Below are 72,089 nucleotides of genomic sequence, written 5' to 3' on the forward strand. Positions count from 1 at the left end.
GATTGATCCCACCACCAACTCGGCTTCTACTACACCTTCTGCATCTATCGCTCCCTCGATTCCTGCTTGGAATCCTTTTTTGCATTCTCTTTCATTTTCCCTCACGATCAAGTTGGATCGTCTCAACTTCTTGGCTTGGAAATCACAGGTGGTGCCTACTGTGATTGGCCATGAACTCGACGAAATATTGTTCTCTGGAGTTCCGCCTCCCTCCAATCTGGTTAATGGAAATCCCAACCCTCTGTTTGCTCAGTGGAGAAAGAAAGATCAATTACTTCTCTCTTGGCTTCGCTCATCCATGTCCGAAGGTGTGCTTGCGTCTGTTGCGAACTTCTCCTCCTCTTACATGGTGTGGAAAGCCCTGGAGCAACGCTTTAACAGTCAATCTCGTGCCAGGCTTCTTCAACTTAAGAACCAATTTTCTACAATTCGCAAAGGTAGTCTCTCGATTTCTGATTATGCTGACAAAGTTCAGAATCTTGCAGATTCTTTAGCTGTTACAGGCTATACAGTCAATGATCAAGATATTCTCTTGCAAATCTTGAATGGATTAGGACCGGAATATGACTCTGTGGTGTCGGGCATCGCGGCTCGAAGTGATCTTCTCTCTATCGAAGAAGTTCATGCTCTCCTACTCTCTCATGAAAGTAGATTGGAAAATCACAGTGCTGTAAATGAACTAGCAATGAAAATGCAGGCCAATTTGACGTATGGTAATCCAAGATCAAATGTTTATCGCCCACCTCAAGGCACCAGACCCACGGGGCGTGGATATACCAAACCAGGCACTTAAGCTACACGGCCCCAATGTCAAGTGTGTCTTCGCTTTGGCCATACATCACCAACATGCCATTATCGATTCGATAAAACATGGGTTACTCCCAAACCAGGCACTGTCCCCCCCGTGCCTTTATTGCTGAGCAAGAATGGGACTATGATCCTCAAGCCTTCTCGACCTCTTTTGTCCCAGATTTTGGAGATGATGATGGTTGGTTTGTGGACACAGGGGCCACGCATCACATCACCAACAATCCTCAGCATCTTGAGACATCCACCAGTTACCATGGGTCTGAATCTGTGGCTGTAGGAGATGGTAAGAAGCTGGTTATTTCTCATATTGGTACCACTTCTCTACCCTCTTCTTCTAATTCTCCATTAAAATTACATTCTGTTCTTCAAGTACCTGCTATCACCAAAAACTTAGTTAGTGTGTCGCAGTTAACCAATGATAATAATGTTTTCCTTGAGTTTCACAAAACTTGTTGTTTTGTCAAGGACAAGCAAACGGGGAAGGTCCTTCTCAAAGGGAAACTTAAAAACAAGCTGTACCAGTTAGTAGACACAACTCAAAGTCCCAGCCTCCAAGACCCATTTCAGTGTCATCATACCTCTGTTGCACCAGATAGTTGTATTTTGAATTCTTGTCAATGTATTGATATGCAAACCTTAGCTTGTAATGAATTTGCAATTAATAAAATGGCCAACTATTCATTTGATTTCTATCCCTCTGTATTTCATACATTTCACCAAAATGACATCAATTCTTGGCACTGAAAACTTGGTCATCCGAATCCTAATGTTTTGTCTAAAATTTTGCCACTGGTTCCTCACACAGGAACTCTAAACCAGCTGCAATTTTGTACAGCATGTCAACTAGGAAAAAAAATCATAAACAACCATTTCCTTTATCTCTTAGCCGAGCCTCTAAGCCACTAGAGATCATTCACACTGATCTTTGGGGGCCTTCTCACATTACAGCCAAGGATGGCTATCGATATTATGTCCATTTCCTAGATCACTATAGCAGGTACACATGGATCTTTCCTTTGGTTCAGAAAAACCATGCCTTTGACACTTTTATTAAGTTCAAAAGCATGGTTGAGAAGCAATTTAACTTGCCTATAAAGAATGTTCAAGCAGATTGGGGTGGAGAGTATAGGATTTTTGCTCGTTTCTTGAGTGATCAAGGGATTCTTTTCACTCATTCATGTCCTCATACACATGAATAGAATGGCCGTGCTTAGAGAAAACACAGGCATATCACAGAAACAGGTTTAACCATTCTTGCACAATCGGGATTGGACTTTACTTACTGGTGGTTTGCATTTCAGTGTGTTGTACATACTATTAACAGGTTGCCTACACCTGTTCTTGGTCATATCTCTCTGATTGAATGTTTGTTTGGCAATGTACCTGATTACACACTCTTGAAGCCATTTGGTTGTGCCTGTTTTCCCTACTTGCGTCCCTACAATCATCATAAAATGGAGTACAAATCTCAACAGTGCCTCTTGTTGGGATACTCCAACAACCATAAGGGCTACTTATGTGTGAAAATAAAGATGGAAGGCTTTTTATTGCTAGACATGTGGTGTTTGATGAAACTTGCTTCCCTGCTCACTCCTCGGCCAAACACAATCAGGTATCATCTAATTCCACTATCCCTCTTACTGCTGTGTTTTCTTTTCCAACTACTAATCACCATTCTCAACCTGTTATGCATGCCACTGCTGAGCCCTCTGCAATTCCACTTGCACCAGCTGTGTCCAACAATGCTCCTCTGCATACTGCCCAAAATGTCCCAGGCAGTCATCTTAACTTGGCATCAGCTCCTATTCATCATATATCTGAGGAAAATATTGCTCCACAGCAGCCCCCCATTGTTCCCAATGGTTCTCATGATCAAGTGACTGCGGCCAATGACCCACCTGTTGCACCCCAGGTTACTATAGCTCCCCACATATCTCCCACTACCAATCCTATTCTCAATAACACTCTTGATCAATCCTTGAGTCCCACTGAAAACAACCATAATACACAACCTTGTGCTACTGCTACTGCCCCCTCACGCACACATTCTATGACCACAAGATCTCAAAATGGGATTGTCAAACCTAAATCATATCTTGCCACAAAGCACCCCTTACCCGAATCACTACTTCCCAGTGAGCCTAAATCACTAAAAGCTGCCTTAAGAGATCCAAAATGGTTAGCCTCCATGAACTCTAAAATCGGTTCCCTCAAAAAAGCTTGTACATGGCACTTAGTTCCATTTCGAGAAGGTATGCATGTGATTGGGAACAAGTGGGTACACCGTGTGAAACTTAATGTGGATGGCTCATTAGATAGATACAAATCACGGTTGGTTGCTAAGGGATATCTCCAAACACCAAGAATCGATTTTGAAGAAACATTCAACCCAGTTGTGAAACCTGCCACGGTTCAGGTTGTTCTCTCTATAGCAGTCTCAAATAATTGGCCTGTGCAGCAGCTCGATGTCAGTAATGCTTTCCTAAATGGTGAGTTAGAAGAAACAGTTTATATGTCCCAACCACAAGGTTTTGAAGATGAACGGTATCCAACTCATTTGTGTAAACTTGACAAGGCCATTTACGGTCTTAAGCGAGCACCCCGTGCTTGGAATGACAAGCTCAAACATACTCTATTACAGTGGGGATTTCATAGCAGTCGGTCTAACACTTCTCTATTCATACATGGGCAAGGCTCTAATCTTGTTATTTTGCTTGTCTACGTTGATGATATACTCATCACAGGCCCCAACTCATCATTAATCTCTACAATCATCACTGGCTTGAACAAAGAGTTTTCTTTGAAGGATCTAGGCCCGGTTCATTATTTCTTGGGTGTTGAAATTTTCAGAGATAGTTCAGGGATGTTTCTCTCTCAATCGAAGTACATAACTGATTTGCTTGTCAAGCTACACATGGAAGGAGCCAAAGCCAGTCCAAATCCCTCAAGTGCAGCTGCCAAGTTAGCTTTAAATGATGGGGAACCACTCGAGGACATCACTCTTTATCGTAGCACCATGGGTGCTCTTCAATATTTGTCCCTGACTAGGCCTGATGTCGCATACATAATCAATAAACTCAGTCAATTCTTGCATGCTCCTACTTCTACACACTGGGAAGCCTGCAAACGGGTGCTTAGATATCTCAAAGGGACATTATCTCATGGACTTCACATTAAACCAAGTTCCTTTCTCTCTCTCACTTCCTACTCTGATGCAGATTGGGCAAGCTGCATCGATGATAGGCATTCGACAGGGGGTTACTTAGTCTTTCTCGGTGACAATCTGGTGAGTTGGTCAGCCAAAAAGCAACATGCACTTGCACGGTCTAGTACAGAAAGCGAGTTCAGGGCACTCGCAAATGCTGCAGCAGAGATTCAGTGGCTCAAATCTCTTGTGTCTGAACTGTATGTTACTATGCCTCACTGTCCTATCATTTAGGTTGACAATCAAAGTGCCACTGCTCTAGCAACCAACCCCGTATTTCATGCTCGATCAAAGCACATCGAGATCGATCTTCACTTTGTTCGAGATCAAATTCTGGCCAAGGAACTCTCGGTTCGATATGTCCCAGCTAGAGACCAAGTTGTTGATGCGTTGACAAAAGCTTTAACTACTGATCGGTTTCTGTATTTGAGGTCCAAACTACAAATGGGAATTACCCCATTTCGTTTGAGGGGGGATGTTAGGATAGAAACCACTTAACTGTTTTTCTGTTAAATTCTGTTATAAAGTAGTTAGTCTGTTATGATGTAATCTCTTGCTTTTGTACTCTTCTTGGGATATAAATAAAGGCTTTACTCAGTTAGTTCAGTGGTTCTTTAACACCTCTGTTCTAGCTTGTGTATGATTCAAAAACTCTCTGTTTCATCTTCTTCCTCTTCTCTTACACAAATTTAAAATTTTAATGTATATTTTTTTAATAATATGAGTAACTATTTTACTAATTTTTTTTATTCAGAAATGTAAAAAAAAAAAAATAATCATCATACAATTTTTTATTTAATAAATAAAGAAAATAAAGATATATCTTCAAACATTATAGTGAAAAAAAATTTAAAGAATCCTTACACAAAATTGTGGTCTAAAAAAAAGATAATCAATAAATCTATAAAAAAATGACTATATATATGATCTCAAAATTGTTGTATCATTGTTTTATATTCGAGACTATGTTAATTAAAAATCATTGTCATCACCGTGTTTTACTTATAGTTGTCATTATATTTAAGTTCATTATAGTCATCGTTGTATCTCACTCCACTATTTATAACGGATTACATGAGTTGTATTTGGATTTTATTTTTTTGACACAATTATTAAACGAATTGTATTCAACATATACTTGTAATACATGTGTTGACACGACACGAACATGACTCATGAACACAAATTGCCACTCCTTTTGATGAGATCGAACTATCATCCAACTATTTGCATCATTATTTAAGTCGGTAAAAAAAATACTTTAGGATAAAAAAAGAGAAATATTGTTTTGAATTTTTTTTTTTTTTTTTGAAAAGTTTGAGCTTTAATAGAAAGAGAGTACAAGCACAAAGCTCACAAATACAAGGTAAAGGACCATTTTAGATTAACTCGCTATCTAATCCTAGACCCAACTTGGCTAAGTTGTGAGCAGTTACATTATCAGTCCGCTCCACATACTCTATTCAAAGTCCAGGACTAAAGAATAATGAGTTTTTGATACAGATAAGTAAATCATCAAGTATACTAACATTCCAATTACAAAACTTAAGTTTATCTACTACATTACTACATTTTTACAATCAGTCATAATAGTAGAAACAAGCACCTGAACCAGTTGAGACCATTGCACAACAAGAAGATCAGCCTTTGCTTCAACAATAGCAGGAGAAACATATCCAACAATTGGCTTGATAATTCATGCTACAATTTGGTTCGAGTCATTATATACCACAATTCTGAAGCTGTGCTTTTTTCTTAGGGCTCATTTGGTATGTTGTATTAAGTCGTATTGTATTGTATTATATTAAATTGGATTATATATCATACTTTTAGATAATACTATGTTAAACTTTAATTTATACTAAAATATTATATATTTATGTACCCATATAAGTCAATACCACATATAGTTTTACATAAAAATATTGCATAAAATACAATTCAATATAATATTATACAATATAATATGATATAATACAGCGTACCAAACGAACCTAAGTATATTAAAAGTACCAATAAAAAATATAAATAATTATTTACTAAAAAATATAATTAAAAAACAAAATCAAAAAATAGAAAACATAAAACTAAAAAACAAAATTAAAAAAAAAATAAATTTAAAAAACAAAATTAAAAAACAAAATAGAAAAATTAAAATTAAAAAAAAAGTTAAAAAAAAAAAACACAAAAGACAAGAACGACTTGTCAATTTTCCATACTTCTAAGGATGTTATAGATATATGAAAAGCAAAAAATTAAAGTACAAGGTTGTGGATGAATTTTTTTTTTTTTTTGATAATTAAAATTTTTGTCCTTAAACTTTGACAAATTTTTTTTTTTTTTAACTTTTTTAGCGATTAAAATTTCTCCTGTAATAAGATTATTAAATTTGAAAATTTTTGTCTAATTTTACTAACGAATGTCTGACGCTGATAAAAATTTAAAATTTGAGGGAAACAATTTTATTAATCGCTACATTAATAAAATTGAATAAATTAGATAAAATTTTTTAAATTCAGCAATCTCAATAATTTAGGAGAAATTTTTCACTGCTTCAAAAATTTAGAGACATAATTTTATATATGTTAAATTATAAATGGTATTTGGTTGGAGGTAATAAAATAGAATGATATATAAAAAAATTAATCTTCATCCTATTTCTTTATTTAGTTGCATATTAAAATATTGTAATATTATTTTAATTGATGGACCTTTTCACTATTTTAATAAAATTACTATTCTATTTTAAAATTTAGAAAAAAAAAAAAGAAAAACAAAACTGGGCTTTGTTTTTTATATTGTTGTTGAATAGAAGAGTTGAGGGATGTAACATGACACTGCCACGTTGATGAAATGATAATAGCAAACCAAACCACACGCTTCCCTTCCCTCCTTTGAAACAAAGAAAATTAAATAAATTATTAAGAACCAAACCACAATTATATGAATCTTTGGCCCCTCTTACTGCCACTTGATGATTCAACACACCTCAACTACTTTTTTAAATATAATATGGCACGTCCAACTTGTTTAATTTTTATTTTAAGAGGATTAATGACACTTCAAGGTCTCAACCCTTATTATTTTGGTTAAGTTTTAACCCTTCAATAATTTTCACAAACTGCATTTGGTGTCATTAATTTATCAACAAAAAAAGGGGGACTTTGGGGTATGTTGTGTCGCACAGATTTGCGAGGTTTATATTGCAATTAGCACCTATCAAATCTTAACCTATTATAAAATTTCTGTAATTGGATGATTTTGATATTTAGGTAAATATTGTGTATGAAAACACACATTTTGAGTGGAGTTTGGTTGGTATTTAATTAAATCCAATACACTAATTTTAATTTGTTTTTTTAAGAAGAAATTCTATTATAATTAATTAATGAAGAATGTTAAGGGTTTAGTACTTAAGAGCATCTCCAATGGTAGTATTATTTAAGGACGCTAAAAGTTTGTACATCATTTAAAAATACAATATTTTATTTTATCCCACTTTCATATTATTTTTGACACTCTTAATTCTTTTTTTTTTCTGTAAGAAAAATCAAACTTTATTAACCTTCAAATTTAGTCACCAATATAGGCAACAACTCAGTTGGAATATTTTCCATACTGAAAGTACAATCAGGGTAAAAATAAAGACGCTCTTGCAAACTCATGAGCGACTCTGTTAGTTGACCGCTTAATAAAACAAAACGAGACATTACATAAATTAGCCAACATGGCTTTACATTCTTAAATGACACCACCAAAATGAGAAGCTAAAGTAGTCGAGCTTCTTAATGCTTGGACAACTAATAAACAATCGGTCTCCACCCAAATAGAGCTAGGAGGTTGATTTTTAATCCAACTTAATGCTTCTCAAAAGCTCAAAGCTTCTGCCACAATCGGAGCAATATTGCCCAAATGCAACTTTGTGTGGCCTTCCATGAGCTCTTGGACAACAAAAGCACAACCAAAATGATTATGTCCTTGAAAGATAGCTGCATCCACATTGATCTTGATACTATTTACATGTGGTTTAAGCCAATGCTCCATCCCATCATAATGCTGAAGATCAGCCCATGATGACTCAGTTTGAGTTTTTTGAGCGTACTGCCATTGATCAAGATAGCTTTTACCAGAAGCTACTATTGTTGAAATATTAATCGATTTACCTTGCCACACTACATCGTTTCTTGCTCCCCAAATGGTCCAGCATAGTGCAGCAGCTAGGCATTGATTTTCTACTGTCAAAGTCTTAAAAATAGTCACACACCAGTCCAGAAATTCACCACCAGCAGCAGCCACCAATGTACCTATGCCGACTCTATCCCATACCTGCTGAATCACTCTGCAAGCGATCAAACTGTGTATAATAGACTCAGAAAACTCATCACAGAAAGGGCAGCGAGGGTTAACAGCTACACGCTTTATAGCAAGTTGTGCTAGAGTTGGTAGACAGTTACAACAAGCCCTCCACATCGAATTCTTTATCTTTGGTGGCACCTTCAAAGACCACAAAGCCTTCCAAAACTCAGACGCTTCCACCTCATTGCACAACCCTTTCAATGATTGAAGTAACTGGTAAGCACTTCTCACCGAATACACACAAGTTGTATCTTTTAACCAGCTCAGGACATCATTAGACTGGTTTGAACACAGTGGGATCTACATAATCAATCTCTTTTCCCTATCTTCAAATAGATCATCTAATATTTCACCATCCCAAGAACACTTGTCAATGGTCATCAAATTGCACGCCTTAGTATGTTGAAGGGTACTGTGACATGAAGTCACAAAAGGCTAATTATGATCAGGTAGCCATGGTTCGTCCAGAACATTGATTGTAGAACCATTTCCAACACTCCAACAAACGCCCGTACGGATAATAGATTGAGCTTCCCAAACACTACGCTACACAAAGCTTGGATTATTTCCAAGAGATGCCGAGAGATAGCTTCCAGTAGGGAAATAACGAGCCTTAAAAACTTGTAAAACAAGAGACTCGGGTCTTTTAAGGAAACGCCAACCTTGTTTTCCCAATAGAACTAAATTAAAATCACGAAGATTACGAAAACCAAGGCCCCCATTATTTTTATTGTGACACATGCGCTCCCAAGACATCCAAGATATTCCTTTATTATTCCCCGAAGAACTTTTCCACTAAAATCTCGCCGTTGTACTTTCAATATCCCTACTAATCTCCATGGAAGTAAGAACACATTCGGATCAACACTTCTTTACCAGCTCGTGATGATACTTTTGAGTCCCAACCTTGAAGTTTTTTCCTAACCTGATCCTTTAAGAAACCCAACACAACCGACTTGTTTTGCCCTATAATACTAGGAAGTCCCAAATACATACTCTTGTCATCTGCTTGAGGCATTTTCAACAATGTATTGATATCCTCCCTAATATGGATCACAATATTGGTGCTATAAAAAATATAATATTTCCCCAAATTTACTTTCTGACCTGAAGCACTCTCAAATTGATGGAGGAGATCTCTAACTTGTGTAGCTTCTTGAAGAGTAGCTTTACATTATAAGTAGATGTCGTCTACGAATAACATATGAGACACTTTTGGAGCACCATTCGCCACTTAACAACCATGGATGAAACCCTTCTCCTCATATCTTTTAATCAAACAAGATAAACCCTCCACACAAAGGATAAAGATATAAGGTGACAAAGGATCGCCTTGTCCGATTCCACGCATAGGAGTAATCGGCCCCATGACTCTACCACCATGAACCACTTTATAATTGGCCGAGCTAACACACTTCATCACCAACGAAGTCCAGTTGTCCGCAAAACCAATTTTACTAAGGACCGATTCTAAGAAATTCCATTCAATACGATCGTACGCCTTACTAAAGTCGAGTTTAAGTGCCATAAACCCATCCTTGCCCTTTCTTTTCCTCTTCAAATAATGTAGCACTTCAAAGGATACTAAAATGTTGTCAGTTATGAGCTGCCTCGAGATAAACGCGCTTTGAGATTCTGAAATAATTTTATCCATATAAGGCTTCATCCGATTAGCCATAACTTTAGTAATGATTTTATACAAAACATTACATAAAGCAATTGGCCTTAAATATCCCATACTTTCAGGCACTTTCTTTTTTGGGATCAGAATAACATTAGGATCTCCACAACCTGGATCAAACTCCCCTGTGTGAAAAATTTTTTGTACTACTACAGTTACATCAATACGAATGATGTCCCAACATTTTTGGTAGATGCAGGTGTCATACCGTCCGGACCAAGACTCTTATTGGGATGCATACTGAACACAACTCTTCTCACTTCCTCGACAACAACTTGCTGCTGAAGGTCTTCATTTATTTGAGCCGTAACCCTCCTTTGAATGCACTGAACCACTTCATCACTGCCCAAACTTGAAGCATTAAAAAGAGAGGAAAAGTACTCCACAGCAACATCAGCAAGGCCATTTTCCCAATCTTCCAATTACCGCTATTGTCTTTAAGTTTTGAAATTTGGTTGAAGCTACGGCGATTGCTAATAGCGCAGTGGAAATATTTACTATTTTGATCACCCTCTTTTAACCAGAATTGCTTTGCTCTTTGTTTCCAAAATACTTCCTTTCGGTCCAAAACCAAAAATAACTCCTTTTTCACTTTACCATGTCTTTGGACAGAAAAAGCATCTCGTTTGTTCTTCAACTTCTTCAATTCAGTACGACATTTGTTGATTCAGAGCTAAAAATTCCCAGTCACATTCGAGCCCCATTTGGATAATTTATCAGCACATAAATCCATTTTCTCAGACACATTCAATCAGCTAGAGTCAGTCTAGCAGTCTTTCATAACCTCAAAGCAAATTGGCTTCTTGAGCCAAGCATTTTCAAAGCAGAAACGACGAATAGGAATGAACTTATCTGGCACCATAAACTCTACTAAAAGTGGATTATGATTTGAAGGTGAAGTATCAAGATTCAATAGCCGAGAATTTGGAAAATGATGAAACCAAGAAGAAGAAATGAGTGCACGATCAAGCCTTACCTCTATCCACTTTGAAGTGCCTCGTCCTTTTTCCCAAGTGTAAGGGTATCTAATCAAGTCCATATCAACCAAATCACAAGCAAGAAGAGTTTGTTCAAACCCAGCAATCAACAAACTCGGATACAAATGGCCACCTTGCTTATCATTTTGGCTCAACACATTGTTTAAATCCCCTATAACACACCAGGGATCATTGGAAGAATTAACCAGGGACTTGATTAAATTCCAAGTATCTTCCCTTTGGCATCTTTGTGGTTCACTATATAACCCCGTAAGCCTCCACCTTGAACAACCTTCAACTTTAACTAAAAAGTCGATATGATGTTGGGAAAAGCCTACCACTCTTCCATCTTTTGAGTTTTTCCAAAGTAAAGCTAGTCCACCACTCTTACCTTGGGCTTCCATTGTAAACACTCCCTCAAAGCCCAACATGCGACCCACATAGTCAATTCTTGTCTTACCACTTTTTATTTCACACAGAAAAATAAAACTGGTTGCTTTTGAGAAATAATCTCTTTAAGGAATTGAAAAGTCTGTTGGTTCTCAGGCCCACGACAATTTCAGCTTAAAACATTCATAATTTTTGGCGGGCCTCTACCACAGAACCCTCCCCAACAACATTTTTTGTCACTGTTGAATTGTTAATGACCATACTTTCACTATTTTCTCTACTCGACCCATTTTTCTTAGACAGCTATTCTTTTCCTCTTTGACTCAGAGACCATTAAATCCCCATCCACCTCATCATTGACATCATCATTCTTACTCTTATCTTCAAAAATATACTCGGCTGGTGATCCCATAAAATTAGTTGGAAATTTGCCAACATTAATGCCCAAGTCAACTCCTCTAATTGCTCCATCCAATCCCACTGAATGTGCTGCCTGTTGATTTTTTTCATTGATTGTGTCCACATTGGGAGCCACCTGAAACTGAACCGTGCTCGACATAATCTCCATCAGACCGGGCACCAGAGCTTTCACCTCTTGACATTAGACCTTGCCTGAGCCATTTCAACCCAATTGTATGTTGTCTCATTCCCGGCACCGCTATAAGATCCATTTTGTAAATTTTTTGATCAAATGTAGTGGAGTATCAGAAAGCCTTGAACAAAATTTTTGAGAGTGTCCAAAAATTCCACATATAAAACAAAACGTTGAAAGATCTTCATACTTAAAATTAACAAAACTCTCTCCCCCTTTCTTTTCCAACTTCATTCTTCGTTTTAATGGCAAATCCACACAAACAGAGACTCTTACACAAAGATAACCACGCCATATGCCCATGAAATTATTTTCATCTACTTCTATGAAGGTGCCAATATAATTACTGATATCTTTGACCACTTTAGCAGACATAAAACCAGTTGACAAACCATGGAGTTGTATCCAGAACTCAAGTTTATTGAGCACTACAAAACATGGTATTCGTCAACTTTCAACCTGGCAAAAATTAAAGGAACCCTATCAAAGGTCTAGGGGCTACCTTCAACTACCCTATCAATATCAACATGATGATAAAATTGAAATATATAAAGATTATCATCTAGTTCTTTCACAAACAAACCTCTCCCTGGTCTCCAAAAAGAGGCCATCTTATGTTGCATTGCCATAAAATCCAAGGATCTTTCTCTAAGGAATCTTCCAACTAGACACCAACGATCATCAAAATTCGAAAGTTCCTGTAAAGACTGCTTAACTTTAATTTGGAAATTAGCAGATAATTAGGGTTTAATTATGAAACTTGCATATTAGTTTGGAATTATTTATTTACGAAGATTTATTTGAATTCAGAATGCATTTCATATGTTATATATAGAATTTCATAATTTTGCATGTTTTGTGCCCGGCAACATGGGAACGCGGTGTTTGGCTATTAGAATCGCATCTTATTATTTCTAGTTTAGCGGGGAATTATAGTTGGACATTGGGAATGTCAAGAATAGCCGCGATTTTAGAATTAACTAAAATACCCCTAAGTGGCCTTTTTTGACTTTTAGTGTGGGAAGGGCAAAATGATCATTTTACCTATTTGAGTTTTGTTGTTTAGTAAGAAGTTTTTATAAAGTATTAATCTGATTTTATTTGATGTTATAAGTTGATATTTTAATAAAACAAAAACTTTTTTTTTTTATTCATTTATACAAAAACTACAAATTCATGAAAAAAAAAAAGAACTCTCTCTCTCACTCGAAATTCCTAGGGTTGCTAGTGTTGGTGATTTCTTCAGTAATTCTTGTGATTCTCAGCTAGTTGTTAGTGATCTCAAGCCAAGGTAAAGCCTTTTAAACCTCTACTCTTGATTTCTTGAATTTTAAGAAAATGCTTTATGCATGCTTTGTGGATTTTGTTACTGTAGTTGTTGTTGGTGTATGATTTGTAATTCTAAAGTTATATTCTCGTTAAATATATTGAATTGATCTACTTTTGGTGGCTGTTAGTAGGTTTGAGCAAGCTTTGAGTTTTAGAACTCAAGCTTGGCTCTTTAATGGTGTTTTTTTGATTCTAAGCTTGTGTGGTTATGTTATTGTTAGGAATATGTCTTTTGGGATATAATCTACACGTCTGGAAGGTTTGGAATCGATTTGGTTAGGTTTTGTAATTTTTTGGGGTTTTTTGGTGTAAATCGGTTAATCGGTTTTACAGGACCTGTAAAACCGGTTAACCGGTTTACACCAGAAAACCCCAAAAAATTACAAAACCTAACCAAATCGATTCCAAACCTTCCATCTGGGTTCCCCGAAAAATTTATGTTGTCAATTCGTGTTAGTTTCAGAGCTTTGGTTGGTTAGTTCGCTGTTATTTTAGGGTATTGCGATGTTAACTTACAATAGATAGGTTTTTGGTTTAAAACCTAAGTCCCCGGTTGTGATTTAGCGTGTCACTTATCTATGTTATAATTGATGTAATTTAGGGCCTGTAATTCGCCGAGCAGTTGTTCCACTCAGGTTGGCCGACACACCTGAATTCAGAAACAAGGTAAGATTAGTATAATGTCATGCATATATATTTACATGTTTAGCATACATGTTGTTTATAACCCCAGATATTATTATGTTTTATGTTATGCTTTTCTTACTGAGTCTGTCGACTCACAGTGATATTTCCATGTGTAGGTAAGGGGAAGGCTAAGGCTCAGCACCCGTTAGAGCGAGCAGATGAAGATTGTACATGTCGAGGTGGTTAGGCCTGGAGCGTACGATCTTTGGGACATCAGGGCTTTTCTTGTGTAGTTGCAAGGAAAAAAACTTATGTATATGAATATTAAACATTTTTATATGATTTTGTAAACGGGATCCCAAAATTTTATATGTATGTCACTTTATGTTTTTAATTAAATAAGCAAAATTTTAATTATTCGCGATTTTTGATAACCTCATTGATTAGGAAAGGGCTGTACAGTAAGTTAAAAATCACGCTAACATATCTAAATTAGTTAGGGTGTTACAATTCGGTATTAGAGTTGCTAGGTTGTGTTTTGAAGATTGTCACGACATGTACAATCATCATCATCAACAATCAGCTCGTTTCACAGTTTAGTAAGCTTTTATTACATTAGTAGTTTATTTGAATAGTATGATTTAAGAAAAGCATGTTAGTAGCCTCATAGTAGAATAGGCGCATGTTTTTAATTTCCAAATAAGTGGCATGTAAAGACCGCTTAATTTAATTTGGAAATTAGCAGTTAATTATGTTTAATTAAGGAAAATTATTTATAGGTATTTAATTAATTATTTATGCTGTTATTATTGAATTCTGAAGTGCATTTTATGTCATATAGTGAATTTCATAATTTTGTATTTCCGGTGCCCGGCAACATAGAACTCGGTGTTTGGCCCAGTAAAATCACAACTTAGTATGTTAGTATTAGGGGACGGTTATTTAGACATTGGGAATGTCAGGAGTGGTCGGGAATTTAGAATTTCCCAAAATACCCTTTTAGTACCCTTTATGTGAGGTTAGTGTGGAGGGGCAAAATGGTCATTTTGCCCCATTTATGTTTTGTCCTTAAGTGGACTTAGTAATTGGAAATTAATGTTGTGTTATATTTCTTTTTGGCTGAAATAATGTTTAATTGTTTGCATTTATCCTCATTTTATTCAAATTGGAAAAAATTCAAGAAAAGCAACTCTTTTTCTCTCAAACTCTCTCTCTCTCTCTCTCTCTCTCTCTCTCTCTCTCTCTCTCTCTCTCTCTCTCTCTCTCTCTCTCTCTCTCTCTCTCTCTCTCTCTCTCTCTCTCTCTCTCTCTCTCTCTCTCTCTCTCTCTCTCTCTCTCTCTCTCTCTCTCTCTCTCTCTCTTTCGGCCCTTATTTGGCAGCAAGAATTTTGGTGATTCTTTGGTTTTCAAGCAGATTTTGTGTGATTCTAAGCTCTTGGTAAGCTCTTGAATCTTGCTCTTTTAGTTTCTTGAAATTTTAAAAAAAAGTTGAGTATTGCATGCTAATTTTTGGTGTTGTTGCTGCTGTTAGTTGTTGTTGTTGTTTTGTGATTAAAATGCTGAATTAAGTGAGTTAGATAGGTTGAAATGCATGCTAGTTACCCTTGTTCTAGTTTGAGAATTTTTGGTTCAAAAGCTATGGTTTTTCAAAGTGAAAATGTGAGTTTTGTTGCTGTGTTTGTTGGGGCCGATTTCCTGTGTTTTCAGAAGTTTTTATATGCATGTTTAGGTAAATTTGAGCTGGTTTGGATGCATGTTAGTAATGTTTAACCAAGTTTGAGTTTTGAACTCAAAGCTTGGAGCTTTAATGGTGATTTTAGATTCTGTATTTTAAAATTTGTGTTGATGCTTTAGAAATGTTCTTTGGGGTATTTAGAACAGGTCTGGAAAGTTTGGTTTGGATTGGATTTGATTTGAGGGAGTTATGAATTTTTGATTGATTCCTGCGAGGAACCAGAATTCCGGATGTGCAATTCCCAGAACCGGAATTCCGGTTGTAGAACCGGTCTGCCGGTTGGGGGATTTTCATAAACCCTAGTTTTTCTCGTTTTTATGTTATTTGGGGTATTTCCATGCTTTTTATTGATAGGGAAACTTTTAGTTTCTAGTTTAAGTACCCGGGAAGTGATTTAGCGTATCACTTATTAGTGTTATGATTGTTATGGTTTAGGAGCCTGTTCGTTCCACTCAGGTTGACCGGCACACATGCATATGTATTACATGTTTAGCGTGCATGTTAGGAAGCCTGTTAGATTACATTAGATATGTATGTTGGCTTCGTACCATCCGACTGTGTCACATCGGTACAGGCTAGAGTATGACTAGCAGCTGGAGTATGACCAGTGTACCGAGTATAGTGACAACGTATCACATCGGTACGAGCTAGAGTATGACTAGCGGTGGAGTATGACCGGTGTACCGAGTATAAGTGATACTAGGGTTGGTGGTGCTTGTACTATTTGTAGTATCACATCGGTTAGGCTAGAGTATGACTAGCGGTGGAGTATGACCGGTGAACCTAGTATAGGTGATCTTGTAACACATCGGTACGAGGCTAGAGTATGACTAGCAGTGGAGTATGACCGATTAATGCGAGTATAAATCGTTATTTGTCAATAGTACCGTCGTACGAACGTTCGGGACTCAGTATCGTGTGGGACACGGGAGTTAGGGTTATGGTGAGGGGTATGGGCGTCTGATCATAACCCGGGATTATGTATGTTTTATGATTTATGCTTTTCTTACTGAGTCTGTCAACTCACAGTGCTATGTTCATGTGTAGGTAAGGGCAAGGCCAAGGCTGAGGAACCGTGAGGACGAGCCGGTGAAGATTGTACATGTTGGGGCGGTTAGGCCTGGAGTGCACGATCCTGGGGACAACAGTACTTTTATAATTAGTCGCTAGGCGACAAGTATTTTGTATTAGATAGTAAACTTTTGTAAAGTATTTTGTAATCGGGATCCCGAGTATTTTGTATAAAATATTATATAAGTTTAGTTAAATAGCAAAAATTTTAATTAATCACGATTTCCACAAACCTCGTTGATTAGCAACGAGCTGCACAGTATGTTTAAAAATCACGTAATACGCCTATGCTAGTTAGGGTGTTACAATTTGGTATCGTAGCGCGGAGTTGTCTTCCGAAGATCGTCACGACATGTACAATCATCATCAGCAGTTAGCTCGTTCTACGGTTCAGTAAGCTTTTATTGCTTTAGTAGTTTATTTAATTATTATGAAATAAGAAAAGCCTGATAGGAAGCATGTTAGTACCCTAATAGTAGAATTGGCGCATGTTTTTAATTTCCAAATTTAGCGGCATTAGTAAGCTCTCGTTGATCATGACCTGATGTGCCAACTCTTGGTTTCGCAGGCTGTTCAGACTAGATGGACGCCAGGCGGAACACCAGGAGTATGCGCAACTCAGTAGGGTCAAATCAGGGTTAAGGAGCTCAGTTTCCCGCGAATGTTAGGGGCCGTGGTAGAGGTCCCAGGGGCAGGGCCCGTGGTCGGAGTGATGATAACTCGCCACAGGCTGCCCAGGCTGCCCAAGCCAATCAAGAAGCCCAGAATTAGGAAATTAGGTTTGCTGAAATGCAAGCCAGAATAGAGGAGCAAGATCATGAGATCCAGAGGTTGAGGCAGCAGGGTGATCCAATAGTGCCAGTGCCAGAAGCTCCTGTGGCACCTGCCCCTGTTGCTCAGGCCGAAATAGTTGTAGCGAGAAATAGAATGGAACCCTTGTATGAAAGGTTCCGGAAGCAGGCACCTCCGGTTTTTCTGGGAGGTCCGGATGTCATGAAAGCCGAACAGTGGCTGACGGTGATTACAAGAATATTAAACTTTATGGGTGTCACCGGGAATGATAGGGTGGTGTGTGCCACCTTTCAGTTTCAAGAGGACGCGTTAGTCTGGTGGGACATGGTGTGCCAGATTCATGACGTCACAACTATGACCTGGGAAAGGTTCCAGGAGCTCTTTAATGCGAAATATTACAATGAGGCCGTTAGAAGTGCCAAAAGAAAAGAGTTCGCACACCTGAGCCAGAGGGAAAATATGAGTGTGACTGAGTACACTACGCAGTTTGATCGGTTGGCAAGGTTATCCTCGGGAATCGTGCCAACTGACTTCAGTAAAAAGGAAAAGTATTTGGATGGGTTAAATGTGAAGATCAAGCATGACCTAATGATCACAACAGACGACAAGACCACCTATGCTGAGGGCGCAGTTGGATGTATGTCGGAGTCGGTTAGGACTCCAGTGAGTGGCGGGGCTCCTACCCCTCCTGCATCAGGCTTTAGCAGGGGAGGTAGTGGTTCGGCCATGGACTAGAAGAGGACAACATCCACTGCATTCGGTGGCTCGGGGCAGAACAAGAGGTTCTGGGGGAACCAGAGTAGAGGCAGTCGTCAGGGTGGTGTTGAGACCCGTTATTCCTACCCGGAGTGCCCTAGTTGTAAAAGGCACCATCCAAGTGAGTGCAGAGGTCAGGGATGCTTTCAGTGTGGCATGCCCGGTCATTACAAGAAGGATTGTCCCTAGCTCAGGTCAGAGGCACCAAGGGCTCCGGCGAGACCCACTCCAGCTAGGGTGTTCGCCATCACGCAGGCTGATGCAGAAGCCAGTCCTTCAGTGGTGACAAGTCAGCTCTCAGTTAACAACTCTTTTTACTCAGTTTTGTTTGATTCTGGGGCCACACATTCTTATGTGGCAGCCAGAGTCTTTAGTAAGTTGGATAGACCGTGTGATAGTTATGAATCAGGGTTTGGAACCCTATTACCTGGCGGAGAGTTAGTTATCTCCAAAAGGTGGATTAGGTCTATGCCGATCAGAATAGATGGTAGAGAGTTAAGTGCTAACTTGATAGAGATGAGCCTTGTAGATTTCGATATTATTTTAGGAATGGATTTCCTATCTAAATACTCAGCCATTATTGATTGCAAGAGGAAGATGGTGATCTTCCAACCAGAAAGTGAAGAACCATTTGTATTTGTTGGTTCGGTTCGGGGATCTCGAATCCCGGTAATTTCGGCCATGTCAGCTAGGGAATTACTGCATGGCGGTTGTTTAGGGTTTCTGGCCGTGGTGATGGACAGCACTCGGCCAGATACCATTCGGCCAGAGGACATCAAGGTGGTTCGGGAATTTCTAGATGTTTTCCCGAAGAACTTCCTTGTTTACCACCTCAGCGGGAGATTGATTTTGTTATAGATTTGGCACCCGGAGTGGAACCGGTTTCCAAAGCTCCGTATTGAATGGCTCCACCTGAGCTTAAGGAATTAAAGATTCAGCTTCAAGGGTTACTTGACATAGGGTTTATCCGACCTAGTGTGTCACCCTGGGGAGCTCCGGTTTTGTTCGTCAAGAAGAAAGATGGAACTATGAGAATGTGCATCGATTATCGGGAATTGAACAAGCTAATAGTGAAGAATAAATATCCATTACCTAGGATCGATGATCTTTTTGATCAACTTCAGGGGAAGACGGTCTTTTCCAAGATTGATCTTCGATCGGGTTATCATCAGTTGAAGATCCGAGAGGAGGACATTCCGAAGACGGCTTTCCGTACTAGGTATGGACATTACGAATTCTTGGTTATGTCGTTTGGACTAACCAATGCTCCTGCAACATTTATGGATCTGATGAATAGATTATTCAAGGATTTCCTCGATATCTGTGTAATTGTGTTTATCGACGACATCCTTGTGTACTCTCAATCAGAAGAGGAGCATGAGTTACATCTTCAGATGGTTTTGCAACGGCTTCGGGAACACAAGCTTTATGCCAAATTCAAGAAATGTGAATTTTGGCTATCTCAGGTGTCTTTCTTAGGGCACATTGTTAGCAAAGATGGGATCAAGGTGGATCCAGGGAAAATAGAATCCGTCAGGGATTGGCCAAGACCGAAGACAGTGACAGAAGTTAGAAGCTTCTTGGGTTTAGCCGAATATTATCGTAGGTTCGTGGAGGGGTTTTCTAAGATTTCAACACCCTTAACCGAACTCACAAAGAAGAATCAGCGGTTTGTCTGGTCAGATAAGTGTGAAGCTAGTTTTCAAGAGCTGAAACAGAGGCTGATTACAACTCCAGTGTTAGCTTTGCCTTCAGACGAAGAGAAATTTGTAGTTTTCTGCGATGTATCCAGACAGGGTCTTGGGTGTGTGCTTGTAACGTCCTCGCTTTAAGCCTCCATTGGGTCCTTACACCCACGGAATGAATGGCTCTTATACACGAGTACGCCACTCTGGCTGCTTCCTGGATCGATGACTGACCCTACAGACCAACACAAGTGTTTCCAGCGTACTTTGTCCTCACTCGCACGCTTCCTAGGAAAACTTCCCAGGGGGTCACCATCCTGAAATTGCTCCAAGCCAAGCACGCTTAACGGTGGAGTTCTTTCGAGATGGGCTACCGAAAAACAAGATGCACCTTGTTGATATAGGTAGTACCAATCAATCCATTTAAGCTCTCTTCAACTGTGTAGTCCCATACCTACACAGTCTCAGAATCATCCCACTTGACCTTCCCCAGGCGGTGTGGGATTGCACAGCTTACCCGGTATTTCCCCTTACGGATCACGGGACTACTGACTGTCACAATCATCCCCCCTTACGGGGTCCGACGTCCTCGTCGACCACACTTCCGACTGGGTCAAGGCTCTGATACCATTTGTAACGTCCCCGCTTCAAGCCTCCATTGGGTCCTTACACCCACGGAATGAATGGCTCTTATACACGAGTACGCCACTCTGGCTGCTTCCTGGATCGATGACTGACCCTACAGACCAACACAAGTGTTTCCAGCGTACTTTGTCCTCACTCGCACGCTTCCTGGGAAAACTTCCCAGGAGGTCACCCATCGTGAAATTGCTCCAAGCCAAGCACGCTTAACGGTGGAGTTCTTTCGAGATGGGCTACCGAAAAACAAGATGCACCTTGTTGATATAGGTAGTACCAATCAATCCATTTAAGCTCTCTTCAACTGTGTAGTCCCATACCTACACAGTCTCAGAATCATCCCACTTGACCTTCCCCAGGCGGTGTGGGATTGCACAGCTTACCCGGTATTTCCCCTTACGGATCACGGGACTACTGACTGTCACAGTGCTGATGCAAGCCGATCGGGTTATCGCTTATGCCTCACGTCAGTTAAAGGATTATGAATAGCGATACCCGACTCATGATTTAGAGTTTGCCGGGGTAGTTTTGCATTGAAGATCTGGCGGCATTACCTTTACGGAGAAAGGTGTGAAATCTATACCGACCATAAAAGTCTCAAATATTTCTTTACTCAGAAAGATTTGAATATGAGACAGAGACGTTGGTTGGAATTAGTGAAAGATTATGACTGTGAGATTCTCTATCACCCTGGGAAGGCCAATGTAGTGGCTGATGCCCTGAGCAGGAAGGGTCTCGGACAGGTAGCTAGCATGATTCAGATCTCACCTCAGTTAGCAGAGGACATGGTTAGATCCAGCATTGAGTTTGTGGTAGGCCAGCTTCACAACTTGACGCTGCAATCTGATCTGTTGGAAAGAATTAAAGCTGCTCAGATGACTGATCCAGAGCTATTAAAAATCAGAGAAGAGGTTTCGGCTGGTCAAGCCAGGGATTTTTCAGTGTCAGACAACGGGATGCTTCTGTATAAAGCTAGGGTTTGTGTTCCGAGTAGTGTGGAACTCAGGAATGAGATCTTTGAAGAGGCTCATTCTACCCCTTATTCTCTGCATCCCGACACCACCAAGATGTACCAGGATCTTAAACTGTATTTCTGGTGGAGCGGTATGAAGAAGAATTTGGTAGAATTCGTATCGAGATGCCTCACCTGTCAGAAGATTAAGGCTGAACATTAGAGACCAGCAAGGTTGCTGCAGCCTGTAACCCTACCTGAATGGAAGTGGGAGGATATCACGATGGATTTCGTGGTTGGGTTACCTAGAACCACGGGTTTGTTCGATTCCATTTGGGTAGTGGTGGATCAATTCGCAAAATCTGCTCATTTTCTGCCTGTTAGAACAACTTATTCAGTGGATCAGTTAGCAGAATTGTACAATAAACAAATAGTAAGACTTCACGGGGTACAGAAGTCTATAGTTTCGGATAGAGATCCGAAGTTCACCTCCAAGTTTTGGCAGAGTTTGCAACGAGCAATGGGTACAAAACTGAAATTCAGTACAACATTTCATCCTCAGACAGATGGGCAGTCCAAAAGGACAATTCAGATATTGGAGGACATGTTACGAGCCTGTGTTATGGATTTTGAAGGCTCTTGGAATAAATATCTACCGTTGATAGAATTTTCTTACAACAACAGTTATCAGAGTACGATAGGGATGGCTCCCTATGAACTGTTATACGGTAGGAAGTGTAGATCTCCCATCCACTGGGATGAGACAGGGGAGAGGAAATACCTAGGTCCAGAGTCAGTGCAGCGCACCAATGAGGCAATTGAGAAAATAAAAGCTAGAATGCTTGCCTCACAGAGTAGACAGAAAAGTTACGCAGATCCGAAACGCAGAGATGTTGAGTTCCGAGTAGGAGACCATGTGTTTTTACGGGTATCTCCAATGAAGGGGATCAAATGTTTCGGGAAAAGAGGCAAGTTATGCCCTAGGTTTACGGGACCTTTCGAGATTCTCGAGAAGGTAGGTCAAGTGGCATATCGGTTAGCGTTGGCTCTAGCTCTATCAGTAGTTCACAACGTATTCCATGTCTCTATGTTGAGAAAATACGTTTCAGATCCTTCTCATGTACTCAGTTATGAGAGCCTAGAGCTGCAGCCAGATATGACATACGAAGAACAGCCAGTGGATATCCTGGATAGAAAGGATAAAGTCCTTCCGAATAAGACCATAGCATTGGTCAAGGTACTCTGGAGAAACAGCAAGGTGGAGGAAGCCACCTGGGAGCTAGAGTCAGATATGAGAACATAATATCCAGAGTTGTTTAGGTTAGATTTCGGGGACGAAATCCTTTTAAGGGGGAAATAGTTGTAAAGACCGCTTAGTTTAATTTAGAAATTAGCAGTTAATTATGTTTAATTATGGAAAATTATTTATAGATATTTAAATAATTATTTATGCTATTATTATTGAATTCTGAAGTGCATTTTATGTCATATAGTGAATTTCATAATTTTACATTTTCGGTGCCCGGCAACATGGAACTCGGTGTTTGGCCCAGTAAAATCACAACTTAGTATGTTAGTATTAGGGGACGGTTATTTAGACATTGGGAATGTCAGGAGTGGTCGGGAATTTAGAATTTCCCAAAATACCCTTTTAGTACCCTTTATGTGAGGTTAGTGTGGAGGGGCAAAATGGTTATTTTGCCCCATTTATGTTTTGTCCTTTAGTGGACTTAGTAATTAGAAATTAATGTTGTGTTATATTTTTTTTCGCTGAAATAATGTTTAATTGTTTGCATTTATCCTCATTTTATTCAAATTGGAAAAAATTCAAGAAAAGCAACTCTTTTTCTCTCACTCTCTCTCTCTCTCTCTCTCTCTCTCTCTCTCTCTCTCTCTCTCTCTCTCTCTCTCTCTCTCTCTCTCTCTCTCTCTCTCTCTCTCTCTCTCTCTCTCTCTCTCTCTCTCTCTCTCTCTCTCTCTCTCTCTCTCTCTCTCTCTCTCTCTCTCTCTCTCTCTTTCGGCCCTTATTTGGCAGCAAGAATTTTGGTGATTCTTTGGTTTTCAAGCAGATTTTGTGTGATTCTAAGCTCTTGGTAAGCTCTTGAATCTTGCTATTTTAGTTTCTTGAAATTTTAGAAAAAAGTTGAGTATTGCATGCTAGTTTTTGGTGTTGTTGCTGCTGTTAGTTGTTGTTGTTGTTTTGTGATTAAAATGCTGAATTAAGTGAGTTAGATAGGTTGAAATGCATGCTAGTTACCCTTGTTCTAGTTTGAGAATTTTTGGTTCAAAAGCTATGGTTTTTCTAAGTGAAAATGTGGGTTTTATTGCTGTGTTTGTTGGGGTCGATTTCCTGTGTTTTTAGAAGTTTTTATATGCATGTTTAGGTAAATTGGTGCTGGTTTGGATGCATGTTAGTAATGTTTAACCAAGTTTGAGTTTTGAACTCAAAGCTTGGAGCTTTAATGGTGATTTTAGATTCTGTATTTTCTGGGCTGTGTTGATGCTTTAGAAATGTTCTTTGGGGTATTTAGAACAGGTCTGGAAGGTTTGGTTTGGATTGGATTTGATTTGAGGGGGTTATGAATTTTTGATTGATTCCTGCGAGGAACCAGAATTCCGGATGTGCAACCGGAATTCCGGATGGGGTTCAGGAATTCCCAGAACCAGAATTCCGGTTGTAGGGGATTTTTAGGAACCCTAGTTTTTCTCGTTTTTATGTTATTTGGGGTATTGCCATGCTTTTTATTGATAGGGAAACTTTTAGTTTCTAGTTTAAGTCCCCGGGAAGTGATTTAGCGTATCACTTATTAGTGTTGTGATTGTTATGGTTTAGGAGCCTGTAAATCGCCGTGCAGTTCGTTCCACTCAGGTTGACCGGCACACCTGAATTCGGAATTGAGGTAAGATTAGTATAACAGTATGCATATGTATTACATGTTTAGCGTGCATGTTAGGAAGCCTGTTAGATTACATTAGATATGTATATTGGCTTCGTACCATCTGACTGTGTCACATCGGTACAGGCTAGAGTATGACTAGCAGCTGGAGTATGACCAGTGTATCGAGTATAGGCTGATACTAGGGTTGGTGGTACTGTACTATTTGACCGTATCACATCAGTTAGGCTAGAGTATGACTAGCAGCTGGAGTATGACTAGCAGCTGGAGTATGACCAGTGAACCTAGTATAGGCTGATACTGTAACACATCGGTACAGGCTAGAGTATGACTAGCAGCTGGAGTATGACCAGTGTACCGAGTATAGGCTGTTACTTGTCAATAGTACCGTCGTACGAACGTTCGGGACTTAGTATCGTGTGGGACGCGGCAGTGAGGATTATGATGAGGGGTATGGGCGTCTGATCATAACCCGGGATTATGTATGTTTTATGATTTATGCTTTTCTTACTGAGTTTGTCGACTCACAGTGCTATGTTCATGTGTAGGTAAGGGCAAGGGCAAGGCCGAGGAACCGTGAGGACGAGCCGGTGAAGATTGTACATGTCGGGGCGGTTAGGCTTGGAGTGCACAATCCTCGGGACAACAGTACTTTTGTAATTAGTCGCTAGGCGACAAGTATTTTGTATTAGACAGTAAACTTTTGTAAAGTATTTTGTAATCAGGATCCCGAGTATTTTGTATAAAATATTATATAAGTTTAATTAAAAAGCAAAAATTTTAATTAATCATGATTTCCATAAACCTCGTTGATTTGCAACGAGCTGCACAGTATGTTTAAAAATCACGTAATACGCCTATGCTAGTTAGGGTGTTACATGACAATTGGTAAGTTTTTCTTGATCACGATCTGACAAAACTAGCTCTTGGTTACCCAGGCTGTTCTAAATAGTATGGACGCCAGGCGAAACATCAGGAGCCAGGGTAATTCGGTTGGATCCAGTGGTGGTGAGGGAGTTCAGATTCGCCTTAATATTCATGGACGAGGTAGAGGTCCTAGAGGCAGGGCACGCGGTCGGGGCGATGTTAACCCGCTACAGGCTGCCCTTGGGAAAACAAGTTTGCTGAAATGCAAGCCAGGATTAATGAACAAGATGAAGAGATCTGGCATTTGAGACAGTAGGGTGCTCCTGCTCCTGTTGTGCAGGCAGGACCAGTCGCTATAGTAAATTGAATGGAACCCCTGTATGAAAGGTGTCGTAAGCAGGCACCTCCAGTTTTCCTGGGAGGTCCCGATGTTATGAAAGCCGAGCAGTGGCTAACAGTGATTACCAAAATTTTGAACTTTATGGGCATCACCGGCAATGATAGAGTGGCTTGTGCTACATTCCAATTCCAAGAAGATGCTCTGGTATGGTGGGATATGGTATCCCTAACTCATGATGTTACAACAATGACTTGGGAAAAGTTCCAGGAACTGTTCAATGCAAAATATTACAATGAGGCAGTCAGAAGCGCGAAAAGAAAATAATTCACTTAGCTGACTTAGAAGGAAAACATGAGTGTTACTAAATACACAACTCAGTTTGACCGCTTGGCAAGATTGACCTCGGGAATCGTGCCAACTGGTTTTAGCAAGAAAGAGAAATACTTGGACGGGTTGAATGCGAAGATAAGACATGACCTAATGATCACTACTGATGACAACACCACGTATGCTGATATGGTGGGTAAGGCACTGCGAGCTGAGGGCGTAGTAGAGTGCACCCTAGAGTCTCGAGGGACTCCGGTTGTTGGTGGGGCTCCTAGTCCTCCTACATTAGGCTTTAGTAGGGGAGGTAGTGGCTCGACCACTGACCAGAAAAGAAAGGCACCTACTGCATCCAGTGGTTCAGGTCAGAACAAGAGGTTCCGAGGGAATTAGGGTCGAGGCAATCGTCAGGGTAGCTCCAAAACCCGATACACTTACCCAGAATGCCCCAATTGTAAAAAGCATCATCTGGGAGAGTGTACAGGGCAGGGGTGCTTTCAGTGTTGTATGACAGGGCATTATAAGAGGGATTGTCCCCAACTCAAGACTGAAGCACAAAAGACTGCAGCGAAACCCGCTCCAGCAAGGGTGTTCGCGATCATTCAAGCTGATGCAGAAGCCAGCCCTTCAGTGGTAACACGTCAGTTCTCAGTCAACAACTCTTACTTCTCTGTGTTATTTGACTCTGGGGCCACTCACTCTTATGTGGTAGACAAAATTTTTAGTAAATTGGGTAGACCGCACGATAGTTATGAATCAGGGTTTGGAACCCTACTGCCTAGCGGAGAATTAGTCATCTCCAAAAGGTGGACTAGGTCTATACCAATCAGGATTGAGGATAAAGAGTTGAGTGCTGACTTAATAAAAAAAGTATTTAGCATATTTTGATATTATACTGGGAATGGATTTCTTATCCAAGTACTCAGCCAGTACTGATTGTAAGAGGAAGATGGTAATCTTCCAACCAGAAGGCAAAGAATTGTTTGTTTTTATGGGATCGGTTTAGGGATCTCGCATCCCAGTAATTTTAGTACTACCAGCTAGGGAATCGTTACGAGATGGATGTTTAGGGTTTCTGGCCATGGTATTGGACACCACTTGGCCTGAGTCTTTTTGGCCAGAGGACATCAAGGTGGTTCGGGAATTCTTAGATGTTTTTCCTGATGAACTTTTGGGTTTACCGCCGCAAAGGGAAATTGATTTTGTTATTGATTTGGCACCTGGAGTAGAACCGGTTTCTAAGGCCCCTTACAGAATGGCTCCAGCAGAACTTAAATAACTTAAAAATTCAACTGTAGGGGTTGCTTGACATAGGGTTTTCACGGCCTAGTGTGTCACCCTGGGGAGCTCTTGTACTATTTGTCAAGAAGAAAGATGGATCTTTGCGGATGTGCATTGACTACCAAGAATTGAATAAACTGACAATCAAGAATAAATATCCTTTACCTAGGATTGATGATCTTTTCGATCAACTTCAAGGGAAGACGGTTTTCTGAAAAATTGACCTCCGATCGGGCTATCATCAGTTGAGAATCCAAGAGGACATTCCAAAGACGACTTTCCATACTAGGTATGGGCATTATGAATTTCTGGTTATGTCTTTTGGATTAATTAATGCTCCCGCAGCTTTTATGGACCTAATGAATAGGGTATTCAAGGATTTCCTCGATATTTGTGTTAATTGTATTTATCGACGACATCCTTGTGTACTCTCAATCAAAAGAGGAGCATCAGCAACATATCCAGATTGTTCTACAATGGCTTTGAGAACACAAGTTATATGCCAAATTCAAGAAGTTCAAGTTTTGGCTATCTCAGGTGTCCTTTCTGTTGGAAATTATTTTACCAGGATCTTAGATCTACTCACAAGTATGTTGATTAACACCCTAAATATGAACTTTCTAAAACGATGAAATAAACACATATAAAGTTTAGGAAACCTTACATTGGGTGCAGCAGAATTAAATGACTCCTTCCGTTCAGATCTCTAACCCTTGTATCCTTTTTGTCGCAAAGTATTATCAAGATCTGAACCTGGATCTCTTTCTCGGAATCTTTGATGCTGAAACTCCTTTTGCTGAAGATCTTTCTTCACGATCTTCCTCACTATGATTGAGGTATTGCTTGCTGTGTGTGGGCACTACTCTAATCACTAAGGGATTCGAAATATTAAGGAAGAAGAGAGAGAGAGAGTGGCGGCCAAAGGTAGAGAGAGAGGCTCAGGTTTTTCTGAATGAAAAGTGTAATTTTCCAGAAGCCTTCACTACCTATTTATAGCATTCCACTAGGGTTAGGTTTGAATTATTTGGCATTAAAATAATGAAAATATCAGAGGATAATACCTAAAAAAGTGGCCAACCATGGCTTATTGGATTTGGGCCTCACTTTTTGCAATTATGCAGTTTTATCACTTTTGTATCTGATTTTCTCAAAAACGCCAATTTTCTAATTCAACCATTTAAATGTCAATTTTAACTATTTAATAACTATAAATAATTATTAAATAATATTGTCATTTATCATATTTATTAATTGAACCATACAAAGTATCATAATTAACAAATATGCCCCTAATAACTCTTTCTTTACAATTTTGCCCTTACTTAGTGAAAATTTCACAAATAGACATAGTCTAACTTGACAATTATAATTGATTATTCAAAACCAATTACATGAGTCTTACAAGCAATATTGTAAAGACCGCTTTGTTTAATTTGGAAATTAGCAGTTAATCATGTTTAATTATGAAAATTATTTATAGCTATTTAAATAATTATTTATACTGTTATTATTGAATTCTGAAATGCATTTTATGCCATTTAGTAGTTTTCATAATTTTGCATTTCTGGTGCCCGGTAACATGGAACTCGGTGTTTGGCTCAGTAAAATCACAACTTAGTATGTTAGTATTGTGGGACGGTTTATTAGACATTGGGAATGTCGGGAATGGCCGGGAATTTAGAAATTTCCAAAATACCCCTTTAGTGTTATTTATGTGATTTTAGTGTGAAGGGGCAAAATGGTCATTTTGCCCCATTGCTAGTTTGTCCTTTAGTGGACTTAATTTTGGAAAATATGTGTTTATTAATGTTATATGTTGGCTGAAATGAATAAGTGAAATCCTTTATTTTTATTTTACAAAGTTTAAAAAAATTACAAAGTTAGAAAAATTGGAAAAAACTCTCTCTTTTCCTCTCTCTTTCGGCCTCCTTGTGCAGTAAGGATTCTTGCATTTTCCTTTGATTTTCAAGCTCTTTTCCTTTCAATCTAAGTGTCTTCAAGTGCTTGGTAAGACCTTTGTACCTTGTTCCTTTAATTTCTTGAATTTTGATGAAAAGATGATGTTGCATGCTTAGTTTAGGTTGTGGTTGCTGCTGTGATTTTGTTGTTATTTTCAGAGATTAAAGCATGTTTATTTGAGGTTAATTAAGCTGCTTGTGATGCATGATAGTTAGGTTGATTAGAGTTATGGTTTTTCTATGCAAAAGCTTGAGTTTTCAAAGTGAAATTTGAGAATTTGGTGGCTGTAGTTATTGCATGAGTTAGGGTTTGTTTTCTGCTGTGATTTTATGCTTGATTATGTAGTTTTAATTATGGTTTGATGCTTGTAGGTGAGCTTTACCCAAGTTTGAGTTTGAAACTCAAAGCTTGGAGCTCACATGGCACTTTTTGATTATGTGCTTTCTGGGCTGTTTTGTTGCTTTAGAAATGTTATTTGGGTCATTTAGAACAGGTCTGGATGTTATGGTATTGTTTGGTTTGGATTTGAGCATTGTGTGAATTTTTGAAAAAATTCCTGCGAGGAACCGGAATTCCGGTTGTGCATCCGGAATTCCGGATGGGTTTTGAAAATTTCCAGAGCTGGAATTCCGGTTGGACAACCGGTCTGTCGGTTGGGTGATTTTCAGAAACCCTAGTTTTCCTCGTTTTTATGTTATTTGGGGTATTGCCATGCTTTTTATCGATAGGGAAACTTTTAGTTCCTAGTTTAAGTCCCCGTGAAGTGATTTAGCGTGTCACTTATAGTGTTGTGATTTTTATGGTTTAGGAGCCTGTAATCCGCCGCGCAGTTAGTTCCAGTCAGGTTGACCGGCACACCTGAATTCGGAATTGAGGTAAGATTAGTATAACAGTATGCATATGTAGATTACATGTTTAGCGTGCATGTTAGGAAGCCTGTTAGATTACATTAGATATGTATGTTGGCTTCGAACCATCCGACTGTGTCACATCGGTACAGGCTAGAGTATGACTAGCAGCTGGAGTATGACCAGTTTGACCGAGTATAGGCTGACACTGTATCACATCGGCACAGGCTAGAGTATGACTAGCAGCTGGAGTATGACCAGTGTGCCGAGTATAGGATGATACTTAGGTTGGTGGTTCCGTACTATTTGACGTATCACATCGGTACATGCTAGAGTATGACTAGCAGCTGGAGTATGACCAGTTCGACCGAGTATAGGCTGATACTGTAACACATCGGTACAGGCTAGAGTATGACTAGCAGCTGGAGTATGACCAGTTTGACCGAGTATAGGCTGTTACTTGTCAATAGTACCGTCCCTATGAACGTTCAGGACTCAGTATTGTGTTAGACACGGCAGTTAGGGTTATGGTCAGGGGTATGGGCGTCTGATCATGACTCGGGATTTATGTATGAATATTTTTATGCTTTTCTTACTGAGTTTGTCGACTCACAGTTCTACGTTTATGTGTAGGTAAGGGCAAGGCTAAGGCTGATGGACCGTGAGAGCGAGCCATTGAAGATTGTACATGTCGGGGCGGTTAGGCCTGGAGCGTACGATCATCGGGACAGCAAGGCTATTTTTGTAATTAGTCGCTAGGCGACAAGTATTTTGTACAGACAGTAAACTTTTGTAAATGGTTTTGTAATCGGGATCCCGAGTATTTTGTATAAATATTTTATAAGTTTAATTAAAAAGCAAAAATTTTAATTAATCACGTTTTCCATAAACCTCGTTGATTAGCAACGAGCTGCACAGTATGTTTAAAAATCACGTAATACGCCTATGCTAGTTAGCGTGTTACAAATATTATCTCAACTAGTGTGGGGACCATGGGTCTATATAACCGAGCTTCCAATAAGTAGATCAAGAAATTATTACTAAAATTCACTAACTTATTAATTCTTCGTTGAATCCACGCATAGAACTTAGAATTACACTCTCAGTATATAGAATGCTCTATATGTTCCACCATATAGACACATCATTAGTTATCCATTGTTATAATCGTAATTTGATCAATGATCCTCTATATGAATGATCTACACTGTAAAGGGATTAGATTACCGTTACACCCTACTATGGATTTTATCTTTAAAACACTTGACCCCGTATAAATGATATTTCAGCTTATGTGAAATGAGTACTCCACCATTTATGTTCGTTTGGTCAAGCTCGAAGGAGATCATCTTTTGCTTACTATTCGCGAGATAGAAGCTATAGATTCCATGTTTATGTTAGCGCTCCCACTCAATTGCACTACCGTGTTCCCAAAATGTACGTATCACCCTGACCTAAAAGTAGGCTTAACTAACAAATCAAAGAACACAAATAGCCTTTCAAGATTGAGCCTAATCATAACAGGATTAAGAACATTTGATCTAGGATCAACTAGGCGATATTGACTTGAATAGATTTTACGGTAAGTTTAATAAATCTAAGTCAAAGTTCAATATCGGTCCCTTCCGATGCATACTCCATGCATCCAACCTGAGCTTTACTTTAACCAATGTTCTGGAAAGAACATAGCATTTCTCCAAATGCAAGTAAACTCTTGTTGTAGATTATCATATCAGTAAAACCTTGTGTCTGATAAATCTAGGAAACTTTATTCACATAGTCATGTTTATTTTCCAAAGTGATGACAACACAATAAAATGGATCAAGTATGTGAAAAGGGTTTAAGATGAATTTATAAATCAAATAGACAAGCAATTGATTAAGTGAACCAAAACATACACAAATGAATGAAAAATACTTCTGTTTCTTTATTGATGTTGAATAAAATAGATTACATTGAAATGGAGTTTTATTTAGTGCATAAAACCCAACAAACTCCCACTTGCACTAATATAAAACTAGTCAGTACATATCAATTAATCCTAAATTCTTACGGTGCTTTTCAAAAGCCGTCACGGCCAAGACTTTGGTAAATGGATCAGCTAGGTTGTCCTCTGTGTCAACTTTCTCAACTAGTACATCCCCTCTTGCCACGTATTCTCTGATAATGTGATACTTCCTTTCAATGTGTTTGCTTCTCTTGTGGCTTCGAGGTTCCTTACTATTAGCTATTGCTCCATTTTTATCACAAAGTAAGACCAGAGACTTTTCCATTCCAGGAACGACACCTATACTGGTGAAGAACTTTCTTAGCCAGACAAGTTCTTTAGCAGCTTCGGCTGCACCTATGTATTCAGCTTCCATAGTCGAGTCCGATATCGCGGTTTGTTTTGCACTTCTCCAAACCACTGCTCCACCCCCAAGAGTAAACACCATCCCAGATGTAGATTTCCTGTCTTCAAGACTTGCCTGCAAATGGGCCTTCACAATTGGGGTAGTTCATGTGAGGGGGAGCTGGGTTCAGTATGTCGTACCCACTTCTATGGCCCCCAACTCTCACACAAGGCCCAAAAGAGAGGAATTTAACCTTAAAATAAACAATTGTTATTCATTGAATAAGCCCAAATCTAATTGGACCTAAATAAATTTCCTTATGTCAAAATTTATTTTAGCAACCTAGTCCATTTACTTAGTAAAAACTTAAATGGACTTCCTATATGCATCTAAGCTGTAATGCCCTGACCCTTAGAGACGCCACGTGTGTGCTTGTATAAACTTATTATCACTAATCTATAAATTTTGGAAAAGTGTGGTTTAATTTAAATCTTTAATTAAATTCAAAATAAAGACTTTCATTTTAAATACTGTCGTAATATAGGGATCCCCTGTTTATAAAAAAAAAAAATCTTTTGCAGTAGGTTACATTTTTTAACATAGAAGGGAATTCGATCCTGCTTCCCAGAAGCCGAGACCCCACGGCTGATATGTACATTGCTGGGAGACCTCTGACTCATGGCCGAACAGAACTGCTAATCTTCTCACCTGCACCATGAAGCACCCGTGAGTCCCAGTGACTCAGCAAGAAAAGCTACTAAATAAAATCATAGAAAGTGCTAGCAAACTTCATTACAATGTAATATATACACCAATAGGTCATACACATTCAAGGTGCATAAATAACATAACGTCTACGAGAGCACACTTATTACATAATCAAGTATATTTATAACTATTCATAATTCACAATCTCTGTGGTTCATACAACACCCTAAACATACATCATTATAAATACTCACCTTTAGTGCTTCATAAAACACTCTAATTCACACATTACCATAACCCCATAATCTCAGTGCTTCATAAAGCACTCCAATCTTACATCTCTATAAACACGAATTCTTACGTTTCGTGAGTCACTAAGATTCTGCAAGAAGAGAAACTAATTTCTTAAGCAATATAAAATCCATTCATTCACATTATAACGCAGATATATCTAGTTACAGCTCATCATATAATAACATGTTTAAGTCATTTCATAATTTCGTAATCACACAATCCTAGTACTTTATAAAGTACCCTTACCACTTGTTAACCACGAGCTGTTTATGTCACTATCGTTGCCCGATACAGCAAACGATAAGTAAGAAACCTATCCGCGGTTTCAGGAGTAAGTACTCATAACGGTAATAACTGTTTCTTTTACTCGATCATAATCGAGCCACAACGATAATAATCGTTTCATAATACTTCCCTCGATCATAATCGAGTCAAATGATAATAATCGTTTCATAATACTTCCCTCGATCATAATCGAGTCAAACGATAATAATCGTTTCATAATATTTCCCTCGATCATAATCGAGTCAAACGGTAATAATCGTTTCATAATACTTCCCTCGATCATAATCGAGTCACATCCAATACATATCGTTAACCTCGATTAGGATTACCTCACAACAACATATAACAAGATTTCGATCTTAATCGAAACTGCAACAATCATAACATTAACCTTATACAGTATTTAATACTTTTCTTACCTCAGTCCAGAAGTCAAGTATGTGGGCCGACCTGAGTGGAACGATGCGCGACACTTTTGAGTCCTATGTCATGACAAAGGTAAATCAATAAGGGTCTATTCCAAAACACTGTCTAAAACCCGCATAAAATAACCTAGGATTTTCTACCAAATCTTATGGTAAAAACACCCTAAAATAAAATATATCTTTTGGCTCTATTCTATGTCTCATATTGTAGAGCTCCTTATAAGCTTCGAATTGGTATATAGAATGTCTAAAACGGACACCCGAGTAAAAAGTTATGGCTAAAATACAAAAATTGGAGATTCCTGAAAATCGACCATCCGGAATTCCGGTTGGTGCAGCTCTGTTCCATCCGTAATTCCGGTTCACAACAGCAGAAACTCGAAAATTTCAGCTCTTCAAAGTCCCAAAACTTGCTCCAAACCTAACCAATTGTTCCCAAACTTTACAGAACAGTATAATAACATAAATATAACATATCTCAAGCTTCAAAACACAAAAATTCAATCCCTAACTCAAAATCACATGTTCAAGTGAAGAAATTCAACTTTGGCTTCATCAAACCAAACTCAATTCAAACAGCCATAAAGACCACTTAACACCACTCCCAACATACTCGAAAACCTACCTTAAACACACCCCAAACTCAGTTTGATTCCTACAACAATAGAAAAGCAAAACCCTACCTCAAAACCAACTCAAAAACTAGTGTTCTCAACCCAAAAAGTAGGAAACCTACCTCAATTCACTTCTAGGCTGACTTGGAATAGAAATTCTGCTTGGAAAAAGAAAGCTTGTTGAAGAAAATCCCCTAGAGTTGGCTGGTTCAAGCTTGCACGAGAGAGAGAAGGAGAAGATGTTGTGTTTTGATGGTTACTTGGTTTCTAAGTAATATATAGTAATGGTTTTCTTTTCTTTCTTCTTTTTCTTTTTTTAAAAAATAATATACAATCAACCCATAAAATTAAAATTCAAAATTCCCATTTAACAAAATGACTAATTTACCCTCCAAAGAAACTTAAATTCTAAAAAAAATAACCTAGGGGCATTTCGGTAATTTTACTAATCCATTAAACCGACATTCTAAAAATTCTAACCTAGTCCGGAATACCCTCAAAATAATTCTTCCATTAATGTCGTGACATTTCTCACCATAATGCTAAATTTCCACGATGGCAAGACTGATAAAATATTTTATTCGAATTATGGTATCTACGATACCCATATATTTCAATACAATCTCCGTAATTAATAAATTACGCTTTATTTATTCATTTACTCAAATTCCACTAATTAACTCGTAATTAGCTTAAGTAAGATTATAATCTTACTCTAATATCAACATAACTACATATTTAATAAAATATGGCCAAATAAATATCAATAAAATTTTCGGGATATTACAACTATCCCCTCCTTATAGAAATTTCGTCCTCGAAATTTACTCAAATAACTCGGAATATAGCTCCTGCCATTGTGACTTTAACTTATACATCGCTTTTCACTATTATTGTTCTTTCACAACATTATAACTAGTCATATAGTCTTGGTTCCGCAACACTTTCTCTTTTAAATTCAGAAAATCTATACCTATTGTTCCTTGTATGACAAATCTGTTTGAAATTCAATATTTTCACAACTTTGTATATGGATCACTAAGATAACATCGAAGTATATGTTGCAAACATCAGATAAAACATGGAGTATGGCTAGCTGATAAGCTACCCGACCTACCCTTTCTAGAAATTCACACGAACCGATTAACTTGGGACTTACCTCCCTTTCTTCTCAATTTTCCATTTCCCTTCATTGGGACCACCTAAAGAAGAATAAAATTCCCTACTTGAAATTTAATGTCTCTACATTTAGTATAGCTTCTATTTTTTTTCATCCTTTAAATAAAGCAACATACGAATCTGAATCTTTAAATCGCATCACTGTCACATTAACAGTACTCTAATAACTGTCATTATATGAAGACTCATTCAGCAGATGGTGTTTAATCCAAGAATTCTCAAAATATATCCCACATACTTATCACAGACTTCCTCAGAATTTAGATGTAAACTTTAAATCTCAATCCGAGATATTTACCATTGAAGTATCGCAGGGTTAACCTATTTCCTCAACAAATAACTTAGCACATGAATCCATTTTAATCATATCCCACTCAAACAAAGAAAACTGTACTGACTTTGTACATTTGTTCCACGTACCCAGATAGAATCATAGAAACTCACTGTTCCTTGACTTGCTAACAAATTGGTCATCTAATTCATACTTCATAATATCATCTTTCATACTTAGCAAAAGGGTTTTAACATCGTAATATATATCTTAGTTACTTCCATATGTAAAAAGTATTACATGATATAAGGCTCATTCAAAACCTTCTATTCAATGTCCTTATCTTACTGGTACAGAAACTCTATCTTTAAATCATAAAATTCCTTCATACAAAATTAAAAATGCCGAACCAGTTCCCAAACTTTCTTTATACCCACGGTAATTCAAAGTCACCCTGCTAGGCTTTTATTAATTCTTCCTAATAAATCAAACCACAATGTGATATTAACAAGTTCTCCTGTCACGAACTCAATCTGTGCTCTGTTTATACTTCCACAAAACTTTGGTGAAATCCCTTTCTAGTTATATATAAACCTCTTCGACCTAAAGCATCCACTACTAATTACTTTTCAAGGGTGCTAGAAAATCTTACAGTTATCATCTTCAACTAACCCTAACCATTATTGCAGCTTCATGCTTAAATCCTTCCAAGTGAAGATATGTTTGAGGCCCTTGTCATTCGAGTAAATTTCACATTTTTCACCAGATAGATAATGACGCCAAACTTTCAGTGCATAAATAATTGCTAACAATTTAATACGATGATTAGACCACCACTATTCACACTCCTTCAATTGTCCGGGTGCGCAAGCAACAACCCTTTTGAACCGTATCAAAACATAATCTAATCCTTGTTTAAAGGTATCGCAATAATTCATAATCTTCTCCTCACGGACTGGCAACGTTAGCACTAATGCAATAGGTAACTTTTATTTCAATTCTTTTTACTTAATTCCATTAAGGACATAGACATCCCTAATTCAAGAAAACCTTTAACTTCACTGTAAATTTGAGATTAGGAAAACTCGTGCATCTGATATTTAGCGTAAAGCTTATGCTTCCAAGAACGTTGCAACACCATCAAGAGAGGCACCTCATACACCTCCTTTAAGTCGAAAGAAATCACAATATCATTCATAAAGACAGCTACGGAGCCATTGAATATAAAAAAAACTAATTTAGGAGTATCCTTCCTCCGAACCTTCAACTGGTAATAACCAGATCAAAGACCGATCTTAGAGAAGATGGTCCTTCAAAATTAACCAACATAACATCTATCCTTAACAAAGGATACTCGTTCTTCACCGTTAATTGGTTTAGTCTCCCAGCAGTCAATACTCACTCATATGATTTCATCCCTCTTCTTCATAAATAAAACCCACTCAAACTTGATATTTCAAACCTAATATTTCCTGTAACGGAATATTCACCCCTTTTCAATCTTACAGTTACCATTCAATTTAAAACTTTGGATTCAGATTTTACTCCTAGTATCAATTTAATTCAAAATTAATTTCCTATTTCATCAATAATCTTGGTAGCTCTTCTAATAAGGCATCTAGAAGCCCTTGAGCCACAAAATTGTGTCCCAATTCCACCGATGTTTTCTTTGCAACATTTTCCACACTAACTAAAGGGTTGGTACATCCATCCCATAATAAATCTTCAACCTTAAGCGTCATGATCAATGGATTTCAAGACCTTTGATCCTTGCTCAAGAACACGAAGGTCCTCACTTTCTGATTCAAAAGTTACCATCTTCCCTTTCTAATCAATATTTGTAATACACTTTACAAATTAATCCAACACTAGGCATTTACTTTCATGAATCTCTTTCTCTTCATATTATTTCCTTTGTGATCTAATCCATGTACCCTCAACAGTAAGGGTTAGCTCAACCACCTGAGCATAAAACTAGAAAACTCCTAGTTATTTAGCCATAATATCTACATTCTGAACAATATACTCGTTCCATCTTAAAGCCTTCCTAGCGGCCTTAGCAGCCGCTACATTTTAACAAAACTTTGCCATTCGGTCCAGCTCAGTGTCGTCCTCCATCACTGTGCTGCCCGGGATTAACATACAGGTTCTATTACCTTGTTACTCAAGTAATCTCTAACTTCATAACATACATTTACTCCTGGTCTTATGGTAGTGGAAGATTCATACCCACACCACCTATCCCGAGCTTAGCAGGCTCGCAATCATTCTTACTAGATTGCCTCAAGTACACCTTCTAGTATACTCATGACCATTCCTTGCTCATAGTTAGAATCTTTCTAACTAAAACTAATGCTAATAAGCATTACCGCACATGCATAGACATACTTAGCAACTTTATATCAAAAACTTATAAAGCTCCTCTAACAACTTACACATTTCAAATAAGCAGAAAATTCACAAAATCAATAAATAATTCACTAATCACCTAATAATTAGCACTTACTAGACCATGAATCGAACGAGTCTTCGCAGCCAATGTACATATCAAACCAGTCTTCAGGATCTTTAAACCTTGGTCGCTCTGATACCATGTTGTAATGCCCTGACCCTTAGGGACGCCACGTGTGTGCTTTTATAAACTTATTATCACTAATCTATAAATTTTGGAAAAGTGTGGTTTAATTTAAATCTTTAATTAAATTCAAAATAAAGACTTTCATTTTAAATACTGTCGTAATATAGGGATCCCCTGTTTATAAAAAAAAAATCTTTTGCAGTAGGTTACATTTTTTAACATAGAAGGGAATTCGATCCTGCTTCCCAGAAGCCGAGACCCCACGGCTGATATGTACATTGCTGGGAGACCTCTGACTCATGGCCGAACAGAACTGCTAATCTTCTCACCTGCACCATGAAGCACCCGTGAGTCCCAGTGACTCAGCAAGAAAAGCTACTAAATAAAATCATAGAAAGTGCTAGCAAACTTCATTACAATGTAATATATACACCAATAGGTCATACACATTCAAGGTGCATAAATAACATAACGTCTACGAGAGCACACTTATTACATAATCAAGTATATTTATAACTATTCATAATTCACAATCTCTGTGGTTCATACAACACCCTAAACATACATCATTATAAATACTCACCTTTAGTGCTTCATAAAACACTCTAATTCACACATTACCATAACCCCATAATCTCAGTGCTTCATAAAGCACTCCAATCTTACATCTCCATAAACACGAATTCTTACGTTTCGTGAGTCACTAAGATTCTGCAAGAAGAGAAACTAATTTCTTAAGCAATATAAAATCCATTCATTCACATTATAACGCAGATATATCTAGTTACAGCTCATCATATAATAACATGTTTAAGTCATTTCATAATTTCGTAATCACACAATCCTAGTACTTTATAAAGTACCCTTACCACTCGTTAACCACGAGCTGTTTATGTCACTATCGTTGCCCGATACAGCAAACGATAAGTAAGAAACCTATCCGCGGTTTCAGGAGTAATTACTCATAACGGTAATAACTGTTTCTTTTACTCGATCATAATCGAGCCACAACGATAATAATCGTTTCATAATACTTCCCTCGATCATAATCGAGTCAAATGATAATAATCGTTTCATAATACTTCCCTCGACCATAATCGAGTCAAACGATAATAATCGTTTCATAATATTTCCCTCGATCATAATCGAGTCAAACGGTAATAATTGTTTCATAATACTTCCCTCGATCATAATCGAGTCACATCCAATACATATCGTTAACCTCGATTAGGATTACCTCACAACAACATATAACAAGATTTCGATCTTAATCGAAACTGCAACAATCATAACATTAACCTTATACAGTATTTAATACTTTTCTTACCTCAGTCCAGAAGTCAAGTATGTGGGCCGACCTGAGTGGAACGATGCCCGACACTTTTGAGTCCTATGTCATGACAAAGGTAAATCAATAAGGGTCTATTCCAAAACACTGTCTAAAACCCGCATAAAATAACCTAGGATTTTCTACCAAATCTTATGGTAAAAACACCCTAAAATAAAATATATCTTTTGGCTCTATTCTATGTCTCATACTGTAGAGCTCCTTATAAGCTTCGAATTGGTATATAGAATGTCTAAAACGGACACCCGAGTAAAAAGTTATGGCTAAAATACAAAAATTGGAGATTCCTGAAAATCGACCATCCGAAATTCCGGTTGGTGCAGCTCTGTTCCATCCGTAATTAGGTTCACAACGAAACTCGAAAATTTCAGCTCTTCAAAGTCCCAAAACTTGCTCCAAACCTAACCAATTGTTCCCAAACTTTACAGAACAGTATAATAACATAAATATAACATATCTCAAGCTTCAAAACACAAAAATTCAATCCCTAACTCAAAATCACATGTTCAAGTGAAGAAATTCAACTTTGGCTTCATCAAACCAAACTCAATTCAAACAGCCATAAAGACCACTTAACACCACTCCCAACATACTCGAAAACCTACCTTAAACACACCCCAAACTCAGTTTGATTCCTACAGCAATAGAAAAGCAAAACCCTACCTCAAAACCAACTCAAAAACTAGTGTTCTCAACCCAAAAAGTAGGAAACCTACCTCAATTCACTTCTAGGCTGACTTGGAATAGAAATTCTGCTTGGAAAAAGAAAGCTTGTTGAAGAAAATCCCCTAGAGTTGGCTGGTTCAAGCTTGCACGAGAGAGAGAAGGAGAAGATGTTGTGTTTTGATGGTTACTTGGTTTCTAAGTAATATATAGTAATGGTTTTCTTTTCTTTCTTCTTTTTTTTTTAAAAAAAAAATATACAATCAACCCATAAAATTAAAATTCAAAATTCCCATTTAACAAAATGACTAATTTACCCTCCAAAGAAACTTAAATTCTAAAAAAAATAACCTAGGGGCATTTCGGTAATTTTACTAATCCATTAAACCGACATTCTAAAAATTCTAACCTAGTCCGGAATACCCTCAAAATAATTCTTCCATTAATGTCGTGACATTTCTCACCATAATGCTAAATTTCCACAGTAGCCGGGCCCGATAAAATATTTTATTCGAATTATGGTATCTACGATACCCATATATTTCAATACAATCTCCGTAATTAATAAATTACGCTTTATTTATTCATTTACTCAAATTCCACTAATTAACTCGTAATTAGCTTAAGTAAGATTATAATCTTACTCTAATATCAACATAACTACATATTTAATAAAATATGGCCAAATAAATATCAATAAAATTTTCGGGATATTACATAAGCCCAAAAGCAAACATATAGGCTCACACAGGTCAAATGATTTGGATGGACCATATCATGTTACTAGGTTTACACAGATGAAAGAAGTACAAAATTTACCTGTTACAAATTATTTATAAGATCTATCGTCAATTGGACTATGATTAAAATCAGATCATTGGATCATGATCTGTTAACAAGTTAATCATAGCAATTTAGATCAGATAAATAATAGGTTTGTTAAAAAGAGTTTAAGAATAAACAATATAAATAAACAAACATTGTCCATGTAACAGATGTGAAAACAAGATATTAATATAATTAAATTATTATTCTTAAACTAACCAAATAAAGGAAACTAATTTTAAAATATCTAGGTTTATTTGAATCAAATAAAATTAAATATCTAATAAGATCAATGATTTGAAAGGAAAGAATTTTCAATATCACTTTCAGATCTTATAATTTAATAAAATAAACCAATTTTAAAATAATTTGGTTAGATAATTATTATTTTAGGAATAAAATAATAAATGAATAATAATTACCATAATTATATGTCAAAATATCTCAAATTAAGCAATATTCAAATCTCTACAAAAATATCTATGTTATTTAAATATTTAAGATATGATTTATAAATTTCTAATAAGTAAAAAAATGATATATATAGAAAAAAATATCATTTTTAAACTTATAATTTATAAATAATTAAATATTTAACAAAATAACAAATTTTTGAATTTGAAAACATTATGGTAAGTATATCTATAAAAATATCTATGTTAATTTCAAATTTATTAATTATTTAATTTGTCATATAAGATAATTTTAATTTAATATTTTAAATAAAAAGACAAAGTTATCTTTTAATTTAAAATATCTTAAATATCAAAATATCCAATCTTATAATTAAATAATAAATAAATATTAAAGAAGTTAACAAATTTTTAAATCTGACCATAATAAGAAATATTTAAAATTGGAAACATTCCAAAATAGAAATATTTAAAAATTAGAAAAATTCCAAATTGAAAATATTTAAAATTGGAAACATTTCAATTTACAAATATTTAAAAATGGAAAAATGAATTTTGGGAAACAATCCCATGAAAAAATTGGATTTTTGGGAAAAAACCTCAAAAATTCGCACTTTGTGGGGAATCTACACGATAAATGCATGTAAAGCAACCATGATTTCCAATCTTCCAAAATTCATATCTTTCTCAATTTTTATCGAAATCGAGTTCCGTAAAAACGAAAATTGCTCAATTTTTCACAAGGAATCCAAATAAAATATTTTCAAAAATTGAAAAAAAAATATATTTCATGGAAAAAGTTCGTACAACATTAACATTCATCACATAAGCACATAAACCAACATGAAACCATCCAAATCAGCACAGAAACATGCAAATCATCGTTTTAATTCATATTACATGAAAGTAAATCATTACCATGGCTCTGGTGCCAGTTGTTGGAAATTATTTTACCAGGATCTAGATTTACTAACAAGTATGTTGGATTAACAACCTAATATGAATTCTAAAACAATGAAAATAAACACATATAAAGTTAGAAAACCTTACAGTGGGTGCAGCGGAATAATATGACTCCTTCCGTTCAGATCTCTAGCCCTTGATTTCTTTCTGTAGCAGAGCATCACCAAGATCTGAACCTGAATCTTCTTTTCTCCTCCTTTGATGTAGAATTTCCATAGTCTTCCATACTATGATTGAGATACCACTTGATGTGTGTGGGCACTACTCATTTACTCAAGGGAATTCAAAAAACAGAGAAGAAAGAAAGAAAGAGAGAGAGTGGCGGTTTCATAGTGTTTGAGAGAATAAACTGTAAAGTCTGTGTCTCAAAACTGAAGCCTTTACCTTCTATTTATAGAATACCACATAGGGTTAAAGTTGAATTATTTGGCATTTAAAAAATGAAAAATAAAATGAGAAATAGGGGTAAAGGTGGCCGGCCATGTGTTGAGGAAACACAAATCTTTCCACTTTTCCAACTTTCCTATTTCATCATTTCTAGTTTCCCATTTTCTCAAAATTGCCAATTCTCTCTTTCAACTTCATAAATGTCAAATCTAATTATTTAATAACTATAATTAATTATTAAATAATATATTGTCATTTATTTTATTTATTAATAAAAACTAATCAAAGTTTCCCAATTAATAAATATACCCTTTAAACTCTCTATTTACTGTTTTACCCTTGCTTAGTGAAAATTCATAAAGTAGACATAGTCTAACTTTTAGAATTATAATTGATTAATTAAAATCAATTAACTGAGTCTTACAAGCAGTATGGCCTCAACTAGTATGGGGACCATGGGTCTATATAACCGAGCTTCCAATAAGTCGAACCAAATTTACCAAGTAAATTCCCTAACTTATTAATTCCTCATTGAATCCACACTTAGAACTTGGAATTGCACTCTCAGTCATATAGAAACGCTCTATATGTTCCACGATATAGACACGTCATTAGTTATCCATTGTTATAACCCTAATGTGATCAATGATCCTCTATATAGATGATTTACACTGTACAGGGATTAAATTACCGTAACACCCTACAATGTATTTTATCCTTAAAACACTTAACCCTGTATAAATGATATTTCACCTAAGTGAAATGCGATCTCCACCATTTATCTTCGTTTGGTTAAGCTCAAAGGAAATCATCATTTACTTCTATTTGCCAAATAGAAGCGATAGATTCCATATTTATGTTAGCGCTCCCACTCAATTGCATTACCGTGTTCCCAAAATGTACGTATCACCCTGATACAAAACTAGGCTTAACTAACAAATCAAAGAACATGAGTAACACTCTTGAAATTGAGCCTAACCATATCAGGATTTCGATCATGTGATCTAGGATCAACAGTTGATATTGAATTGAATAGATATTACGGTAAATTTTAACATATCTAATCAAAGTTCAATATTGGTCCCTTCCGATGTATACTCCATACATCCGATACTGGTAAACTTTTCCAATGTCCTGGAAAGGACATAACACTTTTCCAAGGTGTAAGAATACCTATCGCTGATTATACCATGTCAGTCTAAATCCAGTGTTCTGACAAATCAGGGAATCAACTTTTGAACATATAATAAAGATTATATTCCACTGTGCTGACAACACTATAATCTTTAACCAACTCATATGTTCTGGACTTAAAAAAAATTCATACATTATATACATATAATCATGAAATAAATCATGTGAACCATGCAACATAAAATGTTATTTCTGATCTTCATTAATAAGTAAATCTGATTATATGAAATGAGTTTTATTTAGGGCATAAAACCCAACAAACTCCCACTTGCACTAATATAAAACAAAAAGTGCATTTCAAATAATCATTTACACCTTGATATACCTATCAAGTGTAATAGTAGTAAACTCCTCGTAATAGGATCTGATAGATTGAATTAAACACAACCTCTTCTCCACCATTACTCTTCCTTAATCACAAAATCCTTGATAATGTGAAATTCCTCTCTATATGTCTACTCTTTTGGGATACTGGATTCTATACTTTTGGGCAACTACTCTTTCGTTATTCAAGAAGTAACCCTAGTAGTTAAGGCAAGTTGGAACACTGCCACAAATGTATAGAACTTTCCTTAGACTGAAAAAGTATCTTTCCTGCAACTTTTAACATTCAGTCTCTCTCTGGTAGACCAAGAGATTTCAGATAGGGTTTTGCACTTCTCCAAAATCACTACTCCACCCCCAAAGTAATCACCATCTCATCAGCAGACTTTCTAGCACACAGGCAAGTCTCGAAATCTGATGTGGTGTAGTCTAAGAGTTTCAAAACCACCCTTATTGACTAACATATAGTTCCTCTTCTTAATCTTAAGATTTACTTGATTGTCTTCCAATGTTCCTCTCCTGGATTAATCTGATACCTACTCATTACTCCCACTCAACAGCAGGTGTCTGGTCTAAGGCATACTAAAGCATATCTGAGACCTCTCACTGTTGATTTAAGAAATTCTTTCATGGCTTTATCTTCTCTGGAATAGTTGAGACTTTTCCTTAGATAAATAAAATCTATGTCTAAGAAGTTGTGAAGCTTCTATAGATTTCCATTGGAAAGAAAATGCATCAGCATCTCATGCTTGCATTAGAGTAAGTAATTACCAGGTATACCACAAGCCATAGGTTTAGATAAACTCATACCTATAATACTAGGAACAGGAATTTTTGTTAAGTCCATTGAATAGACTTATGAACGAAAATTTCCTTTCATGTCCTTGTAATAGAAAACTTTAGGTTACTCCATGTGAATGGATCAAACCATAGTTCTATTGGCTTTCTTCTTAGTTTCTTATCTTGACAATCCATTATTTGTTTAAACTCACAATGGATTTTAATCACTAGTGTCTTCCAAGTTATAAGAAGGTGAGTTCCTAGAAACTCTCCCACTACAACAAGGTACCGTGAACTATGTCAAAGAAAACTAAATGGTATAGACCTTTTCAGTTGTGTTAAGACAACAGAGGTAGTGGGATCATCTTGTAAAATAAGATAATAGAACACTTTTGGAATCAAAAAAAATATCTCCTTTATTTGCTACTTTATTTTCAGACTTAGTCATTTTCTTAGAAAAGTAGTATTTGTTTAAACAAATACTTTCTTGTCTAATGACTATGGGACGCTCCACCCCTAATCACTTAGAATAGCTAACAAACATGCAAACCAGGGTTAGCAGTTCTAGCTTTTCTTGAGATTTCTATTAGGTCATCTATGAATCTAGTAATGATTTACATTAAGTATACAACCATTACATCATTCTGAAATTACCATATAAGGATTTAGACAACAACTAGTAACTAATCATCAATATGCAACTTGAATTTCTGGGGAGGTAAGTTTGGATATAATTCAAAATCAAATTAATGATCTTTGAACTGCATATCTACTAACTTTTTCTCCACCCCTATCAGTTCGCAAGATCTTTAACCACTTACCTTCACCATTGCTAGAAATTCATGAAATTTTTCAAACATTTAAAATTTCTTTTGCATAAGGTAAAATCTAGAGTGATCGTTTTAAGAATACAACGAAAACTCATATCCACCCCTGAATGTACATCCATCTGCGAATGAGATGATTATACTTTCAGTGGATATAGGCATATTAACTTTTTGCAGAGAATGATCTTGTCAAAACCACTATGAACAAGATACAAATGCCATAGATTTATAAAATATGTGGTTGTATCTTTTGATGACTTACTTTAGTTACATCAAAGAGTTCTTAGAATAGTGCAAGTGGATTCTGGTCACAGAATACTAAACTCATACAGTTTGAATCCATTGATAGAAAATGGTTATGAAACACTTGTGAAAGTGTAACTGTATAATTAGTAATTCTTTCTTGGACCACCACTACTAATCTAACTCTATGATTTGCCTATACAAGTAGGAGATATCTAAGATTGAGGATTTATATCATTTAGGGATAGAATTCCGGGAATATAATCATATGCGTCATCTAATTTCTTAAGAGAAAATAAGACTTTATATGATTTATAGACCATTCATCCAATGATATATCATTAAGCTAATTCGAAATGAATAAGCTAAGAGGAATTACGATAATTTCGTTTTAAATAAGAATCCAACGATGCTTCGATTAGCGAGAGTCAAAGTAATCTTATTTATACAATCTTCTTGTTTCATATTGTAAAACACTAGTCTAAGGTGTCATCAATTGATGAACAGCTAGATGTTGCATATACAATATTTATCTTTCGAGATCTAACACTATTATGTTAGTCTAATGGTGAAAATCCATTAGGGATTTATCTCATTAGAAAAACAAATCAAGTTAGACCAACAATGAAGATTCAAAATTAAACTACAATTTAATAACAGAAAATAACATGGTTCAATACAAATTCATACACAATTCAGAAATTATGAAGCACATAGCAAGTAGGAATGACAAGTGAAAATACTAAAACATACAATCCTAAATAATTTCCAAGGTTTTCAACAAACTGATATCAGTGTCCCGTTTAGGCGAGAGTCAAAGCTATCATTCATTGAATAGAGTTGTCAGCTCATCTAAAATGTCAAACATTCTAGCAACCTTTTATTCGATCAAGATGTGAATCCGCGTTGTCCCGTTTAGGCGAGAGTCAACGCTATTCTATCTTATGAGCTTCCACCATTGTTTCATATTCTTGCAAGTCTTATACAGTCGCCACCATTAGGGTGAGCATAAACTATATAAAAAGAACTCACAAGATTACTTATCTTTCGAGATTAAACGGTGCTAACTTGCTAATGAACGTTCCTCCATTAGGGAGGATTACTCACTAAAACAATAGCTATGTAAAACCAACAATGGAGATCGAATATCCTTATAATAATAAAGCTCATTATTTAATGAAGGGTTGTATTTTCTTCTAATATTTATTTTAATCCATTTATTTTAAATATATATTTATTTAATTAAAATTTTCAATTTAGAATGAAAAATTCCAACTATAAATTTTAATTTAATATTTATAAATTATACTTAGATGGATAAATAACGTGAATTATTTCCATCTTAGTAATAATTTCCATAAATATTTAGAAAATTATTCAATTTAAGTTGTTTCAAAATTAATTTAAATTAATTTACAACTCAAATTTAATTTTCTATAAATATATATTGCATTTCGAAAATGCTTTAAAATAAAATAAAAATAAATCCTGGAAAATTACCCTAATTTTATGTTGTCCCAAAATTAATTAAAAATTAATTTTAACCAAAAAATATAATTTTCCTATTTAATTAAATATCTTAGAAAAATTTCAAATATTTAAGTATCATGATTAAAAAATTAACTTAAATATTAATTTTCTATTTAATTAAATACACTAGAAAAATACTTCAAGCAAAACAGATAATATCTATTTAGACTTTCATAGACTAATTAATCCAATTTCTAATTATAATATATTTTAGTTCATTTATTTAATTAACCATTAAATGAAAAAATTATTGATTTAAGTTGGTCCAAAATTAAATAAATAATTTTCAACTTTAATCTATTTTTCAAATAAAATTCGAAATTTCTACATTAAAGAAATGTAATTTCGAAATTTTGGGAAATGATTAATAAAATAAAATAAAATATATTCTGAAAATTATTCAAACTTAAGTTATTCTGAAATAAGATTCCAAACTTAAAATAATTTTCAACTTTAATTAAATAACATGAAAATAACAATATTAAAGTATCATGATGAAAATCAACTTAGATATTGAAATTTTCAATTTAATTAAATGTATTAAATTCAAGAAACAAATAATTAAGTAAAGAGGAAACTTAATTATTAATTCTAGTTTAATACTAGGAAAATATTCTAAACTTAGATTGTACCAAAATTAATTATGAGACAATTAATTTCACAATCAATGATATTTTCTTATTTAATATTAGAAATAATAACTAGTACTAGAAATGACTATCTAGAATATATCATTGACTAAGTGTTTTTCTAAAATTAACTTTAAAATATTACAATGAAAAATAAATTTCATATATTTTAAAAGTTAATTATGTTGCTAATTCAATTTTAATTAGGTTAGACTAATATAATTAACCTGATACAATTATTTAAATAAGGCAAACGGGCCTTCACAATTAGGGTAGTTCATGTGAGGGGGAGCTGGGTTCAGTATGTCGTACCCACTTCTATGGCCCCCAACTCTCACACAAGGCCCAAAAGAGAGGAATTTAACCTTTAAATAAACAAGGGAATTTTACAAAAATACTGCTTTTGGACCAAAACTTTACAATTATACTGGGACATGGCAAAAACAACATTTTTACTGCCCTAGCCCAATTTCATTACTTTTGTACTGCCCAAGCCCAACAGCATAACATTTATACTGTAAACAGAAAAACACACGGGAAACAACCTTCTTCGTGTGTGGGGAGACGCCGGAGACGGAAATCACCAAGAAAAAACCATTAAATCCGGCAAGAATAAACAAAAGCAGTAAAATCGACGTCAATAAATAATCATGGCAAAACAACAGTAAAACAACACTAAAACAATCAAACAAAACAAAAGAAAAAAATGATTAAAAAAAACAAACAATCTGCTGCACAACCTCAACACCAGATGCAAAATCAACTATATTTGCAAGTCTATTCCTAGAAAATTATAAAAAAAAAACTACTAAAACAACACTGAAACAACACAAAAACAAATGAAGCAAATATAACTACTTAGAAAAATATAAAAGAAACACACACCTCAAAACTCTCTTGTGAGTGAGCTCGTCAAATATATTTATAGGAGAACCAAAAGAAAAAAACCACAAAAATAGCCAAAGAGAACGAAGAAGAAATGTATTTATAGCCTCCATCTTCCACACTCACAGACATAACCATCACAACAACACGAGAACACCCAGAAAATACCTATTAATTCAAATAAATAAATCATGAAAAAAAACAGTAAAACAATACTAAAACAAAAAAAACAATAAAAAAAATGATCAAAAATTAACTATGTTGTGCACATCCTCAATACTAAATGCACTATATTTGCAAGAAAAGTTCTAGAAAATTAGAACAAAAAAAAACCACACTAAATCTTATATTTTAAAAAAAAAAACATAACTAAGAACTTCAAAAAATTAAAAAAAAAAAAAAGAAGAAGAAAAGAAAAGAAGATGAAGAAGAAGAACTAAGAACTATCACCTTCATGGTCTTCCTTCCCCTCATCATCTCAGCCATGAATTATCTATTCTGTGTCTTTGCAGCCGGTGTTCTAAGTTTCTTTCTTTTCCTTCAATATAATTTTTTTTTTTTTTGAATGGTTCCTTCAATATAATTAAGTATATATAATAGTAGAGTTGGACATCATATATATATGTTGATAGGAGAGGAGATGTACGTGGCAAGCATGCATGAATGTTTTGATGTTATAACATATTAATTTCCAAATTTTACATGCAAACAAAAATACTATATATAAAAATGATTAAAATGCTTGTCACTTTTGTCACATCCCACATGCAATCAACTTTTCTAATAAAACAAAAAACTTTAAATATTGATGTGAGAAAATCTTATAGAGATACGAGTAAGTAAAAGTAATTAAAAAACTTGTACACAAAAAAGTCTATATTGTTGATTCAAAAAAAAAAAAAAAAAGAAAAAAAAAGTTGGAAGCCGAAAAAAAAAAAAAAAAAAAAAAAAAAAAAAAAAAAACAGTACAAAAGTTATTTTGGGAGTGTAACAGTATAAAAGAAAGAAAATGGGAAAACACAGTAAACTGTGTAAATTTCCCATAAACAATTGTTATTCATTGAATAAGCCCAAATCTAATTGGACCTAAATAAATTTCCTTATGTCAAAATTTATTTTAGCAACCTAGTCCATTTACTTAGTAAAAACTTAAATGGGCTTCCTATATGCATCTAAGCCCAAAAGCAAACATATAGGCTCACACAGGTCAAATGATTTGGATGGACCCTATCATGTTACTAGGTTTACACAGATGAAAGAAGTACAAAATTTACCTGTTACAAATTATTTATAAGATCTATCGTCAATTGGACTATGATTAAAATCAGATCATTGGATCATGATCTGTCAACAAGTTAATCATAGCAATTTAGATCAGATAAATAATAGGTTTGTTAAAAAGAGTTTTTGAATAAACAATATAAATAAACAAACATTGTCCATGTAACAGATGTGAAAACAAGATATTAATATAATTAAATTATTATACTTAAACTAACCAAATAAAGGAAACTAATTTTTTAAATATCTAGGTTTATTTGAATCAAATAAAATTAAATATCTAATAAGATCAATGATTTGAAAGGAAAGAATCTTCAATATGACTTTCAGATCTTATAATTTAATAAAATAAACCAATTTTAAAATAATTTGGTTAGATAATTATTATTTTAGGAATAAAATAATAAATGAATAATAATTACCATAATTATATGTCAAAATATCTCAAATTAAGCAATATTCAAATCTCTACAAAAATATCTATGTTATTTAAATATTTAAGATATGATTTATAAATTTCCAATAAGGAAAAAAATGATATATATAGAAAAAATATCATTTTTAAACTTATAATTTATAAATAATTAAATATTTAACAAAATAACAAATTTTTGAATTTGGAAACATTATGGTAAGTATATCTATAAAAATATCTATGTTAATTTTAAATTTATTAATTATTTAATTTGTCATATAAGATAATTTTAATTTAATATTTTAAATAAAAAGACAAAGTTATCTTTTAATTTAAAATATCTTAAATATCAAAATATCCAATCTTATAATTAAATAACAAATAAATATTAAAGAAGTTAACAAATTTTTAAATCTGACCATAATAAGAAATATTTAAAATTGGAAACATTCCAAAATAGAAATATTTAAAAATTAGAAAAATTCCAAATTGAAAATATTTAAAATTGGAAACATTTCAATTTACAAATATTTAAAAATGGAAAAATGAATTTTGGGAAACAATCCCATGAAAAAATTGGATTTTTGGGGAAAAACCTCAAAAATTCGCAATTTGTGGGGAACTGCCAGGATAGGCTGCATGCAGCAACCATGATTTCCAATCTTCCAAAATTCATATCTTTCTCAATTTTTATCGGAATCGAGTTCCGTAAAAACAAAAATTGCTCAATTTTTCACAAGGAATCCAAATAAAATATTTTCAAAAATTGAAAAAAAATATATTTCATGGAAAAAGTTCGTACAACATTAACATTCATCACATAAGCACATAAACCAACATGAAACCATCCAAATCAGCACAGAAACATGCAAATCATCGTTTTAATTCATATTACATGAAAGTAAATCATTACCATGGCTCTGGTGCCAGTTGTTGGAAATTATTTTACCAGGATCTAGATTTACTAACAAGTATGTTGGATTAACAACCTAATATGAATTCTAAAACAATGAAAATAAACACATATAAAGTTAGAGAACCTTACAGTGGGTGCAGCGGAATAATATGACTCCTTCCGTTCAGATCTCTAGCCCTTGATTCATTTCTGTAGCAGAGCATCACCAAGATCTGAACCTGGATCTTCTTTTCTCCTCCTTTGATGTAGAATTTCCATAGTCTTCCATACTATGATTGAGATACCACTTGATGTGTGTGGGCACTACTCATTCACTCAAGGGAATTCGAAAAACAGAGAAGAAAGAAAGAAAGAGAGAGAGTGGCGGTTTCATAGTGTTTGAGAGAATAAACTGTAAAGTCTGTGTCTCAAAACTGAAGCCTTTACCTTCTATTTATAGAATACCACATAGGGTTAAAGTTGAATTATTTGGCATTTAAAAAATGAAAAATAAAATGAGAAATAGGGGTAAAGGTGGCCGGCCATGTGTTGAGGAAACACAAATCTTTCCACTTTTCCAACTTTCCTATTTCATCATTTCTAGTTTCCCATTTTCTCAAAATAGCCAATTCTCTCTTTCAATTTCATAAATGTCAAATCTAATTATTTAATAACTATAATTAATTATTAAATAATATATTGTCATTTATTTTATTTATTAATAAAAACTAATCAAAGTTTCCCAATTAATAAATATACCCTTTAAACTCTCTATTTACTGTTTTACCCTTGCTTAGTGAAAATTCATAAAGTAGACATAGTCTAACTTTTAGAATTATAATTGATTAATTAAAATCAATTAACTGAGTCTTACAAGCAGTATGGCCTCAACTAGTATGGGGACCATGGGTCTATATAACCGAGCGTCCTATAAGTCGAACCGAATTTACCAAGTAAATTCCCTAACTTATTAATTCCTCATTGAATCCACACTTAGAACTTGGAATTGCACTCTCAGTCATATAGAAACGCTCTATATGTTCCACGATATAGACACGTCATTAGTTATCCATTGTTATAACCCTAATGTGATCAATGATCCTCTATATAGATGATTTACACTGTACAGGGATTAAATTACTGTACCCTACAATGTATTTTATCCTTAAAACACTTAACCTTGTATAAATGATATTTCACCTAAGTGAAATGAGATCTCCACCATTTATCTTCGTTTGGTTAAGCTCGAAGGAAATCATCCTTTACTTCTATTTGCCAAATAGAAGCTATAGATTCCATATTTATGTTAGCGCTCCCACTCAATTGCATTACCGTGTTCCCAAAATGTACGTATCACCCTGATACAAAACTAGGCTTAACTAACAAATCAAAGAACACGAGTAACACTCTTGAAATTGAGCCTAACCATATCAGGATTTCGATCATGTGATCTAGGATCAACAGTTGATATTGAATTGAATAGATATTACGGTAAATTTTAACATATCTAATCAAAGTTCAATATCGGTCCCTTCCGATGTATACTCCATACATACGATACTGGTAAACTTTGCCCATGTCCTGGAAAGGACATAACACTTTTCCAAGGTGTAAGAATACCTATCGCTGATTATACCGTGTCAGTCTAAATCCAGTGTTCTGACAAATTAGGGAATCAACTTTTGAACATATAATAAAGATTATATTCCACTGTGCTGACAATACTATAATCTTTAACCAACTCATATGTTCTGGACTTAAAAAAAAATTCATACATTATATACATATAATCATGAAATAAATCATGTGAACCATGCAACATAAAATGTTATTTCTGATCTTTATTAATAAGTAAATCTGATTATATGAAATGAGTTTTATTTAGGGCATAAAACCCAACAAGCCTATGGGATTTAAAGCACCACCCTTGTAGACTAACACAAGATTCCTTGTACTCTTTGAGTATTTCAGATTATACTTAACTGCATTCCAATGTTCATGTCCTGGATTAGACTGATCCCTGCTCACGATTCCAACTGCATAGCAGATGTCAGGTGTAGTGCATAACATTGCATACATTAGACTTCCAACTGCAGAAGCATAGAGAATTTTTGCCATGTCCTCTATCTCTTGAGGATCAGTCAGAGACTGTTCCTTAGATAGACGAATACCATATCTAGAAGGCATGTTTGCCCCATTGGTGTTATTCATGGAGAATCTCTCTAAGACTTTATCAATGTAGGTTGTTTGAGAGAGAGCAAGAGATCTGTTCTTCCGGTTTCTGATAATCTGAATACCAAGAACATAGGCTGCTTCACCCAAATCTTTCATATCGAATTGAGTGTTGAGCCACTCCTTGATGTGAGTCATTTTCTTGACATTGTTCCCAATAATCAAAATGTCATCAACATAAAGGACCAGGAATACTACTACTTGGTCTTCCTTGAGTTGGTAAACACAAGGTTCATCTTCATTCTGAAGAAAGTCGTAGGTCTTGATGATTTCATCAAACCTTTTATTCCATGAGCGAGAAGCTTGCTTAAGTCCATAGATAGACCTATTTAATTTGCAAACTTTCTTTTCCTGACCTGGAAGAACATAGCCTTCTGGTTGCTCCATATAGATGGTTTCTTCAAGTACCCCATTAAGGAAGGCAGTCTTGACATCCATTTGTCAGATTTTATAATTGAAAGTAGCAGCTATGGAGAGAATAATTTGGATAGATTTAAGCATGGCAACAGGACTAAAAGTTTCCTCATAGTCCACCCCTTCTCTTTGGGTATAACCCTTGGCTACAAGTCTAGCTTTAAAAGTTTCGACTTCGCCTCCAGCTCCTCTTTTCTTCTTGTAAACCCACTTGCATCCTATCGGATGATAGTCGTCAGGTGCGTCTACATATTCCCAGACTTTGTTCTTTTTCATGGAATCCATTTCTGAATCCATGCCGACCGACCATCGTTTCCGTTGCGGACTAGCCATTGCCTGTTTATAGGTTAATGGATCGTCTTCAATACCGTCACCTACGACCATATTGATTTCACCATCCAAGCCATTACGAGCTGGTTTTGTTGAAACCCTCCCACTACGACGAGGTGCGGTGATCTTCTGAACAGAAACTTTAGTAGTAGATTTCTCAGTTGGTTCAACTGAGGGAGTGGGATTGTCCTCTCCACGAGTGGAGAAGGACGGAACATTGGAAGGACTTATATCTAATAGCATTTCCTCCAACACTACTTTACTTTGTGATTTGAAATTCTTAATGTAGTCATATTCAAGGAAAGTTGCGTTTGTAGAAACAAACACTTTATCATCCTTGAGACTATAAAATAGTCCACCCCTAGTCTCTTTAGAATTTCCGACAAACATGCAAACTTCAGTTCATGACTCAAGTTTGCCGTCTTTCTTTCTTAAGACATGAGCAGGGCACCCCAAGATTCTGTAATGGCGTAAACTAGGTGTACGACCAATCCATAGTTCTAATGGTGTCTTAGGGATTGATTTAGATGGAACAACATCTAAATGTCAGTTTCTATCTGAAGTGCATATCCCCAGAAGGACGTAGGTAGAGTTGAAAAACTAAGCATGGACCTAACCATTTCCAAAAGTGTGCGATTCCGTCTTTCTGCAACTTCATTTTGCTGTGGAGTGCTAGGGGCGGTTAATTGGGATTCAATTCCAAGTTCAATTAAATGATCTTTGAACTGCATATCCATATATTCTCCACCCCTATCAGTTCGCAAGATCTTTAATGTTTTACCCAATTGGGTTTGAGCCAATGCGTGAAATTCTTGAAACTTTGCAAATGTTTCAGATTTCTTATGCATAAGGTAAATATTTCCATATCTAGAGTAATCGTCAATGAAAGTGACAAAGTACTCATAACCACCTCGGGCTTTTACATTCAAAGGTCCGCAGACATCGGAATGCACTAACCCTAGGGGTTGTTTGGCACGCTATCCCTTTGCAGAGAAAGAATGTTTAGTCATTTTTCCTTCCAGGCAGGACTCGCATACTGGCAGTTCACCTAGGATGACATTTTTTCAATGGACCGTCTTTGGTTAGCCTATTGAGTCTATCAAAGCCTATATGACCTAAACGTAAATGCCATAGATATGTTTCATTATCATCAACGATCTTTTGCTTTTTGTGGTTTTTAGGTTTAGCTACCTTAAAAAGTTCGTTATGTAGGGCAAATGGTGTTTCTGGTCTAAGAACATAAAGCCCCTATTCCATGGATGCAACACAAATCTGAATGTCATTTCGAGAAATGGTAGAACCTGAACTCGGAAAATCTTATTTGTATTGTTGCAATTGTAAGCACGAAACAGAAACCAAGTTTCTACTGAAATTTGGAATGTATAAGACATTGTCTAATTCCAAAATTCTGTTTTGAAACTTGAGTTTGGCTTTTCCTCTAGCTCTAACCGAAACCATTTCGCCATTACCAACTTTAAGTTTCAACTCTCCGGATTTCAAATAATTCCAATTCTCAAGAAATTGCAATGAACAACTTACATGGTTTGTAGACCCAGAATCAAGAATCCAAATGGATTTATCATTCTCTAACACACATGATTCGAAGACTAAAGCATTACTGCTTATTCGTTTGTGATTTGTTGTTCTTGATTATACAATTTGTTGTGAAGTATAACTTGAGGAAGTGGAATCACTTTCTCTTATCTTCTCAACTAAGCTTGAAGTAGTAGGATTTCTGGAGTTATGAACTATTTGCTCTTCAGAGTGAACAATTCCTAGCTTACCTGCTTTCTGGAATTTAAAGTCCATCATGAGCATATGTGAAGTATTACTCTGACAAGGAGTTTATAACTTCAAGTTCAATTGCTAAGATATTAACTAGGAGTGGAATGGGAAGAGGGTTATTGGCACTACAACACATCAATAAAACAGAAGTAAGGTTTTGGTTCAAATTCATACACAAGTTCAGAAAATAACAAATAATTACATATGTTATAAAAATACTAAATCTAACATAGTTTATTTTCCAAGGTTTCCAACATAATGAAATAAAGTGTCCCAGTAGGCGAGAGTCAAAGATAACATTAGTTGAATAGAGTAGTCAGCTCATCTAAAAATAAACATTTTAGCAACCTTTTATTCGATCAAAATGAGAATCCAACGTTGTCCCGGTAGGCGAGAGTCAAGGTTATTCTCATTTTATGAGCTTCCACCATTGTTTCATGTTTTATGAGTTTATCTCTAAGTAGTCACCGTAGGGGAGAGTCTAATAGAGACGAAAACTCACAAAACACTTATCAAATGAAATCTTACAGTGTTAAAAGTGTTCAACGAATAACCATCCGTAGGGGGGCGAAGTCTAGCGTCTCCAGGTTATATTGATAAAAATTTAACTTTTGTAAGACCAAAAATGGAGATCGAATATCTTTTAATTAAAGCTCATTATTTAAAAAAAAAATATATATTTTGTATAATCTTTTATTCCATATTATAATAATGAAAAATTACAAATTAAAGTTGGTTTAAATAAAAAATTAACTTCAATTAATTTTCAATTATTATTTAAATTCGAAAAATAAATTCGAATAAAAATGGAATGAGTTCCATAGAATAATGAAATATTACAAATTAAAGTTGGTTTAAATAAAAAATCAACTTTAATTAAATTTCAATTATTATTTTAATTCGAAAAATAAATTCGAATATTATGGAACAAATTTGAAAATATCTTGTTTAAGTTGTTTTAGAAGAATCTAAAAAATCAACTTAAATATCTTTCAAATCAGATTTAATTAAATTAAAATTAAGTTGTAACCACTTAATTTGAAAATATTCCATTTTAAGTTAATATTCGAAAAGATATTAACTTAAAAAATATCTAAAATTTTCCATTTTAAGTTAATATTCGAAAAGATATTAACTTAAAAAATATCTAAAGAATCTTAATAACCAATGCCTAAAATTTCTCAACTTAATTTTGAAATTTTAAATCCAAAAGATATTCAGATTTAAGTTGGTTAATTGTAGATAACTAAATATCAACTTAAATAGGAATATTTAATGAAAAATTTAAATTAAGCTTCAGAAAGAATCTAGATGGTTATAATTCTATATTTAATTAAATACAAGAAAATACATATAGTTTAGCTTAGAATATAAAATTCTTTAAACTATGGTTTTCTTAAATTAATTTCAAAATAAATGAAATTAATTATGTTGCTAATCAATTTTATTAGGTTAAACTAATTTAATTAACCTTGTACAGTTATTCAAATCACGCAAATGAGCCTTCACAATTGGGGTGGTTCATGTGAAGGGGTGCTGGGTTCAGTATGTCGTACCCAATTCTATGGCTCCCAACTCTCACACAAGGCCCAAAAGAGAGGAATTTAACCTAAAAATGAACAACTGTTATTAATTGAATAGACCCAAAAACTAAATGAGCCTAAATAAAATCTATCAAGAACTATGACATTTTATTTAGCAACAACAACCTATATGCATCTATAATGAAATTAAACACATAGGCTCACACAGGCACACTTTGGATGGGTCCTATCATGTTGCTAGGTCATACACAGATGAAAGAAGATTGTAAATATACCTGTTACAACTTATCTACTTGACCAAGGGAGCCATGAGTTAAAATCAGATCATTGGATCTGTCAACAAGTTAACCATGGCTATTTGCAATCAAGCAATAATAGGTTTTAAAAAACTTACAAACAAGCTAAAAACACATACTCCTGCAACAAGGTTAGCTGGATAGTTGGATGTAGGATTTATTTAATTTTAAATAAATAATTTCGAAAAAATAATTAATTAAATAAAAAATTATTTTCAAAAATTTAAAAATTAAAAAAAAAATAATTTAAAATTCGAAATTAAAAAAAAATATTTAAAATTAAACCTGAAATTTTGAAAAATTAGGTTTCAACCAACCTAAATATCATTTCAAAATTTGCTAACTACTTTTAAAAATTTAATGTTATTTTATAAATAAAAATTAAATAAAAAAAATAAAAAAGATAAATGAATATCTTTTTCAGATTTTAAATGTAATTTAAATAAATAAAATAACAAATTTAAAAAAGTTAGCAAAATATCATACATCTATTTAAAATTACATGATTATAGTTATCTTATTTTAAATTTAAATAAGGTCAAATTATTTTAAAAAAAATTAATTTAAAAAATTTAATATCTAACCTTAAATTTAAAAATAAGATAAGATATAATCAAATTTAAAAATAAGATAGATAATTAAGCAAAAAAAGATAGATATTGACTATTTCAAATTCAAATTACACTAATATCATGAATTAAATTTAAAAAATATTAATTAATTTAATTATGATAATTAGAATTGAATTAGGAATAGTAAATGTATAAATACAGAACTACACAAAAAATCGGAAGTTAAATCCATGAAAAAGCATGAAAAAACGAAGAAAAACGAAAAAATTGCGAGCTCTACGGACGGGATGCAGTGCATACCCGTCCGCGCGGGCATAGGGGTGATTTGGGCGAGCAACCTCGGCGGCAATGGGATTCGCATGAAATCCGCGCGCGCAGGAGGTGTGCTGCTCAACCGCGATTTTTTCAAAACTTCCAAAAATCATAACTAATTCAAATTAAATCGAAATTGAGTTCTGTAAAAAAAATAACTTGCTTAATTTTTTCCATACTATCAAATAAAAATAATTCCAGAAACAAATATTCAATTATTTTTCACGAAAATTCACAAACATCAATTAATCATCAAATAACACTCAATACAACATTATACCATCCAAAACATCAAACAATCGTTTTAAAGTCCCAATTTCTTGCAAGAAAATCAATTACCATGGCTCTGAGGCCAGTTGTTAGAAATTATTTTACCAAGATCATAAATCTACTCACAAGTATGTTGATTAACACCCTAAATATGAACTTTCTAAAACGATGAAATAAACACATATAAAGTTTAGGAAACCTTACATTGGGTGCAGCGAAATTAAATGACTCCTTCCGTTCAGATCTCTAACTCTTGTATCCTTTCTGTCCCAGAGTATTATCAAGATCTGAACCTGGATCTCTTTCTCTGAATCTCTGATGCTGAAGCTCCTTTTGCTGAAGATCTTTCTTCACGATCTTCCTCACTATGATTGAGGTATTGCTTGCTGTGTGTGGGCACTACTGTAATCACTAAGGGATTCAAAATATTAACGAAGAAGAGAGAGAGAGAGAGTGGCGGCCAAAGGTAGAGAGAGAGGCTCAGGTTTTTCTGAATGAAAAGTGTAATTTTCCAGAAGCCTTCACTACCTATTTATAGCATTCCACTAGGGTTATGTTTGAATTATTTGGCATTAAAATAATGAAAATATCAGAGAATAATACCTAAAAAAGTGGCCGGCCATGGCTTATTGGATTTGGGCCTCACTTTTTACAATTATGCAGTTTTATCACTTTTGTATCTGATTTTCTCGAAAACGCCAATTTTCTAATTCAACCATTTAAATGCCAGTTCTAACTATTTAATAACTATAAATAATTATTAAATAATATTTCCATTTATCATATTTATTAATTGAACCATACAAAGTATCAGAATTAACAAATATACCCCTAATAACTCTTTCTTTACAATTTCGCCCTTACTTAGTGAAAATTTCACAAATAGACATAGTCTAACTTGAGAATTATAATTGATTATTCAAAACCAATTACATGAGTCTTACAAGCAATATTATCTCAACTAGTGTGGGGACCATGGGTCTATATAACCGAGCTTCCAATAAGTAGATCAAGAAATTATTACTAAAATTCACTAACTTATTAATTCTTCGTTAAATCCACACATAGAACATAGAATTGCACTCTCAGTATATAGAATGCTCTATATGTTCCACCATATAGACACATCATAAGTTATCCATTGTTATAATCCTAATTTGATCAATGATCCTCTATATGAATGATCTACACTGTAAATGGATTAGATTACCGTTACACCCTACAATGTATTTAATCCTTAAAACACTTAACCCTGTATAAATGATATTTCAGCTTATGTGAAATGAGATCTCCACCATTTATTTTCGTTTGGTCAAGCTCGAAGGAGACCATCCTTTACTTACTATTCGCCAGATAGAAGCTATAGATTCCGTGTTTATGTTAGCGCTCCCACTCAATTGCACTACCGTGTTCCCAAAATGTACGTATCACCCTGACCTAAAAGTAGGCTTAACTAAGAAATCAAACAACACGAATAGCCTTTCAAGATTGAGCCTAATCATAACAGGATTAAGAACATTTGATCTACGATTAACTAGGCGATTTTGACTTGAATAGATTTTACGGTAAGTTTAATAAATCTAAGTCAAAGTTCAATATCGATCCTTTCTGATGCATACTCCATGCATCCAACCTGAGCTTTACTTTAACCAATGTTCTTGAAAGAACATAGCATTTCTCCAAATGCAAGTAAACTCTGGTTGTAGATTATCATATCAGTAAAAGCCCCTGTCTGATAGATCTAGGAAACTTTATTCACATAGTCATGTTTATTTTCCAAAGTGATGACAACACAATAAACAGGGTCAAGTATGTGAAAAGGGTTTAAGATGAATTTATAAATCAAATAGACAAGCAATTGATTAAGTGAACTAAAACATACACAAATGAATGAAAAATACTTTTATTTCTTTATTGATGTTGAATAAAATAGATTAAATTGAAATGGAGTTTTATTTAGGTCATAAAACCCAACACTTTCTTGGGCACATTGTTAGCAAAGACGAGATCAAAGTGGATCCGGGAAAGATAGAATCTGTTAGGGATCGGCCGAGACCGAAAATAGTTATAGAAGTTAGAAGTTTCTTGGGTTTGGTTGGTTATTATCGTCGGTTCGTAGAAGGGTTCTCTAAAATTTGAACACCCTTAACCGAGCTTACTAAAAAGAATCAACATTTTGTGTGGATGGATAAGTGTGAAGCAAGTTTTTAGGAGCTGAAATAGAGATTAGTCACAGCTCTAATGTTAGACTTACCTTCTGATAAAGAGAAGTTCGTGGTTTATTGTGATGCATCTAAAAAGGGTTTGGGGTGTGTACTGATGCAGGTCGATCGGGTTATTGCCTATGCCTCTCGTCAGTTGAAAGAATATGAACAGCAGTACCCGACTCGCGATTTAGAACTTGTCGCGGTAGTGTTTGCTTTAAAGATTTGGCGGCATTATCTCTATGGAGAGAGATGTGAAATTTATACTGACCATAAGAGCCTCAAATACTTCTTTACTCAAAAGGATTTGAATATGAGACAGAGGCGTTGGTTAGAGTTGGTTAAGGATTATGACTGTGAAATCCTTTACCATCCTGGGAAAGCCAATGTAGTGGCTGACGCTCTGAGCAGGAAGGGTCCTGGGCAGGTAACTAGTATGATTCAGATTTCACCTCAATTAGCTGAGAACATGGTCAAATCAAGCATTGAGTTTGTCGTAGGCAAACTTCATAACTTGACGTTGCAGTCTGATCTGTTAGAACGAATTAAAGCTTCTCAGTTAAATGATCCAGAATTAGTGAAGATCAGAGAAGAGGTTTCAGCTGGTCAAGCCAGAGATTTTACAATGTAAGATAGTGGGATGTTGTTGTTTAAGACTAGGGTTTGTGTTCCAAGTAGTGTGGAACTTAGAAACATAATTCTTGAAGAGGCTCATACCACTGCATACTCCTTGCATCCTGGCACCACCAAGATGTATCAAGATCTTAAACCATACTTCTGGTGGAGTGGTATGAATAAGAATGTGGTAGAATTTGTATCGCGATGCCTAACCTGTCAGCAGATCAAGGCTGAACTGTTGGAAATTATTTTACCAGGATCTTAGATCTACTCACAAGTATGTTGATTAACACCCTAAATATGAACTATTAAAACGATTATGAAATAAACACATATAAAGTATGAGAAACCTTACATTGGGTGCAGCGGAATAATATGACTCCTTCTGTTCAGATCTCTAACCCTTGTATCCTTTCTGTCGTAGAGTATTATCAAGATCTGAACTGGATCTCTTTCTCTTCTTCTTTAGTGCTAAAACTCCTTCTTGTTGAATGTCTTTCTTCACGATCTTCCTCACTATGATTGAGGTATCACTTGCTGTGTGTGGGCACTACACTAATCACTAAGTGGTTCGAAATTATGAAGGAATAAGAAGAGTAAGAAGTGGCGGCTAGGGTTTAGAAAGAGAAAGCTCAGGTTTTTCTCTGAATGAAAAGTGTGATTTTCCTGAAGCCTTCACTATCTATTTATAGCACTCCACTAGGGTTAGGTTTGAATTATTTGGCATTAAAATAATGAAAATATCAGATGATAAAGCCTATAAAAGTGGTCGGCCATGGCTATATGGATTTGGGCCTCACTTTTTGCAATTTTGCAGTTTTATCATTTCTGCATCTCATTTTCTCAAAAACGCCAATTTTCAAATTCAACCATTTAAATGCCAATTATAACTATTTAATAACTATAAATAATTATTAAATAATATTGTCATTTATCATATTTATTAATTGAACCATACAAAGTATCATAATTAACAAATATGCCCCTAAAACTCTTTCTTTACAATTTTGCCCTTACTTAGTGAAAAATTCACAAATATACATAGACTAATTTGAGAATTATAATTGATTAATCAAAACCAATTATATGAGTCTTACAAGCAATATTATCTCAACTAGTGCGGGGACCATGGGTCTATATAACCGAGCTTCCAATAAGTATATCAAGAATTTATTACTAAAATTCACTAACTTATTAATTCTTCGTTGAATCCACGCATAGAACTTAGAATTGCACTCTCAGTATATAGAATGCTCTATATGTTCCACCATATAGACACATCATAAGTTATCCATTGTTATAATCCTAATTTGATCAATGATCTTCAATATGAATGATCTACACTGTAAATGGATTAGATTACCGTTACACCCTACAATGTATTTAATCCTTAAAACACTTAACCCTGTATAAATGATATTTCAGCTTATGTGAAATGAGATCTCCACCATTTATTTTCGTTTGGTCAAGCTCGAAGGAGATCATCCTTTACTTACTATTCGCCAGATAGAAGCTATAGATTCCATGTTTATGTTAGCGCTCCCACTCAATTGCACTACCGTGTTCCCAAAATGTACGTATCACCCTGACCTAAAAGTAGGCTTAACTAACAAATCAAAGAACACGAATAGCCTCTCGAGATTGAGCCTAATCATAACAGGATTAAGATCATTTGATCTAGGATCAACTAGGCGATATTGACTTGAATAGATATTACGGTAAGTTTAATAAATCTAAGTCAAAGTTCAATATCGGTCCCTTTTGATGCATACTCCATGCATCCAACCCGAGCTTTACGTTAACCAATGCTCTGGAAAGAACATAGCACTTCTCCAAATGCAAGTAAACTTCGTTGTAGATTATCATATCAGTAAAACCCTATGTCTGATAAATCTAGGAAACTTTATTCACATAGTCATGTTTACTTTCCAATGTGTTGACAGCACAATAAACAGGATCAAGTATGTGAAAAGGGTTTCATATGAATTCATACATTATATACATATAATCATGAAATAAATCATGTGAACCATGCAACATTAAATGTTATTTCTGATCTATATTAATAAGTATATCTGATTATATTGAAATGAGTTTTATTTAGGGCATAAAACCCAACAGAGGTATCACTTGCTGTGTGTGGGCACTACTCTAATCACTAAGTGGTTCGAAATTTCAAGGAAGAAGAAGAGCAAGGAGTGGCGGCTAGGGTTGAGAGAGAGAAGGCTCAAGTTTTTCTCTGAAGGAAAAAGTAGAAAGTTAAGTGTAAATTTCTTGAAGCCTTCACTATCTATTTATAGCTTTCCACTAGGGTTAGGTTTGAATTATTTAGCATTAAAATTATAAAAAAATCACAGATGATAAAGCCTATAAAAGTGGCCGGCCTATACAATATGGATTTGGGCCTATGCAATATTATCTCAACTAGTGGGGGGACCATGGGTCTATATAACCGAGCTTCCAATAAGCAGATCAAGAATTTATAACCTAAATTCACTGACTTATTAATTCTTCGTTGAATCCACACATAGAACTTAGAATTGCACTCTCAGTATATAGAATGCTCTATATGTTCCACCATATAGACACATCATTAGTTATCCATTGTTATAATCATAATTTGATCAATGACCCTCTATATGAATGATCTACACTGTACAGGGATTAGATTACCGTTACACCCTACAATGTATTTTATCCTTAAAACACTTAACCCCGTATAAATGATATTTCAGCTTATGTGAAATGAGTACTCCACCATTTATTTTCGTTTGGTCAAGCTCGAAGGAGATCATCCTTTACTTACTATTTGCCAGATAGAAGCTATAGATTATGTTAGCGCTCCCACTCAATTGCACTACCGTGTTCCCAAAATGTACGTATCACCCTGACCTAAAAGTAGGCTTAACTAACAAATCAAAGAACAGGAATAGCCTCTTGAGATTGAGCCTAATCATAACAAGATTAAGATCTTTTGATCTAGGATCAACTAGGCGATATTGACTTGAATAGATATTACGTAAGTTTAATAAATCTAATTCAAAGTTCAATATCGGTCCCTTCCGATGCATACTCCATGCATCCAACCTGAGCTTTACTTTAACCAATGCTCTGGAAAGAACATAGCATTTCTCCAAATGCAAGTAAACTCTGTTGTAGATTATCATATCAGTAAAACCATGTGTCTGATAAATCTAGGAAACTTTATTCACATAGTCATGTTTACTTTCCAATGTGTTGACAACACAATAAACAGGATCAAGTATGTGAAAAGGGTTTCAGATGAATTTATAAATCAAATAGACAAGCAATTGATAACATGAACCAAAACATACACAAATGAATGAAAAATACTTTTGTTTCTTTATTGATGTTGAATAAAATGGATTACATTGAAATGGAGTTTTATTTAGGGCATAAAACCCAACAAACTCCCACTTGCACTAATATAAAACTAATCAGTACATATCAATTAATCCTAAATTCTGACGGTGCTTTTCAAATGCAGTCACGGCCAAGACTTTGGTGAATGGATCAGGTAGGTTGTCTTCTGTGTCCACTTTCTCAACTAGTACATCCCCGCTTGCCACATATTCTCTGATGATGCAATACTTCCTTTCTATGTGTTTGCTTCTCTTGTGGCTTCGAGGCTCCTTACTATTGGCTATTGATCCATTATTATCACAAAGTAGGACCAGAGGCTTTTCCATTCCAGGCACGACACCGATACTGGTGAAGAATATTCTTAGCCAGACAAGCTCTTTAGAAGCTTCTGCTGCAGCTATGTATTCTGCTTCCATCGTCGAGTCCGATATCGCAGTTTGTTTAGCACTTCTCCAAACCACTGCTCCACCCCCAAGAGTAAACACCATCCCAGATGTAGATTTCCTGTCTTCAAGACTTGCCTAGAAATCTGAATCAGTATAGCCTATGGGATTTAAAGCACCACCCTTGTAGACTAACACAAGATTCCTTGTACTCTTTAAGTATTTCAGAATATACTTAACTGCATTCCAATGTTGTTGTCCTGGATTTGACTGATACCTGCTCACGATTCCAACTGCGTAGCAGATGTCAGGTCTAGTGCATAACATTGCATACATTAGACTCCCAACTGCAGAGGCATAAGGAATTTTTGCCATGTCCTCTATCTCTTGAGGATCAGTAGGAGACTGTTCCTTAGATAGACGAATACCATATCTAGAAGGCATGTTTGCCCCATTGGTGTTGTTCATGGAGAATCTCTCTAAAACTTTGTCAATCTAGGTTGTTTGAGAGAGAGCAAGAGATCTGTTCTTCCAGTTTCTGATAATCTGAATACCAAGAACATAGGCTGCTTCACCCAAATCTTTCATATCGAATTGAGTGTTAAGCCAATCCTTGATGTGAGTCATTTTCTTGATATTGTTTCCAATAATCAAAATGTCGTCAACATAAAGGACCAGGAATACTACTACTTGGTCTTCCTTGAGTTGGTAAACACAAGGTTCATCTTCATTCTGAAGAAAGCCGTAGGTCTTGATGATTTCATCAAACCTTTTATTCCATGAGCGAGAAGCTTGCTTAAGTCCATAGATAGACCTATTTAATTTGCAAACTTTCTTTTCCATCCCTGGAAGAACATAGCCTTCTGGTTGCTCCATATAGATGGTTTCTTCAAGTACCCCATTAAGGAAGGCAGTCTTGACCTCCATTTGCCAGATTTCATAATCGAAAGCAGCAGCTATGGAGAGAAGAATTCGGATGGATTTGAGCATGGCAACAGGACTAAAAGTTTCCTCATAGTCCACGCCTTCTCTTTGGGTATAACCCTTGGCTACAAGTCTAGCTTTAAAAGTTTCGACTTCGCCTCCAGCTCCTCTTTTCTTCTTGTAAACCCACTTGCATCCTATCGGATGATAGTCCTCAGGTGCGTCTACATATTCCCAGACTTTGTTCTTTTTCATGGAATCCATTTCTGAATATATGCCGGTTGACCATCATTTCCGTTGCGGACTAGCCATTGCCTGTTTATAGGTTAATGGGTCGTCTTCAATACCGTCACCAACGACCATATTGATTTGACCATCCAAGCCATAACGAGCTGGTTTTGTTGAAACCTTCCAACTACGAAGAGGAGCGGTGATCTTCTGAACAGAAACTTTAGCAGTAGTTTTCTCAGTTGGTTCGACTGAGGGAGTGGGATTGTCCTCTTCTCGAGTGGAAGATGACGGAACATTGGAAGGACTTATATCTGAAAGCATTTCCTCCAACACTACTTTACTTTGTGGTTTGAAATTTTTAATATAGTCCTCTTCAAGGAAAGTGGCGTTTGTGGAAACAAACACTTTATCATCCTTGCGACTATAAAATAGTCCACCCCTAGTCTCTTTAGAATTGCCGACAAACATGCAAACTTCAGTTCGTGACTCAAGTTTGTCGTCTTTCTTTCTTAAGACATGAGCAGGGCACCCCCAGATTCTGTAATGGCGTAAACTAGGTGTACGACCAATCCATAGTTCTAAAGGTGTCTTAGGGATTTATTTAGATGGAACAACATTTAAAATGTCGGTTGCCATCTGAATTGCATATCCCCAGAAGGACGTAGGTAGAGTTGAAAAACTAAGCATGGACCTAACCATTTCCAAAATCATGCAATTCCGTCTTTCTGCAACTCCATTTTGCTATGGAGTGCTAGGGGCGGTTAATTGGGATTCAATTCCAAGTTCAATTAAATGATCTTTGAACTGCATATCCATATATTCTCCACCCCTATCAGTTCCCAAGATCTTTAATGTTTTACCTAATTGGTTTTGAGTCAATGCGTGAAATTCCTGAAACTTTGCAAATGTTTCAGATTTCTTATGCATAAGGTAAATATGTCCATATGTAGAGTAATCGTCAATGAAAGTGACAAAATACTCATAACCACCTCGCGCTTTTACATTCAAAGGTCCGCAGACATCGGAATGCACTTACCCTAGGGGTTGTTTGGCACGCTCTCCCTTTGCAGAGAAAGAACATTTAGTCATTTTTCCTTCCAGGCAGGACTCGCATACTGGCAGTTCACCTAAGACGACATTTTTCAATGGACCGTCTTTGGTTAGCCTATTGAGTCTATCAAAGCCTAAATGACCTAAACGTAAATGCCATGGATATGTTTCATTATCATCATCGATCTTTTGCTTTTTGTGGTTTCTAGGTTGAGCTACTTTAAAAAGTTCGTTATGTAGGGCAAATGGTGTTTCTGGTCTAAGAACATAAAGCCCCTGTTCCATGGATGCAACACAAATCTGAATGTCATTTCGAGAAATGGTAGAACCAGAACTCGAAAAATCTAATTTGTATTGTTGCAATTGTAAGCATGAAACAGAAACCAAGTTTCTACTGAAATTTGGAATGTATAAGACATTGTCTAATTCCAAAATTCTGTTTTGAAACTTGAGTTTGGCTTTTCCTCTAGCTCTAACCGAAACCATTTCGCCATTACCAACCTTAAGTTTCAACTCTCCGGATTTCAAATAATTCCAATTCTCAAGCAATTGCAATGAACAACTTACATGGTTTGTAGACCCAGAATCAAGAATCCAAATGGATTTATCATTCTCTAACATACATGATTCGAAGACTAAAGCATCACTGCTTATTCGTTTGTTAATTGTTGTTCTTGCTGGTTCATTTTGTTGTGAAGTATAACTTGAGGAAGTGGAATCACTTTCTCTTATCTTCTCAACTAAGCTTGAAGTAGTAGGATTTATGGAGTTATGAACTATTTGCTCTTCAGAGTGAACAATTCCCAGCTTACCTGCTTTTTGGAATTTAAAGTCCATCATGAGCATATGTGAAGTATTACTCTGACAAGGAGTTTATAACTTCAAGTTCTTTTGCTAAGATATTAACTAGGAGTGGAATGGGATGAGGGTTATTGGCACTACAACACAACAATAAAACAGAAGTAAAGTTTTGGTTCAAATTCATACACAAGTTCAGAAAATAACAAATAATCACATATGTTATAAAAAATACTAAATCTAACATAGTTTATTTTCCAAGGTTTTCAACATAATGAAATACACTGTCCCAGTAGGTGAGATTCAAAGATAACATTAGTTGAATAGAGTAGTCAGCTCATCTAAAATAAAACATTTTAGCAACCTTTTATCGATCAAAATGAGAATCCAACGTTGTCCCAGTAGGTGAGAGTCAAGGTTATTCTCATTTTATGAGCTTCCACCATTGTTTCATGTTTTATGAGTTTATCTCTAAGTAGTCACCGTAGGGGAGAGTCTAAAAGAGACGAAAACTCACAAAACACTTATCAAATGAGATCTTACAGTGTTAAAACTTTTCAACGAATAACCATCCATAGGGGGACGAAGTCTAGCGTCTCGAGGTTATATTTAAAAAATTTAACTATTGTAAGACCAACAATGGAGATCGAATATCTTTTGATTAAAGCTCATTATTTAAAAAAAAAATATGTATTTTATTTAATCACCTATTCCATATTATAATAACGAAAAATTACAAATTAAAGTTGGTTTAAATAAAAAATCAACTTTAATTAAATTTTAATTATTATTTAAATTCGAAAAATAAATTCGAATAAAATGGAACAAATTTGAAAATATCTTGTTTAAGTTGTTTTAGAAGAATCTAAAAAATCAACTTAAATATCTTTCAAATTAGATTTAATTAAATTTAAAATTAAGTTATAACCACTTAATTTGAAAATATTCCATTTTAAGTTAATATTTGAAAAAATATCAACTTAAAAAATATCTAAAGAATGTTAATAACCAATTCCTAAAATTCCTCAACTTAATTTTGAAATTTTAAATCCAAAAGATATTCAGATTTAAGCTGATTAGTTATAGATAACTAGATATCAACTTAAATAGGAACATTTAATGAAAAATTTAAATTAAGTTTCAGAAAGAATCTAGATGGTTATAATTCTATATTTAATTAAATACAAGAAAATACATATAGTTTAGCTTATAATAAAATTCTTTAAACTATGGTTTTCTTAAATTAATTTCAAAATAAATGAAATTAATTATGTTGCTAATCAATTTTATTAGGTTAAACTAATTTAATTAACCTAGTACAGTTATTCAAATCAGGCAAATGAGCCTTCACAATTGGGGTGGTTCACGTGAGGGGGTGCTGGGTTCAATATGTCGTACCCACTTCTATGGCTCCCAACTCTCACACAAGGCCCAAAAGAGAGGAATTTAACCTTAAAATGAACAACTGTTATTAATTGAATAGGCCCAAAACTAAATGGGCCTAAATAAAATCTATCAAAAACTATGATATTTTATTTAGCAACAACAACCTATATGCATCTATAACAAAATTAAACATATAGGCTCATACAGGCACACAATTTGGATGGATCCTATCATGTTGCTAGGTCATACAAAGATGAAAGAAGATTGTGAAAATTACCTGTTACAAATTATTTACTTGACCAAGGGAACCATGAGTTAAAATCAGATCATTGGATTTGTCAACAAGTTAACCATGGCTATTTACAATCAAGCAATAATAGGTTTTTAAAAACTTACAAACAAGCTAAAACACATACTCCTGCAACAAGGTTAGCTGGATAGTTGGATGTAGGATTTATTTAATTTTAAATAATTAAATTTCGAAAAATAATTAAATAAAAAATTTATTTTCGGAAAAATAATAAAATAAACAAAATTTATATATTTTCGAAATTAATAAAATAATATTTAAAATTAAACCTACAATTTTGAAAAATTAGGTTTCAACTAACCTAAATATCATTTCAAAATTTGCTAACTACTTTTAAAAATTTAATGTTATTTTATAAATTAAATATTCAATAAAAATAAACAAAAATAAATAAATATCTTTTTTCAGATTTTATGATTTAATTTAAATAAATAAAATAATAAAATTTAAAAGTTAGCAAAATATCTTACTTCTATTTAAAATTACATGATTATAGTTATCTTATTTTAAATTTAAATAAGGTCAAATCATTTAAAAAAAAATATTTAATTTAAAATTTAAAATCCGACCTTAAATTTAAAAATAAGATAAGATATAATCAAATTTAAAAATAAGATAGATAATTAAGCAAAAAAGACAGATT

This window comes from Cannabis sativa, chromosome 4 (genome assembly GCF_029168945.1).
Source record: "Cannabis sativa cultivar Pink pepper isolate KNU-18-1 chromosome 4, ASM2916894v1, whole genome shotgun sequence".
In the NCBI taxonomy this organism is placed as follows: Eukaryota; Viridiplantae; Streptophyta; class Magnoliopsida; order Rosales; family Cannabaceae; genus Cannabis; species Cannabis sativa.